The sequence below is a fragment of the Phalacrocorax aristotelis genome, chromosome 1 (assembly GCF_949628215.1).
Source record: "Phalacrocorax aristotelis chromosome 1, bGulAri2.1, whole genome shotgun sequence".
NCBI classification, from domain to species: Eukaryota; Metazoa; Chordata; class Aves; order Suliformes; family Phalacrocoracidae; genus Phalacrocorax; species Phalacrocorax aristotelis.
In genome coordinates, this window is record NC_134276.1 from 98,986,434 (window position 1) to 99,050,278 (window position 63,845).

Consider the following 63,845-nt stretch of genomic DNA (forward strand, 5'->3'; position numbering starts at 1 on the left):
GCGCAGCTCGCGGGCAGCACCCCCAGCAAGGGGCCCTCAGCTCAGAGCCTGTTTGCTCTTAGAAATTTCAGTTCTTAAAACCGATTGCCGGGGCCACGTTGCAGGTATTAACTGTACTTCACCTGTGTTGCAATCAGGGCAAAAATGCACCCTTTGCAATCTTAAACTTGTGCTTTTAAGCAAGATGTTCCACCAGATTAACTGCAAGAGGAAACAGTCAGTTATAAGCTATGTGTGCTTGTCCACACTGAGCTATGTAAGGTCAGCCTTTGTTGATAAGGATGAAGGTACATTGTATTCCTTTAAAAATGGGGTACCTTACTTAGGGTGCAATGAAGAAACAAACTGGATTTTGAAGGAGTCAGCTGTTGCTGTTTATTTTCAATGTATTTTTTTGTAATTTCAGCACAGCTGATGAGAAGCTGAGTGCTCCTTGTAGTATATAGCTGACCATATGAATGATCTCTAAGATTTAATATTGAAATGTTTTTATTTAGTCATAAAAGTGGACTTGGCCAAAGTTCACAGCAAAATGCAAGTGAGGAGGGTTCCAAAAGCCTCTCTCTTATTGACAACACACTCAGAGGGAAGGTTTCCCCTTTCTTTTGTGCGGGTTTTTATTATGGAAGTACATTTTTAGAAGAGCCTGAATAGAGCAGTGTGATGGTCTTGCAAATTTAAGATCAGGAAAACATGTCAGGAAGAGAAGAGCTGGGGCAAAAGAGGAGGAAATTGGACAGTTCAGCTATGTTGGTTTTGCTGGAAAGGCAAAAGGTGAATGTGGATCACACAGCCAGGCACATGTGGAAGTGAGGCAGATGTTCAGGTCAGCCAGTAGCTCATGTCCACATCTAGGCAACTCCTGCCAGCACATCTCAACCTCTGTTAATATGACCAAAGCAGTCCCAGTCTGCTACTTCAACACAGTAAGAAGGAAGAGAAAGCTGCCAAGGGGGACACCTGTATACTTATTTGCTGCTTGGGTCCATGTAGCAATGACACGCTGTGAAGCAAGCTCCAGCTCACACAACTGAGGTTAAAAAGCAGGTCCTCTACCGCCATGCTGCATGGTGGCAAGAACAACCTGAAGGGAAAAAATGAAGTGAATTGTAGTTTATGTTCAAGGAGCTGAACAGAACAGATAGAGGTATGCCAGATACAGCGCCTTCTATGACGCACAAACCACGCAGGGCTATGCCACTTTATATATTAGGGGTGTAATCCTATTTTTTTTTTTGTCGCTTTCACAGAAATAAATTTTCAGAAGTGATGTAAGGATTTTTTTTTAATTGCAGGTTTTTAAATTTATTTTTTTATTTATAAACATTAACATTTTGTTGAGCCATGATGTTTCTATATGTGCGCCTTGCCGGCACCTACCTCAGCAAAAAGCTCAAGTCATTTGAAGGCTAACGAAGGCTCACCCTTATTGGAGGGGGGAAATAAAATAACAAAATAGCAAGCTATAAAAGCCTCAGTTCTCATGCTAGATTTTGTTAAGGAAAAGGGAGGGAAGAAAGCAACCACTAAGGAACAGAAGGCATGAATAGGGAAGCCTCTTTTTTTAAAGAAATTGGGAGGGGAGGGGAGGGGAAGGGAAGTGGGGGGAAGGGGAGGGGAGGGGGGGAAGGGGAGGGGAGGGGAGGGGAGAGGAGGGGGGAAGGGGAGGGGAGAGGAGGGGAAGGGAAGGGAAGGGGCCTCCAACAGCAAACCAAGTCAGATCTTTGGGTGAATCAAGAGCTGTAGCTTTCACCTGCTGACTGTTACAATATATATCAGTACTTTTCCCAAGGCTGCAACTTCTCAATTTATATGTGATCACCTTTTCAGTTCACCTGCTTGCACGGGCCTGAAGGCCCCAAAGCATGTAGAAATTCCTGCGGTTTCGTAAAAAAAACCAAACCCCTTTGTAGCCCACTTTTTAACCCTCTTGTTATCCAGGGAAGGTCTCAATCCACAAGCTATATATAGCTCATCAAGCCAGTGTTTCTCAATGTCTTGAAAGAACTGCCGACTATGAGACTTGATGCTCAGGTTAGCTGCCGTGCTGGTCACAGGACAGCCTGTGGCCCCACTGATACCTACTGGTCAAGCCGGGAGGCCTACAAATAGATTAAACCTTTTTATCTTCTGCCTCAGCCTTTGAAAAGAGAACAGTCGATGCAGTCTGCTCCTCCGCCGTGGGCTTCCACAGGAAAGCCTAGGCATGCCTCCTGTCAATTCAGTTAGGAATAAGTGTTCACTACGTACAGTGCTGTATATTTTGGTAATAATTATTTATGCATGTATTATTTCAGCTTGAATAACAGAGGCGGTTGGTGATGGGACATGAACAGGATTTGGTCTACTGTGGTATGTGAAATGCTGCATTAGATCTGAGTTCTTCTAGTTGCTCCTGAGGCATGACACTAAAAAGCCCAAAGAACAAAAATGTGTGCAGGAACCAGTGGTACATGTTGTCCTAGCACCTCACACCTCGGACAAAAATGTCTGAGAAAATCCTATACAAAAGTGTGTCTCGCAACCTTGACTTATGTTTAGCAGAATAGGTAAGATATGCAGTAGTTTCTGAAGCACAAAGGAGCACATGCTAGCTTTAGACTTGCTAACCCACATGAAAAAAGCAGAAAAACATGTATCATGTACCACAAAATAGCTGTCTTTCTGCTTGTTTCCCACACAGCTTTACTGAAACAAGTCTTTCAAGTCATCTTGTGGCAGACTCTTTTATGCAATACTCCATTAAATGTTGGTCAGATGAGGGTTATTTCTACATCCTGTTTTTTCTGAAGTCAGTGCACTCCTAGTGTGAAAAGCCTGTTCCAGCCATTTGCCCCTTTGAGGCTGACAGAGACAGGCTGGCCTCCCCAAGAAGGTATCTGTCCATCAGCCAGTGTCTGGAGAATGTGGAAGATTTTTTTGTAGTGAACTCTTTATCTTCCATCTCTCAAACCATCCTGCAGGAGCCCTATTCCCTAATTTTACCCTTGTATATTGCTTTGAGTTCAGATGGTCTGGGACAAAGCCAAACAGAGGTCACATTTGATGCATGCAGTGTCACAGAGTCAGCAGGGCTCTTCCCTGAAAAAAAATTTCTTTTTATTCAGCAGCCCAGGACAAAGTCAGTCCCCTGAGCAGGCCCTAATAGAGCACTTCGAAGAGACTGCAGGAGTAGATCAACAGCTTCCAAGCTCTGAAGTGCAGGGGTCTGCTCTGATCCTGCTCAGACCCCTTCTTATTGAAAGCTGCTGCTGCTCAGCTGTAGGGTGGGATGTGGGGAGTGGGTTGCTGGTGTTTGTCAGAGGTGCAAACAGCCTACCACTAGCTGAGATCTGTGAGTAGAACTCACAGTGCCGTAGGTGACCACATTGCTTAAATAAGAGGAAAAATACTAAGAACAAGTTGTCAGGATAAGGTATGTTGATCTCAGACTTAGATGTGGACCTCCACACCGAAGAGCATCTGTGAGGAGAAGAACTGCAGAAGTTCTCTTCATTAAGACAGGGATCGTATCGTACCTGACCTTTCCCAGGCATTTCACACTAACTTTGTAAGACAGGCCTGAGTAAATATCAAACTGGCACATGGTATTGACAGTCCTGAAGAAGATGGAGAAGCAAGCCCAAGGATGAATGGTGGTGCTGGATCTGCACTTGTCCTCAGACTGAACATAGCTCTTAAGTCCTGGAAATACTTCTCAAAAAGCATCAGGGGCTTTACAGTCTACATCTCATCTTAGCTCAGAGGTTTTCTGGGTGCAGTATTGAAACCGTTGGCAAAGGTTTCACATGAGTACAGTGAGTGCTCTGTCTGCAGCAGGAAGGAGAACCAGCTCCTTCTTGATTTGGCATGGATTTGTAGTCCTGGATAGCTTGTCTATTTTGTTCTTCTAGGCAAGATTTCAGTAGGTCACCTAAGATATTTGGCAGGGTTCTTTTACTGTCACTTATGAGCTGACATAAGCCACACAAGGTAGAGGAGCGTAGAGGAAAGCTCTTGCTTTCAGGCTTAAATCTAGCTGTCTCTAAAATCTCCCATAACACTTCCATTGGCTAAACTAGGCTTTTTACAGATCTGCCATGCCTACCCACCAGCCATATCTGAATATCTTTTGTTGAAAAGCTAATTTGATTTGTTAAAATAAAAAACTGTTAAAAAGCTATTTGCGTTAAAAACAAACCTCTATTATAGGTCTATTTTTCTTATGGACAGACATTCCTAAGACAGAGTCGAGGGAAATCCCATCAAAGCCTGTGACATTTCCAAGGACGATTAGCAGCAGTTAGTAACATTGCTATACACTGTGCCCCTCTAACTTCTTTCAGCATATATATTCTGTTTCAGTGAAAACACCTTCCTAATGCAGAACTTGTGGGTGGTAGCCCGTCACCCTGGGTGGCTCAGCTGGCAGGCTTTTGTGAGTTTTATGCAAAAGCCAGAAGGGAAAATCAAGTTTCTGATCCATAACCCAACTAGAAAATACCCTCAACAGAAGGTAATATGCAACTGTTCTGCTCCTGAGGGACAGGAATACTGGCCTGAGAACAGTATGTGCTGTGAGAGCCGTAGTCTTACACAGAACCAAAGGCGCATTTCAAGCACTCACTGGAACAGTGTTCCTTCCGGTTGCTTCAGTGGATACCCACGTTTATGAGGTAGCTCCTGACTTTGGCAGTCTGCAGAGAATAACTTGAAAAAGTTTCAATGTCCTTGGGGACACTTGACCAGAAAATAAAAAGGGAGAGAACCTAAAAAGCATCAGAGGGAAAGCAAGCTGCCTCGGCTTTCTTTTCTGGCCCTGCAGGCTAGTGACTTGCACAGTGACTCTGCTGCTCTGGAAGCCCTGTAGACCCACGAAAGCTGTTTCATGCTATGTAACTATTTTGCTGTGAAGCTGACCAAGATGCATGTTCTTTGTGCATCACAGCAACATTTTTCTGAAACTCCCACCAAAGAGATTAGCTTCCTGCAGGTTTGAAACCAATCTGTGGCCAAGTATGTATCTACAGCTCCTGCTGTTAAGGAAGACTCAATCTTTCAGGCACCTCTAAGGTGCACAGTTTTGCTCCTTAGTCTTCTCTTTTTACCCTTGCTTTCCTTTTATTCAGATGATGGGAGAGCAATTGGGACATCTCTCCGTTTCAAGAGCACTCTGAAAAAGATGCCAGTGTTATAGGTGTTACCTACCTTTCACTTTGTGGTTTTGGGAATATAGCTATGAGCACGAAACCGTCTACAAAAATGGACACCCAGTTTCAGGGGTGTTTCACAGGCCTGCTTACATTCTGCACTGGGACACTGGATGCCCCCCAGGACAACAGGATATGAAAATTTCCTAGCTGAAAACAGAACTGTTGCTCATGGCAGGGCGAGAGTGTTTTGGGGGTGTAGATCTGACCTTTGCAGAGCTTTTCAAGGTTGCTTCCTCTTTGAAGTACCAAATCTCTCTGGATCACTGTATGCTTGCATACCACATCTGAGAGCAAGAGACGCTAAACTGTTAATAACTGCTTGCACCATTAACCTACCCCTATTTTAGCTTATGCTTATTTCACAGCAGTATAGTCCATATGGGGCATACTCTGCCCCAGGAGAAGTAGTCTAAGCCCTCCATCCTCAGCCTGCTGGTTATGGGTCACATCTTCCACTTATTTACCTCCGGACAACCTACACCTGGGCTTATTGGGCTAGTCTGCTTACACAGATAGACAGACATACAATCCTAACTTAGTTAGCTTGCACCAAAGTCCTTCCTGGCTGTAAACGCTGACTTGTGACACGCAGGCCAACTTCAGCCAACTGAAATAATTTTTGCTAGTCTACTTTCTTCCTCCAGAAGGTAGCATCTGAAGAAGCTCTTAAAGGATTATTGCTGGTCTTTCTAGGAGCCCTTTGAGGATGGTGAAGTGCTTTCATGCAGAAACACTGGTACTAGGCTTCCCTGTTCACATGCAAATGTGTGAAATCTCACCACAGTCAGAAGCTGCTGTTCTTGCCCCGTTCGGTTCGGAGCCTGACAGGCTGGGCATCCCATCTGGATAACAGTCTAGGCAAAGTGCCCTATTGCCTGTGAAACTATCAAGACAGGATTGTCCCTCTCTCATGGGACAGGAGGTGTGTCTTTATACTGTTTCCTGCTCTCACTGTTTTTTTGTAGCTTTTGTAACCCCATCACATAGTGCTACAATTTTCGGATTAGTGCAGAGGTGTTGCATTCAAAATACACAGGATAAAGCTATTCTGGGTGCACAGGGTGCAGGAGACCCTTGGGCCTGCTAGAAGCCTTTTTATAAGTGATTAACTTGGAATGTTTGAAGGTCCATCAGTTTGTCCTGAATGAAATGACTAAGGGACATCTGGGCTAATTTGTGACCTTTAGCATATCTAAGACAAAAATTCCAAGTCTTCTCAGATAGGGCTCAAAAAAGGGGTGTCTTGCTGTAGGATGGGCATACTTGCCCTTCTGGGGCATGTAATGGGCTGCTAAAGGTCTGGCTATTTTGTGGATTCTTTGCCTTAAGGCCATCTAACAGTTCCCAACACATACAGGGTAACTTTATCTCTGAGACTCAACTCTAATCTCTGCAAGGATACCAGAAAAAAAAAATAATTTCTGGGAGGAATCCAACAGTTCTTGTTTTAAGTGCAGCCCAATGTTAAAAGATTGTGTATAGACTAAACTTTTCCAACAAATCTGACTGGTATCAAGACACATGAACAAAAGCAGAATAACAAAAGCAGAATAATTTTAAGAGTATTATTTTGTATTTATAAGCCATACATATTAATAGAATATAAATATATAAAATAATGTAAATAAAATAAAAAGAACATATGTGTATAAAATAAAATATAAATATATAATTAGTATAAAATAATATATTAAAAACCTCTGTTATCTAGCCCACCCAAGCGTTGCCAATATCTATGACATGCATTGTGGTGAGTTGTACCACTTGGCTGTTCCTGCTACTCTTTGAGAGGTTATGGGGCTATCCAACCCACCACCCATTGAAGTAGTTTTCAAGATCTGAACCTTCATGTGTTTACCAGTTGACCCTTCCGATAAGCCAGTGTCGCCGGGGAAAAAGCCTGGAGAGATGAGGAAGCGGCAGGACACCAAAGCACCAAGCTCTTTCGTCGCTTCTGAATAACTTGCTCACTCCTGAGCAGCAACCTGAAGCTCTCCCACTTCAGCAGAGCCAGTTTGAGAAGAGGTTAACGCCTTGTTTCCATACAATAGGGACCTTGCAGCATTCCCGCAGTGTTCAAAGGTGTGAAAATCCTTTCTATCAGGCTGGAGTAGTTCAGCAGGACTAAGTTCACTGGAAACAGGACAGAGGATTCTTTTGTTGAAGATGCAACAAGAGGAGAGAAAATAAAATAACATAATGTTTTCACTTATTGTATGGTTACTATTAACAGTTGCAACACGTACATAGACACAAGTAGAAGTTAAACAAAAACAGGGCTGTTAATAAAGGGGCAAAATAAATTAAAATTACAAAAAAAAAAAAGTATTTACAATGTGCCTCCCACACAATCTGAATAAAGGAGGATGGTCTTGAAGTAGACTTTAAAACATAAAACAGGGAATAGAAATACGACTCCCCCAAAACAGTTACAACCCAACTGGTTCAGATACTTCTTATCTATGGGATTGCGTAGCAATTTAACAACAAAAAAAAGTGGCAATATTAATCCAGCCCAGATACAGGAGCATCTTGCCTCACAGACAATCTTTTTACTCCTCAAGGAAATGTTCTTGCAATATTCCACGCATTCCTGGGTACTGCAGTACCTGTATCTCTGCATGGAGAGCTATGCAGTCAATGGTGATACAAGCTTTATGGAGGCCGGAGCAATACATTAACACTATTGGAGAGGACATGCTTTGCACACAGTAGGATTGATAGAACAGAATCATGTGAAAAGCGGAATCTGCCTACAAATATAGAAAGGTGGAAAATACTTGTCTGAGTGATAGAAAAAGATCAGAAGGAAGGGAAATTTAGGCTAGCACAACAGGGACATAAGCAAAATGGTAGAAAAAAAGTCTGGGAACATGGAAGATTGTCCCAGACAGGATTTTTTTTTCATGGGAAACGGCCAAAAATTTTTTCATGCCTTTTTCCTCCATAATTTCTCTGTGGATAAGAAGAATATGTAGTGTGAAATCTTGTTTAGGAGAAATACATGAGGAGTTACCATAAGGTAAAACAACTGCTTACTTTTAGAATTACTTTTAGAATACAAGAATGTTACAGGAAAATATGGACTGGTGGGAACCAACTAAACTTTCAAATAGCTATAGCTGTGTGCAGACAACTCCAAAGCAACCTGAATTTTGATTAGTAAATTATTGCAAAATACTTACTTAAAAGAATAAAGCAGGGCAGGAAAGTTAGATTTCCAAGTACCTCAAATATTTACCAGTTCCTGCAGCTTGTACAACTTTCCAAATTAATATGGTCTGCCTACTGTGATTTTTTAATATGTCATAATTTCAGTTCTAGCATTCATGTGTCTCTGATGATGCTAGAGGTGAAAAAAAAACCACCCCTGAGTACAGACACAACTTGTTAAAATTACAATCAGTTGATTCACTTCTGCTACCTGAGTTCCATCTGTGCTATCTATTCTGTTTTTTCCTTCAAAACCTGTGCAGACAGCAAGATGACCAATACTTTGCAAAGAAACTCTATAAGCCTCACTTGGCCAATTAGTAATAGTGGTACAGTGTTAAGATCTAAAGCATAGGCTTTGTCAGCTTTGGACATTTATGGAAATTTTCATTTCCCAAGGCCGCTTTCTAAAGTGCACATGGAACGTTGTTGAAGTGTTTTTCATCGTACCTGTACTTTGAACAGTGTTGAACAAAACAGCAGTGCAGATGCCAGCCCTAGCTGGTATTTGTTTTATGAGGACTGTTGCTGTTGTTACCACAGAAGTATCCAGGAAAAGAGGTCCATCACCAGCAGAAGCTCCTATTAGCCTGCTGGTGCTCCTTTCTCAGGATGGGTTCAAATTACCTTCTGAAAAGTACTTACCGGGTGGTTGTAGAGGAGTTTGATGACCTATATCAAATCGATCCCAGAGAAAACAAATACTTCCAGCTAGCTTCTTCTAGTTTCATATGAAGCTTTGATGTGTTTCAGTGTCATTAGGATTTGATCCCAAAGGAGTAATTGAACTAGTAAGAACAAGCAGTTAAACTGGCGTATGAATTTCCTCTTCAAAAATTTACATGCTTAATGCAAAAGTGTTGGCAATTAAGTAAAGGTAGAATGAAAGCATCAATCTTTCACCTCCTAGAGGAAAATAGTAATGTTGCAGTTCTCATTGACCAGAAAGGGTCTATTTTCTCCTGCCGCCTTCTCTAAAGATAAGAATTATTTTGGCTTTATTTGCTTCTTCAAACACACGACTTCTTTACACAAGCAGCAGGCAAGGAAACATAGTTCTTAAGGAATTAATGTAACGACTGAACCAGAATAAACCACTGAAAAGAGTCAGACCTAAATTAAGAATGATGAAGTAAGCTGAAGAAACATAAACACATTTTAGTCATTAATGAGGAAAATGTAGCAATCAGTAAGGGTGCTGAGTGTGTGATGTTCTACAACAGGTTAATAATTTTTATACTGAGAAGTGGAATAGTGGTTACTCTGATTCAGAAATAATTTCAGAAATCATAATTTTTTCTCCACTCCAGAATATATTAATATTGCAAATAGGGCTTCATTGACCCACTTCAGTTAAAATATATTTTAAAAAAGCCAAGAAAAATAACTGAACATATTGGAGGCAAACTGTAAAATCTTGCCTTACAACCATAAAGTTATCGAGTGGAAAGTTATGGACAACACATCTACCTGCTTCCATGGAAAGCACAGCTTCCTGAATATCGAGGAACTCCAGAAGTTCCCTCATTAGGAGTATTTGTTCAGAAGCACAATGACAGAAGCTGGAATTTTTCATTTGCATACGCAAACAGCACTTTATCATAATTGCAGTTAAATATATTTTTTTTCTTCCTGAGTTAATTGCTGGCTTGCTGAAGAATATAAACAGGTGAAACTGAACTGCATTTTCACTTGCTTACAGCATGCCTGATCCAGTGAACTGGATCAGTATTTTGCTTACGACCAGTCAGTGATTTACAGTTTTCTGACTTCAGCTGCACAGTTTATCACGGAATTAAAACAATGCCCAATTGTTGATAAAAATCAAGTACTTACACCTGATGCAGGAACAGACCGTAAAAAAGCTTGCCTAGGTGCAGGTAAATGTAAAGAGGACACTTTATCATTACCCTTTTGTAACAGGTTAATCAACAAGTCTTTAAGCACCTTTACAAATATTTGGTTAAATGTGAAAATAGCTATATTCCTCCTAATAATGCATACCATTAACTCCCCTTTTACAGAGCAGGAAATGGAGGCAGGTGGAAACAAGTTTGCCAGAGTTATACAGCAAATCTGGAGCTGAACTAGGAATGAAAGTGGAAAAAAACCCTGACTCTCTATTATTCAGACAAACAAAAGGCAATTCTTTTCAGATTTGTCTCTGGTTATCTCCTGCAGGTATTCTGAAAATTCAGCTGTTCAAAAGGTCTTGTTCCTTCTTTTTTTTTTTTTTCCTGAGCATGGAATTATTACCAAAGAAATGAAAATCACTGGTCATCCTGGATCTTTAAAAAATAAGTTATTTCTTGATATAAGATGTCATGAGTAGCATTCAACATTTTAAAAGCAAATTATGATTAAATGATTAGTTGAGAAGATCTGGCTCCACTAAAACAATGTTAATTTCATGCAAGATTACATTGGGATCCAAAACATCGCCTTTGGTTTCCAGCTGAAAAAAAAAATCTAATTTAAGATTTATTAGGTTTGTTTCTTTTTTTTTTCCCCAATCAGTATTTTTCTGTATGCATCAGCAAAACTAAATATATTTTATTCTAATTTCTACTGAAACACAGTTCTGTCGCTAATTGTTTAAAGCCAATTGCATAAGAATTGAGTAATTTTCCTTTTGCAAATTCATATTAAATAAAATATTTTAAAATGTAAGTCAAAATGTATTTATGTAATTTCTTTGCATAAGAAGAGTGAGATCGGTCTGCATTGAAACCCATATTCACTGATGCACTGTAGTTGCTTCAGGCCGGTTTGCTGGCACAATAGTAGCTATAAACCTGGTTTAACTGGCTGAGTAGTTTGGATTTATGGCTGCTTTGTGCAAGACAAAGCTAACAGCAAGATCAGTGAAAAAAAAAAAAGTGTTCCGAGTATCAGGAAAAAAATCTTACAATAAATTAAAGTTGTCATTCAATTTCTGTGCCACAAGAGTAGCATTATGAAATTCCATTGTAAATGTAGGAAAATGCAGCTGTATTTACATGGTACACCCAGAAAAGTCCACCAAAGAGCAGTATTTAAATTTTTATTCTCTCTTGTTTTACAACAACAGACAAGAAACCCACTGGAACAGCACACACCTAAAGGAAAGTTAAGGTCACTTATTCTTGACAGTTTCTTCCCTCCTGGAGAAAGCAAAGAATTTCATAACTCTGAGAATTTATTTGTTTTTATACTAGAAATCTAAACTAGGAGGGGGTAAAAAAAATTGAAAACCAAGACGAGCCGGGGTGATTTTCTGTTTTTCCATCTGTGTAGGGCTTGAAACTCCTGAAAAAGTTTCTGAGAGGCTGGGAAAGAAGTGAGAATGTTCACACGGACACACCTTTCTAATCTGCAGGCACATACTTCCCAGATAACAGGGTAATTGATTTAAGGAGTTTTGTTTTTTCAGTGTATTTAGTTAATACTCTAATAATACCCTAATAAAGGACTACCTCCTGTTTCACAGGCTTTCAACAGGTAGAAACAAAAGATCTTTTTTTTTTAAGATCATTTTGAAGATGCTTGCCCATTTATTTTGATTTTCAAATATACCTGCAGCAGGTAAATTTATGCGTGTGTATTCTTGGTAATAGCAGCAGATGCAGATGTACTTCCAAAGTCAACATACATTTAGTTTAAGCTTAGTTACTAAATGACTAATTAAGTTCCCAGGTTTCGTGTAGTTTTATGGGTGAGTACATAACTACAGCGTCTGTTGTGAAGTGTCAGCTACAGAGCTGAAAAAAAAATGCATAGATGACGCCACTGCAGTAGGGCAGATACGTGGTGCTTAAAGCTGGGTTTTGAAAAGGAAGGAGGTGTTGAGTTTGGTGAGCCAGTTCCCCATCTCCCCATTCGGCCTTTAGCACCGAATTTCCCTGGAGATACCTCTAATTCTAGTTCTACTGGCATGGTGAAATGAAGTCTTGTGCTGTAGTCCCAAAGTGGCGAGGGCAAGCTCATCCTGACATGTTTTGAGTTTTAGCTGACAATGAAGTTTGGCTTTAGAGAGACCTTACCTCCCAACTCCCCTGGTTTTGTGATTAGACACCAGAAACACAGGTGAAAATTCAGAAGTAGGAAAGACAATGGAGCAAATGACATGGTGAGTATTAACAGAGTAGGAAATGAGCTGAGAAGGCAAAGTGCTGCAGAAACAAAGCAAGTTATGATTAATGGGTGGGCAGAGCTACCTTAAAGAATAGAGTAAAAGGTGTCATAGGAACCAAATGTTCCTTGGCCTTCCATGGGGTAGGATGTACAATGGTAGGTGATGCCAGACACTTAAAAAGATCAGTCTGTTTTACATGCTGAAATTCAGGTGCTTAGTACCAGTGTATAGAAATGTTAGCTTGTATGCTTGTGAAAACCAAAAGAAAACATCCAAACGCCCTTCCCTGGCCCTGCAGGTGCATAAACATGAAGGAGGAAGGAGTTCACTGAACATTTAACTATTACTATTTAAGCGAGAGAAAGGTCTTTGGAGTAAGTGCTGAGATGAGTGGCGTTAGGCTGGGTCAGACACCTGGAATTCTGGGCAGTGAACTCTGGGCTCCTCAGCAAGAGAAAGCCCCTCTCCAGCATGTCAAAGCATGCAGCTACTCTGAAAAACCAAACCATGCCCTGATCTCTCCTTTAAAGGTTGATAATAATTCATTAATAAAACGAATATTCAGCATCCTGCTCTGCAAAAGCCAGACTGCATAATTAAAACCCACAATAATACATACATACAACTATTTTGGAAGAGGTTACAGGGCCACGAGCTGAGTCCTTGACTGGAAACGGCAAGCTGAACAGACCTGACAGCTTCTGCTGCCAAGAGGAGGCAGTGTCCCCCTCCCCACCTCTGCCTCCACCGCTCCAGCTTTCCTGTTTCTTTGACCTTTGTTAGCAAGCTGAGTTAACCTTGGGGAATATTAACCCAGGTGGGAGAAAAAAAAAAAAGCTTTTACCATCTCAGAGACCTGAAAGGCCAGCCCTTCACTGAGCCAGACACCTGCCTGAAGGAAGGGAGGGAGGGAAGAATTGGGGGGAAAGAGGGTGGGAATGCACCCTTCACTAACCAGCTCAGCCCTCTCTGAGAAGAAAAGGTGTTAACAGGGGTAATCAACGAGACCCTGGCTTATGCCCAGACCTTCAAGTCTGTAACTAAGCAGAGCCCCATTCGTTTTATTGGAGCTGTATTGAATTCCCCTCCACCATGGCAGGTCTGGTATTGTTTCATAGTGCAGAAAGCAAGGTCAAAACTTCTCTGGCAGAGTTCGTAGTGCAGAGAGAGGTCAAAACTTCTCTGGCGGAGGAGCACACTGCTCCTCAGCACAGCGTATTTGTTACCTGTTACTGTGTCCTTCTGCCCAATTTTGTTTATAATGCATGAACTGATGTAATACCTTGGAAGTGGCTACATACAGACAATATCAACTTAGAGAAGAACCAGCCTATATATTTTATATCTCCCTTTCTCCTTTCCTGTAGCCATTGTGCAAGACATTTGGGCAAATCCAAAGTGAGATCCAGGATATTCTAAAGCTCCAAAGAAATACCTTTTTGAAACATAAGTTGTTAGGTGTCTTGGTCATTCTAAGTGAGCTTTGTCTTGAGAGAGGAACTAGACATCATCAGTACAGGAGTACCTAGCCTCCAAATTACTTTCAAAGAAAAAAAGATGTGAATTTCCAAATTAGAGAAATGTTCACCTTCTCGTGTAAGGCAGAACAGATCTCGAAGGATCTCTCCCTGAAGATCATGTGTCATCTCTCCTTGTGGCCATGATGCCAAGTGACAATTTGAAGGGCCATTTCCCTCCGTCTTGATAAGGAAAATTAACAGGGAAACATGACTGGATACCCTACTTTAAACCTAAAATATCTCTAAGCTCTGAAGGCCACTGACAGAGTTGCTGTAGATTAAAGAAAAGGACATGGCACACAGGTGGACACATCGGGAGAACTACAGAAGGTGACGATGCAGTTCATTTTGGTTGTGACTTGGGACGATTTTACAATCTACTTCAGGTGAAATTTGAGGTCCAATTCCTGCAACTGAATCCATACTGGAAAATTACTGAATCTTACACATCTTCTTTCGGGAGAGCATGATAGCCCTACAAAAAGGTTCAGCTGAAAAGCCTAAGATAAAGTTTCAAGTTGTTTCAGCCGATACTCCTTACGGTTTTGTACTAAAGGTTCTGAAGGTACATAGTTCTCTTCAAATAAATACATAGAGCTGGAAAAATACTGAAAGTGTGGTCTTGGCTTCTTGGTGCACTTAATGTAATTCCTTGATACGCATTTGAAAATATAAACAAACCCCAAACACTTATCATGCCAAACTTCTGTACTTTAATTTATCTGTAGTCTCTGTACAGCCGTGTTAAGCACAGCATGCAACAATACAGTAGCTAATTTGGAGCTGTTATTAGAAGCGAGTGGAATGTCTTCAAACACCTATGCACTTTTCCAGTCATACTCCAAGGTTTTGGGATATAAGTGGATTTTTTTTTTTTGCAGTGGAGCACTGCCTTGGCAGAGAAAAAACTCATTTTTAGATTTCCTTTACAGGAGAGTTACCACAAGTCACTAGGGCGTTATAAGTAATGTGACAATTGAGATTGCAATCATTTTTCAGGGTGTCCCTTTATTAAATAGTCCTAAAAGGCAAAAGGAAAAGGAGTTAATCTCCCGGGGCTGGGTATTTTATGAGCAAACTTTATCGGCTCCCGATCTGCCCTGTTCAGGGAAGGGCTGTGGTTTCTTATTTGCGTGCAACACCCCAAAACGCCGGCTGGTAAAGACTGATGTTTAAATTCCAAAAACCACGGCCCCTTCACCACAGCACGTTTAGGCTTGAGCAGCAAAAGCAAAGCCTAGGACAGGTCCGCCCGGCAGAGACGCGGCACCTCCGTCCCGAAAAGGGGTGGCCTTGCACGGGGAGGCACCGGCACCGCCGTGTAGCCCGACCTTCCCGGGGCTCCCTTGGCTTCCCTCCGGCTTGTTTTGCAAACTTCCGTGGGGGGAGGAGGAGGAGGGCCGGGGGAAGGAGAGCCCCAGTCCGGTGCGGTCTGGCTGGGGGCGGCTGCGGGTCCCCAGCGGGCAGGAAGGGCCACCCGAGCTCCCCCGCCGCCCAGCCCAGTCCCGCCCCCCCCATCCCCGGGAGGGCTGGTGGGCGCCGCCCCGCCACCCCCGGGCCAGACCTGCGGCGTCTCCCGCGGCCGCGGGGCGAGCGGGGCGGGCTGCGGGCAGCGCCCTCCTCCCCGCCGGCGGCGGCGGGAGGAAGGGGCCGGGCGACGCATCCACCTGGTGCACCTGCCCCCTCCCCGCCGCTCCCCCCGACTGGTAACTCCTCCCCGGCTCCAGCGGCTGCTCCCGGCTCCGTGCATCCCGTCCCGCGTCGCCTCGGCTCGGCTCCGCTCCCCTCCGGCGGCGGCAGCCCCAGGTAAGCGCGACGCTCCCCTCCGGCCCGGCCCGGCCCATTCGGGCTCTCCCCCGGGGCGGGCGGAGCCACCTCTGGGGCCGGGGGGCGCCGTCGCCCCGAGGTATGTGTGTGGGGGCCTCCCGGCCGCTCCGAGTTGTGCCTGCCGGTTTTAGCTTTTGATTAAAGAACTTCGGCTTTGCTTGGGGGGGAGTGCGGAGGGATCCCGGAGCCACCTGAAAATCCCCGTCCCGTGGGGTGGGGAGCCGGGCCCCCACCCGGGGCAGGATGCCGGGCGCTGAGATCCCCGAGGGCGCTCCGGGGCTGGGGGGCGGCCCCTCCCGAGAGCGAGAAAAGGGGGCGCCGGCTGATAAAATCGAGGAGGCACATAAGTTCGTCCCTTTCAGCGGTGTTTCCCTCTGCCTTACCCGGTTGCCCCTTTTCCGGAGCCGGTTTCCCTACTGGTAGGTGCAGCGCGAAAAAGCTGCGCTTCCCCGCGGACCGGTGGGCGAGGCGGGACGGGAGCCCAAGTAGCGCAGGAGGGGTGAATGGGTGCCGTGAAGTGAGCGTGGCCATCCGAGGAGGCGCAGCAGGAAAGGTGCGAGGTGCTTCACGCATGCCAACGCTGTCCCACCTCCTACTGCTCAAGGTGGAGGTCGCCCACGTTGCGATGAGGGGAACCGGCATGCTGCGAGCTTAGGCATCGTGTTTTTCAAGGTCAAGGAGCGAGTAGTCGCTTATATGGAGAATAAACCAGAAGAGCATCAAGGTTCGGGGGCCTCTTCATTGTGTGTTGATGTCACTGCTGCTTTGCTTTCTTGCAAGAGCACTAACTGCTGGTTACAGTTGCACAACTTGTCAGGTAATTTTGGAAGAGTAACTTTGTTGATAGAGTGCCTTCCCATGGGAGCCATAGCACTGGAAGTTCAGAGCCAAAGCTTTGGACGCTGAAATCAGCCCCACTCCACAACTCCCTTCAGGTGGCTTTACTGACGATCATAGCTTACCCAGACCTCGAATTTCACTTCAGATTTCTGGTTGGGTAAGTGTCAGTGAATTTAAGAGAGCATTTTCAGGTTATGTCTTTGTCCTAAGTATCCCTGTTTGCCCTTCGTAAAGTGACACTAACATCTTTAGTGCTTTAGAAAGAGCCAAAGGAAGCAGCTTCACCTCTGAAGGATGATTTGCATCAACTAAGGCAGTGTTAGGTGGGGGAAGGGATGGATGTTGTTTGTGGCATAGATCAATGAAACCAGGAAATGATTGCAGTTGTGGCTGTTATATGTGCATATCAATGTACAGGTGGACTAAGATAAAATTTGATGTCAAAGTAGGGCTTAACATGTCATTTTTTAATTTTCCCTTTTATTCTTACAGTGCTAAAATTATACTGCTACACAGGAAAATGAGCCTAGAGCAAATCTATTGTACTAGTCTAGCCTGAAAATGGAAATGTGTTGAAACTATGTTTGTGGATGTTGATGAAAAAACAAAGTGAAACAGTAGTCTAGGATGCTGGTCAAAATAATTCTTTTGGCTGTCCTGGAGTTATGGGCTCTTCCTCCAGTGTCAGTCAAGGGTCTGCCCACACTGAGTAGTTCCAGTACCACGCCAGTAGCTCAGCTGTCTGTGCTACTACATCAGTAATTCTCCCATGTCTTTGATGTGTGTATCCCTAAACCTATCTCTCGCAATACAAGACTCTCTGTGGAGTAAGTTCAAACCTTCTGCCAGCAGGCTTGGTTCTCTTTCTCATCTCCCATAGACCCCTTGGAAGTGGTTTACAGCTCCTCAGGATCTGTAGTTCACAGGTTGAAAACAGCTGACCTAGACAAATATCTAAATAAGCTTGATTTGCTAACATTGCTAGCTTTTATTTTTCTGTGCAGTGGGTACCTTCTGGTGCCTTATTTAGCCAATATTAATTTGCAACTTGAATATGGTAAACAAATATTCTTGAGAGCTTTTTTTTTCCTTGCCAGAGACTTTCAGTGCTGTAGATAGAGACTTGAATTTTACTGCCAGAAGATGAGGTTATTTACTTTTGCCATGGAAGGAGAAGGGCAGAGTCAGAACCAGGGACGAAATGTAGGGGAAGAAGGCTTTCAAATGCCAGGCTGGCTGTTGCTGCATCCTCTGGCAACGCTGTGATCCATGCACATGAGGTAGTGGGTGCTGTGGGCAATGGCTGCCTCTGCAATTGTTGCCTGACCAATAGATCCATCTGTTACGGTGCCAGAAAATTGTGCTTTTCTGGGCCTTTGGTCCTTTCTATTTCAGAACTGGCTTTTTGGTAGCATCTTCTGCCACTCATCATCCACTCGGCTAGGCAACATCTTTTCAGCCTCCTTTTCCACCCCACTGCTCCTAACAAAGGCATGGGACATACTTGTGATAGGTTGAGTTTCATGGTAACATCTGTTTTCAGAGAAAACAGATGATTATTTGTAGTATGAAAACAGCATCCTGTAACAGAAATGACGCTGCTATGATCAAAGCTTCTAAATGCCTTTTCTGTTTGCAAGTGGTAGTAGTATTAATCTTGGTTTGCTGACCTCAGGAATACTGTTGTGGACTTTATTTGAGCTGCTGGTAGTGTTTATCAAGAAGCACCATTTTTTGACACCTGTTGGTTAGTAGTTCTACGGTTTAATGATATTTTAGGAGCTAATCTAGAATAGCCTCAAAGCTATTTCTTAGGAAATCTAAGAATGCCAAGGCTCTTTGTGGAAACCTTTCATACAAATATTTACATAGCTCTTGTATAGTTCTTAGCAAGATGTGCAGTGTTACCACATGGGCATGCTGAGTAGAGCTTACTTCACTGAGAAGGTTAGCTGAAAGGCCAGGACATTGTAGGAACCTGATTTTGTTGACTTTGAGACACTCAGTTGCTTGTTGATTTGTTTTAGACCCCTGCCAGAGGATAAATTTTACCCTGTGGAGTACATTACATTTGCTTTTTAAATTATTGCAATTAAAACATCCAGTACTACTTCCTGAAGAATTATCAAGGAAATCTTGTTAATGAAATGAGACAAAAATGCTTATTTAGTTCCTTTGCTTTTTCATACATAACTGGATTTTTTTCAACCTTTCTCTACTTCATTTGCAAGTCATGATAATTTTTAGTGCTGCTCAATAAATAGGAATCTTGACCATGTTTCTTTTCTTTTGTCCAGGTAGCAGAGGTAGGAATCACCCAGTGTATGAAAAGATCATGTCAGTGAATCTGGAATAGCCTCTTTGCTTGTTTTCTCTCTTATTTTTTTTGTTTCCCCTCCTCCCTTTCCTCACTACCTTCATATCATGGTTATATTGTGTTTAAGGTTACTCTACCAAAACTTCTAGTTGGCCATAAAATGGTTGGGAATAAAAAAAATGAAAGCATACTTCCTTTCTAGCATCATCAACAAAAGCCATCATTTGTTGGCTTGTCCTTCTTTAGGGTTGAGCTTTGTACTGGAGTTACTCCTTTACTATCTTACAGTTTTGCCGGCTTGTTCACTTGCATGTGCTGTATTTCTTTACCTGGAAAAAGGGAACTGCTAATCTTTTGGATGTGACACTGTGTTAGTCAGTGTTCACATGGAATGTTTCAATGCTTTTATGCTTCCTCCTTTTAGAAGCTGCACTTGGCTTCATGTACTTGGCTTTTAATCATCTGTCCTTTCCCTTCTTACTTGTTTGCATGTGCTTGCTTTTACTTAGGTCTAACTGAAGAACTAGTTTGGCTTTTTTGGTGATTGTTTCTTCCATTGCCAATACCTGTCATAGAGCTCAAAAAACAGCTAATGATGTTTCTGTTTCAGGAAATAGCACAAAATTTGTATTGAAGGAACATGCAAATACAGGCAGTATACGGTGCCACTATAACTCTGGCTTCATTGGCCAAGTGCTATTCACAGTGTTATATTAGGATATCTGAAGGTAATGATTCCATTGTATTAATTTAGGCATGTAGGCATGGAAACAACATATAATGACCCCGATATAAAAGCTTGTGGAAACTAATAGAGCTTGGGTACTTGTGGAACTCTATGCCTTGAAAGCGTGGTACTGCCCTTAATTAACAATTACGACATGGTGTGTACTCAGGAAGTACCATTATTATTTCTGGCATGGAGAACTAGGGTAAAAGCCAGCAAGTCTGGTTTCATTAACAAAATTATGGTTAAATCTTTATATGGTTTCTTTGCCTTTCATATTTTGTGTTGTCTTTTTGGGATGTTGGCTCCTGGCTAGAGGACATGCGCAGTCTAAAGGAGCCATGACCTGATGCTGCTGTAAGGAGGCAAAAGCAGAGGCCCACCTTTTCCCAGAAGTAGAGAGGTGAGGGGCTCAGGAGGATGTGGTGGTGAGGACTACTTAGAGCTGAGCGGCAGGACTCTGTGGTTGGTACTTTTCATGTCTAGGGGACACAGTGGCTGTCACTGTGGTAGGGAGGAGGACAAGCCTTTGGAGAACTAATAGTCTAGGAAGTTTACATTCAATTAAGTAGTGTGTTATCAAATGAAGTACAGATCAACTCTACTGCAACTTTTGCTTACATAAAAAGAATTGATTTCAGAAATCCATAGAAAAACTAAAAAAGCCATTGGATTAAATTTGTTTTGAATTGATCTAATATTTAAAAATTTTTTATTGTTTAGGTTTTTTTTCATTCTGACAACTTTTATTGGAGAAAATTACATAGTTCTGACCCATGACAGAACTTTATTTATAACACTCCTAAGGCATATGTGAGAAGAAGCTATTTCAAGTAATAGCTGCGAGCTATGAGGCAGTATGTTTCACTGTATTAATCAGTATACTGTGTCAGTGATGGCTATAGGTTTATTACTCTTAATTTTCGCCTGTAATTGGAAACAGTAGTGTTATTTCTTTTGTTTCAGAGTTATGAAATGAAAGTACACCTAATTTTGGACCTTTTGTGTTGCTGGAGACCCAAATGCTGGTTCTGCTCCATCCATACTGGAGTCAACTGAAGTTTTAGAAATTCAGGGGCTTGACTGCATATGAGTGATGGGTCCCTTTTGTTATTTGGGTATACATTTTCCAAAGCTAGAAGGTGTTAGCAAGCTGACCTGCAAGGCTCTGGCTCCCTGGGCCTTGTCTGTCATACCTTCAAGCCTGCTGTGGGGGTGAGCTCCATCCCTGTTTCTCTGTGTGGGGATCTCTGTACCCTTCAACTCCATCAGCTCACTGTAAAGGACTCTTGAGGTTTGTTTCTTCACATGTACCCAGTAAAGTGCCATTATAGCTTGGCAGGTATCAGGAGGAATAACTTGCAGTAGGAGGGGAGGATAGTTGTGCATTCCCCCTAAATGCTTCTGCACCAGAGTGGGCTTATGATACTTTTATGTGGGATCTATTTAAATCTGTCTGATATGTAAGGTGAGTTAGAGGCCAAAGTATTGGACTGAGATAAGACAGACCAGTCTCTTCTAGCTCTATAGTTGTTGGGATGGCGAGTGTTTGACAGGTCAGTTTATTTCTCTATGACCCAGCTTCCTTACTTGTGAAGTTGTGGCAGTATCCTTGGCATATTTGTAAAACATTTTGAAGTGTGTAGGTGATGTGTTTAAGAAAACTAGACTATGCCATTATTAGATGCTATGCATCAATTTTTGCCTTGAACATTTGCAAACTAACAGGAGCCCAGTAGTATTAATTTAATCTGTTTTAATACACTGGCAAACGTGTACTTGTAATACCATGGAAATCTGTATGTACCTATGACTTCCCTGTGTTTTGTGGAGTGGTAACAGAAAACTGTTATTAACCAGAAGCTGTATGGGAAATAGGTTGACAAGAACTAAATTGGGAGTGATGGTTGAAAGCCAGCTAAGAAACAGACATATTACAGAATCACAGAATCACAGTTTGGAAGGGACCGCAGGGATCATCTAGTCCAACCTTTCTAGGAAGAGCACAGTATAGACAAGATGGCCCAGCACCCTGTCCAGGTGACTCTTGAAGGTGTCCAACGTGGCTGAGTCAACCACTTCCCTGGGGAGATTATGCCAATGGTTGACTGTCCTCACTGTGAAAAATTTCCCTCTCGTGTCCAATCGGCACATCCCCAAAAGCAACTTGTGTCCATTCCCCTTTGTCCTCTCCATGTGACTCCTTGTAAAAAGGGAGTCTCCACCTTCTTTGCAGCTACCCCTTAAGTACTGGTACGTGGTGATGAGATCCCCTCTGAGCCTCCTTTTCTCAAGGCTGAACAAACCCAGCTCTCCCAGCCTACCCTCATATGGCAGCTTCCCAGTCCTTTGATCATCTTGGTGGCCCTTCTCTGGACCCCTTCCAGCCTGTCCACATCCTTTTTGTACAGTGGGGACCAGAACTGTACACAGTACTCCAGGTGTGGCCTGACAAGCGCTGAGTAGAGCGGGATGATGACTTCTCTATCTCTGCTGGTAATGCCCTTTTTGATGCAACCCAGCATCCTGTTGGCCTTTTTGGCAGCCCACTGTTCGCTCATGTTGAGCTTTCTGTCCACCAGGACCCCCAGGTCCCTTTCCACAGAGCTGCTCTCCAGCCAGGTGGATCCCAGTCTGTGCTGCACTCCCGGATTATGTTTTCCCAGGTGCATATTTGTTCCTCAGTTCATTTAAAAACAAACAAACAAAAACAACAGCAAAACCCCCACCCATCCACAAAAAAAAACCCACAAAAAACAACCACAAAAACCAAACCAAATAAACCCCCCAAAAAAGAGTGAGGAAGGCTGTCATCTGCCAATTTGCAAAGCCTTTCAAATGACAACATAAAAAATATTCATGTTTTCCTTTGTTCATGGTACCTGTTGGCTTACCTTAGAATCACCACCTAGCATTCTTATGTCTGCTATCACTAAACTTCCTAATCCTTTTCCCCTCCCCTCCTTTTCAGAGAACAAGGAATAAAAATATCTTCCTCTGACTTGTTGCTTGTCCTCTAAGCTGGGCAGAGCTGTACTTCCCAACCCTGCTGTGAAGAGCTGAATAAGGATGGATGCAACATAAAGCAGAAGTCCTGAAACCTGAGTCACCAATCTGATGGACTTACTGTAAGTAGCAGTAAGGCTTGTTTTTTACCTGTCTGCTATGCAAATAAGAGTTCAAGAGTGCATTATCATTTACTTTTTTTTTTTTTTTGCTAGTGCTAATAAGCAAATACCTGAATCAGCCTTCCTAAACTGTCACAAAGTATTTGCACGAGGTGCCAAGCTGCTGTTGAAATCTGCTTCAAAGACACTTGCAGTTTAGTTTTGGGTGAGATGACACCTTGGTACAGGTTCTAAAACATAACCTTGTACTTTGGGCTGAATTATGCTGTGTCCTAATGCAACTGCACTTTATAGTCATGGCTTTCAACAGGGTTATGGCGGTGTGCCTGTGTGCAGCATGCTGCTCCGCAAGCTGGAGAAAAGCATTTCTCAGTGCGTGACTGAGGCACTTCCTAGGCGTTTTTTCATGTAGAGTAACATTATGAAAGGATTCAATAGATGAAATTATTTATTAAAACGATTGCTTGTGGAGGTGTATAACTGCCTGTTTTAGAACTGCGGCAGCAAATATTTTGTTTCTTGTGTCTTTGCTAATCTGTGGTTTTACTTAATGTTAATGTTTAACTTTAAAATAAACTGCTATATGCTTGAAACATTGGATGTAGCTCCTCTCTTACTCTGTCTGAAAAACTTTTGTATTGGCATGGCATATTGTTTCCCTGCCATGCTTCTCTCCCTGTTTTTGGTGTGATGGCTACAACACACAACAAAGAAAACAACTGTTTTCAACATATAAGAGTGAAAAAGATGTGGCTTGTGGGGCTGCTAGCCGTGGCGTTATCAAATGAGTTAGCTGAATTTGTATTTCCTGATGCTTTGTTCATATTCTCGTTCTGTGTCATAAACCTCAGAGGGATACATGAGTAAGTGTTGAGAGAGGCAGGAGGACCTGAACTTGGTACTGACACCATGTGGATTGTTGCCAGGATATTCTTTAACTCTCATTCTGTCAGCGAGGGTGAGCACTAACTTAATCTTCTCAGTTTGTGTGGCGCTCGTGTTAATGAATAGTTGCCACTGTATAATCCTCAAGGCTGTATTGAGAGGATATTGAGATCCGATTTCCTGCTGCACCTTAATTTGTACCGTCTCTTGAAATACTTCCGTATTGCCCCCCACCCCAATTTGGCGTTTTTCCAAATGAAAGACCAACAAGAAATGTGGACAAAGCTTCTGGTTGTGATTGTTTTCTGTGTGGTGTTTTTTTTTCTGTTGTTTGGTCTTTTTTTTTAAATATAGGTTCATGCTTTAGTTCCAAACACTTGAATTGTTTCAGTACTGCTGACAAAGGAAAGATGACCTCTCCTGTAGTAAGTAAACAAAATATTAAAAATATTCCTCTTAAGTTTTTTTTAAATGAAGCTTTATTTCTTTAGGAGTAACAGCCTATTGAGTGATGTCCTGGTTAAGAAGTTTTTAATGTGGAATATTTGTTGTGTTTTCTTTTGTGCAAAAAAGGAAAGATATACTGTAACGCAGAAGCTCGAATTAACTAGTATTTCAAGTGCTCAGATACTCCTGGGAGAGATATATGCTTTTAAAGCTTATTTTGGAGGGGTGGATTGGAATGGCTTCTAACTAGTTCTTAAAGCTCTTCCAGGATAAATATTCCACAACCTGTTGTAGGCCAGTGTGTTCCAGAGGTAGCTAAGGTATACCTGGTGTTGTCATAGGACAAAATGGGGCAGTAAGCATTTATCCTAGACTTGGACAACTGCAAAACAAAGGCTGTTACTTGTCAGCATTTCTCTTGAGGATGGTACTGCCTAAAACTGTCCTTGCTGCTTATTTCCACCCTGTCAGATGTTCCAGTGCAATGGTTTGTGTGGCCAGCTGGAGGGCTGGGTTCAAGAGTTCTTCTTACATTGAGTTACTTTGGATCAGCAAACTGAGCTCTTAATACGCCTTCCAGCCTCACTCTCTGTTATTTTTCTTTATTATTTGAAGTGCAAGATATTAGGCATGTACTCTAAATCTCTAGTCATTAGTATGTGTATGTATGGGTGGTGTATTTCTGCATTGGCAGAATTACTTAGTAGGGTTCTGAATGTAAATGGCATCTGAAACTTACGTTGTTCTAGCTGAACTCTTGCCTCTTGTTTTTAATTTTCTCCTGTTTCCTTCCCCTCAACATTATAATTTAGGGTCAGCCGCCATACTATGAAAATCATGGCTTTCAGCCAGAAAACACCTGTTCTGCCAGGCAGCCAGTAGGTGCTAACCTGTATCCACAGTACTCCTCAACAAGCGCTCCGTCAGTGCCAAGCTACGTCCCAAGAGTTAATACCCATCTGCCGAGTAGGCCAGTAGCACATTCGTCTGGGATAATAACATGTGCGTCAAGTAAGTTTTGTCAGGATTTCTTCCAATTTTAGACTTGAAGTCTTCCAAAGTAAGATAACAAATAAAAGGCATCTTCCCTTCCGGCTCCCATATTGAAGGAGCCACCTTCCCAGGGATGGAGAAGTAATAGCTGGCTGGGATGTCGGTGTAACTGGACAAGAACGTGGGTGATTTGAAGGAAGGGTGGTGAAATGGAGAAAAGTCTGTCTGGCAAAAAAAGTCTCTTTTTAATGTCAAGGAAATAGATCGTGCTGGTGGCTGGAAATGACCTTATCTGTGAATCTAAATTCTCTTTTTCTCATTGCTTTTGTTGCAGGTGTAAAGAAAATCATAGTAATTATATTATCCATTTTAGTAGTTATTTGTTGTGCAATTGCTGCTTTCTTCATCTGGTATTATGGTAAGAACTTTTTTTTTGTTGTTCTGAAAGAAAAGAGATATTAAACTTCTGAAGTTAGAAATATACATTCTTATCTTCCATTTTATGCTGAATTAAGGACAGAAAAGTGTTTGTTACCCATCTCCCGAGACATGAACTAATATTGCTTCCTAGTGGTTCGATGTTGCTTGTGGGGTGGGTTTTTTTCCCTTTGTTTCTTTTTAATGACAATGCTGCTGTCACTTCTCTTTCCCTTCATCAAGTAAATATGTTTCTGACATTAAGTGATGTCATCAGCTTTTTGACTCTTCTGGAGCAGCTTATTCAGATGCCTTCTCTGGAAAGCTCCAATCTATCTGGAAAAGCTGGTGCAGTACAACTGTACAGCACCATAACTGTTAGTAAAGAGTAGTCTGATCTCTTGCAAGGGTTTTTGCCCTGGGGGATAGCTGGCACGTGACTGTCTGTGACCAACACATTCTGCGGTGCATTTCATTAGGGAAGTCACTGCTGTGCATCCTCTCTAAAATGGAACTCTGTTCCAAATCTGAACTTCACTTAATTTCAAGCGAAGGAAGGAGACTGAGGTAAATTTGAATACCTTAACTGCAAGACTGTATATGATCAAGATATGTTTTATTTTGGTAAAATGGGACCTCTCTTGGAGCAGAAGTAATTCACATCTGTTCATTTGTTTCTGTGAGGCTTTTGCTTTGGAAGTGTGTTAACGTTGTGTGAGCCCAGCCTGGCTCACCACTGTAAGCCATACCACAGATGATATGTTTGCCTTGGAAGTCATCCCCAACTGGGGTGACCGAGTTCTGAGGCTGGGCTAGAGCAATTCTGTTCGGCTTAGATGAGGTTTGTCTTGTGCTGTCTTACTTTCCCTTTCAATGAAAGCCACTTTTCAGAGGAAACTAAAAAACAATTTGCTCTGTTTTTAGGAGCCTCTCCTTTCTGCTCTGTGCAGGAAAATAAAGGAAGAGAGAAAGGAGTTTTAAAACTATTTAAAATATTTAAAACTATTAGGATGACACTTTGTGTTCTTAGTGGTTTTGGTTTTTTACTCACTCCGATTTATAGAGGGTGAATGTAATCTTGTTTTAAATGGCAGCAAAAGGATGTAATTGGAGTAATCACTTTCTTCTTTTCTGTTTATAAGTGTTATGCTTTGTCAGTGTAAAGCTGACTCCTTTTAGACAACTTAATGGTGCGTGCTTATTCAGAGGAGGCAGTGGATAAAATCCAATCAGCTGCATCAGTGACTTAATCTGACAAGTGATGTAAAGGACAGAGCAATGCATCTTCTGTTGTGTCAGGCTAGGTCTCCTCCCATCTCTGAGTTTAAGAGCTCTTTCTGATGTTTTGGTCTATCAAAGCGGAATACTCCTTAAGATGAGAGTTGGCAGTTGTCACCTGAGGCTAAGCTGATGTTTGGCTTAACAGCTGTGTTGCTCTCTCCCTGCAGTAGACAACCATTGTCTCGGCTCCTTAACAGAGTGTGGATCTTCAGGAGCATGCACGGTGCCCTCAGAGTGGTGTGATGGAGTGATCCAATGCCCCAACGGGGAGGATGAAACCCGGTGTGGTGAGTGCTGGCAGTCAAGGTGGGGGAACCTTCAGCCAACTGCAAGAGTTTTTGAGCAAGATATCTTGTCCAAAGCTTGCCTAAATTACAATAGGGCCATTTTAGCCTAAGTTATATCTCTAAAATGGTTTGGGATGTTTGAGTGCTTTGAAGCATATATCTAGATATTCAGTTTGTTTACAGTCTGATTGAAAAGCTGAAACAAAATGACTGACTCAGGGGCTTGAGCTGTCTTAACTTTGAATCAGTTTTTAAAATATTACCTTTTAATTTGAATGGGGTTTGTGAAAAACTGAATGTAACATTGTCTCTGGAATAAACAGTCTTCGTTGACTACTTAGTAGAACTTCAGGTGATAACATAAATCTGGTGGTCTTCAGCCAGGCTTATCTTTTTCCACATATTTTGTATTCCTCATTCTCCCAATAAAGCTTCAACTACTTCATAACTCCTTTGTGTAAGAAAGCCTGGTCCGATCAGTGTTTCCAACTGAAAAGGTGCCAGGGGAAGTTTTAGTGCAGAACTGAAGGTGGAGACATCATTGATTTGTCCATTCTAAAGGTGTAGTATCTTGTTTCTAACACTTGTGTTGTGCCAGTGCCACTCTGGAAAACTCTGGCTATGCTCTTATTCTCTCTCTGGGAACTTTTATTCTGCACATGCCTTATGCAGGGTTAACATTTACTGGCATATGCTTTAAAGCTGTTCCTCTTCATTTCGTTGAATAATGGGTTTTTGGAAAAGCTTGTTCAGTCTCTTCTTTTGTGGGAACTATTTTATATGAAATTCTTGTGCAAATAAATACATAATGGGGCATGGAATATCAGAGCTAATTGCTCCTTGTTACATTCTTGCTCTACAAGCACCTGTCTGAAGAAATTTGGTGTATTAAGATATAATGTAAATATAGTAAATAGGTTATATTTTGTTTATACACAATATATGAGATGTTAAAAAATGTATGGTTGTGTAGGTAAAAGATAAGGGAAGACTTGCTATTGCAATCTTCTGCATTGGTAGAATGTGAAAGATAATTTTGAGCTTAAAAGCTGAAATGAAAATATGAACACTATATTGTACCCTTGCGTTTTAAAACTGGTAGTTCTTAAATTGCCTTACACAAAAGAATTAAGTCATGGAGATATTTTTGTCCTTGATATTACTCAGAATTTGAGTAGAAGGCAGCAGTAAATTAACACCAGTTCATACATACAAGCAAATATTATTGATACCAATACTTATAAGTAAATAAGAGCAGTAACATAGCGTGTGGTGTTCTTCGTTCAGTTTTTTTTTTCTTCTTCCATTTCTGGCAGTTAGACTTTTTGGACCAAACTTTATCCTGGAAGTGTATTCACATGTCAACAAATCCTGGTATCCTGTTTGTCAAGATGACTGGACTGACAATTATGGGAAGATTGCATGTAGAGACATGGGCTACACTGTGTAAGTCTAACCTTCGTCAGCCTTTGCACATACAAAGAAAGGTTAAAATTTGTCTCTTGCCATTTTTAAGCATGCGTATCTGAAACAAAAAGCAGTTGTCATCTAGTTCTTTTGAACCCAGGTGGGTCCAATTTTAACGATGGTAGCTGTTACAGAATCAAAATGAAATGTTGCTCCAGGTAACGGGGTCTGGCACGCATGCAGTGGTTACTCAGTGGGGTCACTTGTATCTAACACATTCACTCACAACCATCTTCCAGAGCTCTCTTCAGTTGGTAGCAGATCATCATAATTGCTTGGTAACATCTAGTCTGACTTATCCTGTCATCACCAGTATTACATGGAAAGCCTTGGTCTTCTGAGGACATACATAACACCAGCTCCTGTGGAAGATCACCATAAATATTAGTGGCCCATAGTGCTGCCCACAGTATCCCCACATAACGGCATAGCCTAGGTTCCTCTGCGGTTGAAATATTTGATGTTGCCTCTCCTGATACAGTTGGAAAATGGTGTCTTCTGGTACACGTGGAGTAATGGAGTGAATTTATTGCCCAGGCAGGCAGAACTTGCGTGTTCCCACACTGCGTTGTGGTGCTCTGAATTAAGGTCTATGAACTGACAATGACTGCAGCAGTTCCAACTCCAGTAAGACAGTCCAGCAGCAACTACACAGAGCTGGTCCTCAGCTAGAAAGTCTGGTGGAACAGCAGCACTTGCCACCCCTGTTGTTGTCACACAGAAACATGGCTGTCATGACTTTCTGGACCTGAACTCTGCTATGCTGTGTAAATGTGCCAGCAAAGGCATCTCTTCATCTTGCCCCTTTTCATGAGTCTGAAGATTCCTACCATGTATGCATATTAGATAGAAATATTACTTTAATTTAGTAACTGTTTGGGAAACAAAACTTGACAAATGCTTAAAGAATCTGAGTCTCTGACACTGTACTACAACACTGGTATTTAATTAAAAAATTATTTTTAGTGTTGTTCATGTCAGAAACTCTAGCTTGGCACAGTTTATTGCTTGTTTGAAAATGGAAACTATTGGCTTTCCTAATATAATTTCTGTTTTGCAGAGATACGTATCACTACAGTGGAGGAGTAGCAACTGAAGGCAGCTTTAAAAGCTACATGAAGTTGAACACAAGTTCTGGCAATATAGACTTGTACAAAAAGCTGTATAGCAGGTATCTTTGTTTGTATTAAACTTCTTTCCTTTTTTCAGGGTCTTTTCAGCTATTGTAAGAACTGTAGCTTCTGCCCATAGCGTGACGGAAGCACATCTTTCAACGGGGATTGTTAGAGGGAAAGAGACTTTTTTTCAATCTGATTGCAGCAACTGTTCTGCCTCCTATTTAAAAACACAGCTGTCACTTTTCCAGCCTTCCTCACCTCATTTAAAAGAGATGATGTCCCAACCTGTTCCCTCTATGTTCTCTAGAAGCTTGCCATGTCACAGATATTTTTCTAAGGCTCTTTGACCATCAAGAGTTTCTGTATGGTGACAATAGCTACCAGCAGTAACACATTTGCAGCAGCTGGTACAGCTTTTTTTTTTCCAGTCATGTGAACACACAGCATGCAAAATGGATTTTTTCCTGTGGAAAGTATTTTTATTCTCATCAAACAACTCTAAACAGTCTAGTTTCTAAACCTGTAGAGTGCTGTGCCAGCAAAGTTCCCGTAGCTCCCTTTGTTTAGGTTCTTCTACAACTACTTAGTCAATCAGCTCAACTTTTTCTCATGCTGTTATTCATCTTGCTCCTCAGTAGGCTTACAAACCTTTTGTACTGGTGACTGCAGTCTTCCACAAGACAGTTTTGGTGAATGCAAGAGATGGTGGAGGCCAGATGGTTGCTGGTAGGGTAGTGTAGAGAATGAAGAAGGGAGGGACCCCTCAGCAGGAAGATGAGGGTTAAGGTAGGGCATGTATCTGGAAAGGGTAGGAAGCAGCTGGAGGGTGAACTTTGCCCACCATTTGCTTCACTGTGTGCCTAATATCCTGTTTGTTTTTTTGATTTCTATTGCAGTGATTATTGTGCATCAGGAAATGTGGTTTCTCTGCGCTGCATAGGTACATGACTGTGTTTCTCAAACTTCTGCTTGTTCATGTTTTGAAATGCTCTGGCTGGGAAATCCTTTTGAATCAGCATAAATAATGGTTGTCTTATGATGGGCAGATGATTTAACTCTGATTCCCAAGTTTCAAACGGTGCAAAGGAGCAGGGTGTGGGAGAGGAGACAAGGAAGATATTGGATCCCCAGTTGCCTTTGTCTTTGCTGCCTCTGATTCCTTTAAATGACTTGCCTGCAGTGGAGCTCTGTAGTCCTCACCTGGCAGCTGTGGTGGGACATCAGTGGTGCATCAGCTCTCCAACATGCGGCCATTGGGTGGGCTGTGCTTCCTGATGATGATGGCTGTCATAAGGTGACTCCTGGCTGTTGTCTGTTTTGTTGCACAACACAAAGGTGTGTGCCTTGCCAGACATGCTTGAACACCACACTCAAAGGTGTAATGAACCACTACTTAATGGTTTGTGGTGAACTGAAGGTAGCAGCTACCAAATACTCATCTTGACTCTTGCAATGTGAAGGGGATCTAGGCTATGGGAGAATCAAGATCTTGGTGTCCAGGGCCCGGGCCCGAGCTGTGGCATATTGAACACCAGCAGTGCAGAGGTCAGACGGTGCAGCAAAGCCTGAGCTGCAGAAGGCATCTTCCAGACCAGCTCACTCTAACTAATGCCTCTGTGTATGTAACTGACTCCTTAGAGTGCGGCCTGTCCACTAGAAGAGTGAACATGATGAACAGAATTGTGGGTGGCAGCGAGGCAATGCTGGGGCAGTGGCCATGGCAGGTCAGCCTCCACGTGCAGGGCACCCACGTCTGCGGGGGCTCCATCATCACCCACCAGTGGATAGTGACAGCAGCACACTGCGTGGAAGGGTGAGTCTCGCCCGTGTGGGCACTGGAGCGACCAGCCCACTCGTTTGTCTCTTGAATGGCAATTTTTCTTGCTTCAGGCTGAAATGCACAAATTTAGTTAAGGCTCCCAACTTTCTGCTTTCAGACCGAATTAAATACCATTCCTCTCTCCCCCCTGCCTTAAATGCAGGTGCTAGGTGTACAGCATTTTGTCTATGCAGTAGTATGGTTTTCAAGTTTTAAGGGAAAATTTGTTCTGGAGGAGGCTGGCTGCGGATCATCTGTCTGCTTTCTGCAGGAAGAATATTTTATTTTACTTGTTAAAGGTGGAAATTAAATTGGGCAGTGGTGTTGGACACAGATACGCACCCAAGTTAAGATGCAAACTCAAGGCACCAAACTTAATGCCGGACAGTACAATGTTTTCATGAAGATGTTGAATGACACTGTAAGGAAAAACAAAGACAAGGAAATAAAGAAAAAAAATCCCAAACCCTTAGATATCGCACAACTGTATATATGATCAATTTAAAGATGACTGTACCATTTATTTCCTCGTATCTTCACGCCACAGGGTAGTAAAGCCCAAGTCAGTATTAAATGTAGATTTATACCTATCCAAGGAGCGCTTTACATAAGCATCAACAAGAAAAATAACTGGTGCTTTGTACATTTTTAACCTAGAAAGGAGAGTTGAGGTACCCTGCATACAGTGTTTAAAAGGTGTTTAATATGTGTGTACATATGTTGAAAAGGTGGCAGCTTCTGCTGGAGGGAAAACCCACTAAGCAAAAACGCTTTTTAACGGTTGGTTGGCTGGATCACAGTTTGAGGCTAAGCCAAGTTAAAATAACTTTGACCTTAACCTTGAGAAAGGAATGCAGGTGTTCATTTTCATGTGATGATCTTATCCCTTCTTTGTTTTCTGATTTGAGCTCCGTAGTATGCAAAAGCTTTAGGAACAGCAACCAAGCTGTAGCTGGCACAAAACTAGTTTTCAGTCTTGATTTTTTTTTTTTTTTGAGGGGGGATGACTTGCAAGCACTACAGCCTTGGCAGTTCTCATGGAGGGAGTTTTAACACTTTTGGGGAAGTTTTCTCTTGAGCATTCATAAACTGTGCTGGAGTATGAGAGACTACTTAAATTACAACAAGCAAGCATGCTCAATATGTAAAAAAAACCTACCAAACCGAACACCACCACCCCCCCCCAACCCCCCGAATTTGAAGGAATTTAGTGAAATTCCTTCACTAAATCATGTTTTTTCTAATTCTGGCTTCTGCTGCCCTTGCGTGCTTTGGATAATACATGTGAATACACTGACGTGAGACCTCAGAAATAACTGCTTGATCCCTCAGTCATGGAAATCAATAGACTTCAGTGTTGCAGCCTCAGACTATAATATGCTGTGCTGATTGACTGTTGTGGTTTAGCCCCAGTCGGCAACCAAGCATCACACAGCTGCTCACGCACCCTCCCTGCTCTCAGCAGCATGGGGGAGAGAACCTGAAGAGCAAAATTTAGAAAACTCGTGAGTTGAGATAAGAACAGTTTAAAAATTGAAGTCAAAATAATAACAATAATAATTATGATAGTGATGAAAAGGGAAACAGAGCAGGGGGACAGAGAGAGAAAGAACCCAGGAGAAACAAGCGATGCAACCGTTCACCACCTGCTGACTGGCGCCCAGCCAGTCCCTGAGCAGCGATTGCCGCCCCTCAGCCAATACCCCAAGTTTACATACTGAGCATGACGTCGTATGGTATGGAATATCCCCTTGGCCAGTTGGGGTCAGCTGTCCTGGCTGTGCCCCCTCCTGGCTTCCTGTGCACCTGGCAGAGCATGCGGAGCTGAAAAGGTCCTTGACTAGTGGAAGCACTGCTCAACAACTAAAACGTCAGTGTGTTATCAACGTTATTCTCATACTAAATCCAAACCACAACACTATACCAGCCACTAAGAAGAAAATTAGCTCTATATCAGCTGAAATCAGGACATTGACTAAGGGGGATAGACAGTAATACTTAAAAAAAAAATCATCTTTGAAACAGATTATATTTATGAAACTAGAGCCAAGCTTTCCCAAAGTTTGATGCCTTGCAATTTGTTTACCTTGTTCTTCAGAAATCATAGTCAAATGCATGTGTGTTCTTGGTCACACATGCATTTGACTACCGTTTCTGAAGACGATTTTTTGAAGGTCATAATCCATGACTCATTACCAGAGAAGCAAACCTTCTAATCTTTCTTTTTTCTTTAGACAATTTTCTGACCCGCGCAGTTGGAGGGTTTATGCTGGGATTCTGAATCAGAATGAGATGCTCTCAAAACATGCATACAGAGTGAAACAGATAATTTCCCATCCAGATTACGATACAGATTCTAAAGACAATGATGTTGCCCTTATGAAGTTAGAGACGCTGCTGAGTTTTACTGGTATGTATTCTGCTCTTCTTAAGGAAAAATCCAATGGCAATGAGCACATCTTTTAAAACTTCTGAAGTTCATCCTTGTAGATACTTACAGAAGGAACACAAAATGTGGGTAGAGACACCGTAGAGGTGAAGACAGAGGGCACACCCTCTGATTTTCTAAGTAAGATTTGTTTAAATCTGGTACGTGGTAAGGGAGTTTGGGCTCATCTCAATAATGTACTTTTACCCCAGAACGCTGTATGGTACTTAAGTATTGTCACTCCTTTATGTGCAGTCTCGGTATGTAGTGGTGGACCAGCTGACTAAACCCTAAATGAAGTTACATCAAATAACAATCGGGGAAAAAAAAGCCCCAACCAACCCCAAAACTGAGAAGTTCCTTTCTTAAAAGTAGATGTAGGTTGTTTGTAAGCATGCAGTAAAAAACAGAGGACAAACCATTATTTAAACTTGAAGTGCTTTTTGTGTACAGGTCCTTTATATATCAGTGCATCAGTTTAAAGCTACTAGAAGTAATCTGGAGGGGCTCTTCTGCTGAGAGCAGGGAGGTTGGGTTACTGGGTTTTTGTGTTTCACGCTTCTTGTATTTAGGCATTGAATCCTGCTTTTATTGTGATTATTTTCAGCAGCGTTTTGCAAAGAGAATGTGGAGAGGTAGTTGTCAGAAGTTTTTCTTCTTTGTACTCTACTGATCAGAAGAGCTAATGTTAATCGTTCTAGTTAGCCTGATGAATTGAGCTAGAGTCATTCACTTTGAGGTGAAGATTAGGTCGCCATCTGGGAAAGGGCAGCTGGTAAGCTTTCTGCTGCTGCCTGCATGCCCAGTATTGCTTATTTGCAAGGAAGGTAAAGTGCAGAGGAAATGCACGGTGTGTATGTATTTAAGTGGTGGTCATGCTGAGATATTTCATATGAGTTTATTTTGAATTATGTCTGGACACGTGGCATTACAGATGTTACTGTGTTTGTTTTGTAGATACTGTCCAGCCAGTTTGTCTGCCTAATCCGGGAATGATGTTCCAGCCTGATCAGCCATGCTGGATATCTGGGTGGGGAGCAGAGCACCAAGGAGGTAAAGAGTGGCTCTGGAATATTTTGGTCTTCTACATAAAGACCTCACCTTGAGTATTGTGTTCAGTTTTGGGCCCCTCACTACAAGGACATTGAGGCACTGGAGCGTGTCCAAAGAAGGGCAATGAAGTTGGTGAAGGGTCTAGAGAACAAGTCTTGTGAGGAGCGGCTGAGGGAGCTGGGGTTGTTTAGTCTGGAGAAGAGGAGGCTGAGGGGAGACCTTATTGCTCTCTACAGCTACCTGAAAGGAGGTTGTAGTGAGGTGGGGCTCAGTCTCTTCTCCCTAGTAACAAGCGATAGGACGAGAGGAAATGGCCTCAAGCTGCGCCAGGGGAAGTTTAGGTTGGATATTAGGAAAAACTTCTTCACCAAAAGGGTTGTCAAACATTGGAACAGGCTGCCCAGGGAGGTGGTTGAGTCTCCATCCCTGGAGGTATTTAAAAGACATGTAGATGGTGGTGCCTGGGGATATGGTTTAGTGGTGGACTTGGCAGTGATAGATTAGCGGTTGGACTCAATGATCTTAAGGGTCTTTTCCAACCTTAACGATTCTATGATTCTATGATAAACCAGTCCTCTTCAGTCTATGAATAACTGTTGCATGGGCTGACTGGGCAGTTTGAGCCAGACCTGTTGATATGCTTTTTTTTTTTACCCGTTTACAGCCCCTAATATTTACAAAGCAAGTTGTGATATGTTGCATCCAGCAGACTGCAAAGGAGCCTCAAATCAGTACCAGGGGCCAGAAATATTCACACAGGAAGTAATTCTGTGCCCCTGCTAGCAAGGCCACCTGTCCTGTAACAAGGGTAGCTGTATGCCAAGCCAGTCCATTGTGGACATGGGAAAGGGCAGGAGCCTGCCTTTTCCACCACTTCAAGCTAAAATAGCATGATGCAAGTAAATTTGTAAGTGAAAAGGAAAGGGAGAAAAGATTTCTTTCAGTATGGGTAGGTACTGGGAGGGGAGTGTTGGGGAAGCTGGACCCTGAATATGGGACTTGCTGGCAGGTTGTGCTGGACCATGAAACTGAGGGGAGGTCCTCTTCGTCTCTCGCAGACTTCATGTGCTTTTAATAGCCCTGTAGATAACACAATTGATTTGAGGCTGGAGTAGGCAGGTAGGTGCCATGCTCTCTTACTTTACACACACTGACAGCAAAGCAGGGTAACTCTTTGACCTCTTGAAAGGGAGTTTTAGTGTCACAGTTGTCTCTGTGGAATGGGCACAAAGTGTCCATCCCAATGTTTCTAGTAAGTTTATTTCATCTTGAACAGTGTTAGCTGCTGGGATTTGTAATAGCAATGTAATATGATGCTTGTACTAATTTTGTCTTCGTGTTTTTGTGCATGTTTCAATTTTAGGTAAAACATCAAATAGGTTGAATTGTGCTAAGGTGTCCTTAATAGAACGCTCTAGGTGTAATTCTGCCTCTATCTACAATGGTATGATTTTTCCTACAATGATCTGTGCTGGGTATCTAGAAGGAGGAACTGATTCCTGTCAGGTAATTATTCCTAATTAACAGCTAATAACAAACTGATTGTTTTTGTGGTCTTACCAACAGGCTTTTTAAATCATATCTTAATTACAAACAGAACCTGTGGAAAAAAAACAAACAAAAAACAACCAAACAACAAAACAGGCCAACCCTACTGTTTTGGTTGGACTTCTAGTTCCTTTTGTGGTGCATCCCTTTGAAGCAAAAGCTCTCCCTTTTATTTTCTGAATGACTGCCAGTGCTGAGTTCTTGCTAAATACCCAAAGAGGGTGAGGTAGTCCTTTTTAATGCTTTAAGGATGTTTTGTTATCTGGTACTTGAAACTGAACGAATGCTCTTCATAATCACAGAAATACCCTAGCATTATGCTTGTGAACAAGAAAGTCAATAATGCCTATCTCATTTGGTGCTTTGGGCAAACAATTTTCATCCCTCTTGCAAGCAGCCATCATTTAATACTGTAATTGCCATCACATTTTGTATTAGTAACTACCTTAAAATGGTGGTTAGCTTTTTTGAAACTTCATCTGTACTCCTGAAGGGAAGCGGATTGTGTCTTTCCTGGTGGCCAGGTGGCTAATGATATGCTTGTATTTGTGCAGGGTGACAGTGGAGGTCCGCTAGTAACTCAGAAAAACTCCTTGTGGTGGCTGGTTGGAGATACCAGCTGGGGAACTGGCTGTGCTAGTCCCAATAGACCTGGAGTGTATGGGAATATGACTGTGTTTACAGACTGGATTCATAAAAATATGCAGGTAAATATTTGGGTGTTTTTAATAATTCTTAATGTCCCAAACACTGAAACTTGATTTTATCTATAAAAATAGACAAATGTGACTTGTCTGCTAATGAAGCTATTCTGTTGAAGCATCCAAGTAATTGATAAGACAGTCTGTCAGAAGAACCTTTGTTGTTTTGTTTTGTTTTTTAAACAGGCAAACAGATGACAACACTGTCTGTCCTTCTTGCTGACTGACATTTCTGAGAAGAATAAATGAAGCCATGGGTGCCTGGGATATTTATTCACTTTGCAAATGATTTTTTTTTTTCCTCTTTGAAATTTCTTTTCAAAAATAACATGAAGGATTGCACACTCGGTTCTGTGCTGGCTACAGTGACTCGTCTTAATCAATGAAGCATTATCACAATGAGTACCTTTCTTCTTGTGGTGCCTGGCAGAAAGTCGCTCTGTCAACTGCTTGCTGAAATGTCTCTCATTAGTTGAGTACCTTTCACTTGATAATCAGGTACAGGTTTATAATGGCAATTTTAATCACAATTTAATTTAAGATTTTTGTAGCAGGATGCTGAGACAGTTGGTTTAGTGGTGTTTTAAACTAAATGTTAAGTAACGTGGACGTTGAATCTCTGAGCTGCTGGTTGGCAATTTAAAAAGAAATAAATGTCTTTTGGTATATATGAAGGGAAGTTTTCATGCACTACAGTAGAAGCACAGAAAAAAACCCTGTATATTCAGGTAGTTAAAAATCCTCAGGATCTCGACACAGCAGTCATCCAAGTCAGAAATTAAAAAGTGCTGTTCTGCCTTAAGCTGCTCTGAACCCTAGAAGGGCAAGACCTGCTGTCACTCTTGGCGTAGGCCACAGAGAGGGATGCTCCGGAGCTGTAGCAGGAAGCAGTGAGTTAAGTGACCCGATGGCGAGGTCTCTGGCTGCGCATATCGAGGTTGACTCTTGAACTCTCCCTGCTGTGAAAGGCAAAGGGCAAAGTTTTTCCGTAAGGCTGTGTCCCTAGTGATAGACCTCTGATTGCAGACACACGTACAGAGGCTGGATGTTTTATACAAAGAAACGTGACTCTGCATTTCTGTGTAACCAGATGAACTACCTCATTTATTGCATTTGGCTTTTAATTCCTTAGAGCTCTCCTTTATGTATCTGCACGTATGTTTTTAGCAAAATGTAATTAATATCAGACTGCCACCTCAACTAGGATTTTGAAAATAATTTATAATCATAGTACAGAGGATCAAAAAGCCATACAAAGACAATTTTCTTAAGAAGGATAGATCTTTTGAATGAAGTGACTCTACTAGTCTTTTGGTACTGAAATGCAATTATCTTGCATGTAAACACTGCACCAAATAAATATTTCTTTTTTAATAAATAATTTGCCTTAATAGTGGTTTATATCTGTTTGCTTGGATTTTTTTGGAAGCAGTTGCTGGATTCAGTGTCTGAAGTGTTTTGAGAATCTGTTTTAAAAAACAAACAAGCAAAAGCAGAAGAAAATGTCTTTAGTGGTTCTGTCTGTCCCGTGAAAACATTCAATTTCACAAGTCAGAATTAAATAAGGAAGTTTAGTCTGAAGTCAGTGGGTTGAGGGAGCAGCACCCTATTTTGTTGTTGTATCTCATGGTGTGTGAGGGGCCTCTCTTCTCTAGGGGTGAGACAGGTTGTTTTTAATAGCACATAAGCATCAAGTACACCTTGGCGGATATGATGAAGTAGTCAACAAATTATAAAGTATTTTAAAAATAGAAATTAAATAAATTGTTATTGTATCAGGCTTTTTAATGGCTTCTGACCTGCAGCACTGCAAGTCAATAGTAGCAAAACAGTATAGTGAAATGTGGAGAACAGGCTGTGGTGCTGAACAGGGTTAGGAAAGCTGTATGCTCTCCTGGGGTGAGTGCTGTGCCACAGAAGTCAGCCATCTGCTGCTGCAGTTTCGTATGAGAGCGTCAAACACTTTCTATCATTCTAGCCTGAAGAGAAGGCTTCTTTTATAAGCATCTTGGAAATCACTACATGGCACAGTGGTACAAGCACATTTTTTTTGGCTGAATGAAGACGTTACTCTTGCTACACAAAGCACAGCTTTGCCCATTAAATCCTCCATATGAAAGATGTCATGAATACAGCATGCACTATTATATTTTGCAGTGGCATCCATGAAATGAAAGAGCTTTTGGAAAGGTTCTCCTTGCTCTGGGAAGAAGGGGAAGGAGAAAGGCAGGAAGCCATATGCTGAGACACCCTTCTAATGTTTAACATCCTGGGTGGTTTAATCCCTTTTGGACATGCAAATCCTGCCATCTGTTGAATTGCCTGTCAGTCCCAAAATTTCAGGCAATGCTCTAGATATCTGAAAGAAAGAGCCTCTTAGTCTTTCTCTATAAATCACAGAACTGAAAAAAAGAGAAACAGAGCCAATGGCATCCTGTGGATGTACCAATCAGAAGAAGTTAACTTTCTTTTCCGTCTAGGCTGGAACTGTTTCATGCTTGCTGTTTGCATTCTCTCCACCTACTGGGCTGGGACTTAGCAGCGGCGACACCTTGCAGAGTCATCTTTCAGGCAATAGCAGGAAAGACAACAACCACAGTGAGGCAAAAACACAAAGGGAAGTGGGGGATTGCTAGGGTTGTGCAGTAAGCTTCATCTAGCAAAGTTAGTTAGATAATTTGATTTATACAATTTGTGAGTTATACAGCTGAAAGCCCTCATCCTCATTTAGAAAAGAAACCCGTTGTGGTTTAGCCCCAGTCAGCAACCAAGCACCACGCAGCTGCTCGCTCACTGCCCCTTGGTGGGAGAGGGGAGAGAATTGGAAGAGTAAAAACGAGGCAACTCATGGTTTGAGATAAAGACAATTTAATAGGTAAAGGAAAAGCTGCGCGTGGAAGCAAAGCAAAACAAGGAATTCATTCACTCTTTCCCATGGGCAGGCAGGTGCTCAGCTGCCTCCAGGAAAGCAGGGCTCCATCACGCTTAACGGTTACTTGGGAAGACAAACGCCATCACTCCAAACGTCCCCCCTTCCTTCTTCTTCCCCCAGCTTTATATACTGAGCATGACGCCATATGGTGTGGGATATCCCGTTCGTCAGTTTGGGCCGGCTGTGCCCCCTTCCAGCTGCTTGTGCACCCGGCAGATCACGGGGAGCTGAAAAAGTCCTTGACCAGTGTAACTGCTACTTAGCAACAACTAGAACACCTCTGCATTATCACCACTGTTTCCAGCAAAAATCCAAAACATAGCCCCATACTAGCTACTACGAAGAAGTTTAACTCTATCCCAGCTGAAACCAGGACAAAACCACAACAAAACGCAATCCTCAGAGCTCTAGCTTTTTAATAATTATTTCGATGATGTGCACAGTTCATAAAGCAAATGTTTAAAAATGGGATAACATTTATTTAACCACAAGTCCCCCAGGTGAGCACTTTACATAAGGGTAAGTGTTTGCATGTAAGTAGTTATGGAAAATAAAGCAGAACTGAACACTCGAAATAAGGGTTAAAGGTCTGTGCCGACATTAAATTTTTAGGGGGCTTTACAAAGTTCTTCAATAATGCTCGAAAACAGAATTAGAAGATACTTCTGAAAAAATAAGACATTACAGCAACATGAAGTCTCTCAGGTACTGGCAGGCTTTGGTGAGACGATTAACTCGTTGAGTGAGGTAGCTCCTATGTTTTGCAGCTTCACTGTCCTCCTGAAGGAGACAGCTTAAGTTGTCTTTTTCTTGCAAAAGATGCAACATCATGGTCTGTAAGCTATCTCCAAAGTCATGAAGGGCAAAAGACAGGATGATAAGTGGTATCTGATTGGAGAGGCGTTTACACGCTCCCTGCAAGAAGGGGAAAAAAAGGCAGAAGACTTGTTTCCCAAAAAAAGAACTAAAAAAGGAAGGGGTTATAGGTAATCCAGTAAGAAGTGAGAGCATGGTTTTAAAATGTATTGTTCATGAAGAGAGTGCTTCTAGGAACTAAAAAATGTTTGACATTAGTTGCCTAAAGCTCTACAAATTAAGAGTTACAGGAATGTCAGCTGTTGCTTTTTTTCCCTCAGCAAACTGAGCCCAAGGCAGGCTGTTCCCGCCTTAGCTCTGCCAGCTATTACTGGTAAGAGTTACATGAGGACATACCTGACAAATTGTACTTGTGAACAGTTTCTTACGTCAAACCTGTCTTCTCTGAACATTACCAGTCCATTATGGTACAGGAAATCAAACAGTGCTTTTTTCCCAAAGGTGGTAAATTCTTGTATTTAGATAGTATTTCTGATGTGGTTGCCCTTTTAAGTGTAAGACAACTTTGGAGTATGCTTTAGCCTTCAGGGAAAATGTCCTCATCAATAGAGAGTAGACTGTGCCTACATTACAGCTCTTGATATCTCAATGAGATAATTTTCTGCTTAACCTGACAAACTGTCTGGTTTAGTTATTTATGCAAATTGAAACAGATTGACCTAGAAGAGCTTGTCGGCCCCTTTCTCAGGGACATCTGCAGGGCTTGGGGGCTTAGCTGATGCTTGTGGGCAATGCGCCATTCAAAACCTATCCAATGCCAGGAGGGAGCTGTCTCCAGCCTTCCTCGTGCCAGGTGAGCACTTACACCTGAGTGGCTGGCTGCAGTTGAGAGAGGTGCCATCTTCCTTTCCTTTTGTGGCACCTGACTTGAAAAAGGCAGTCAGAAGACCAGGTAGCAGCACATTTGATTTTTAGGTCCTGTAGGGTTTAGGGAGCCTGTTTCCAGAGAAGTCTAAGGTGTTTCTGGCTTTACATACCTCTGGTGCTCAGTGGCTACACATTTTTCATGAACAAGGATGAGGTTGAGCTCAAGCTGAAAAATACCTAAGACTAGACGTTTGGTTTTTCTTTCTAGTTTGCAGAGATCTAGTCAATAGCAAGCCATTCAGCTGAGTCAACTAAAGCTCTTACTGAGCCCATGTATTCTCTAGGCTCTACTGACTGTGGTTGGAGTGACCTTGGGTGCTTTAAACAGGGGTATTTTTCTGGAGCCAAACTCTACCCAGAAGCTTGACAGTCCTGCCATAGGTGGCACAGACTCATGCACGCTGTTTGCAAAGGCCACGGACCTTTAAGAGCTTCTGTCTCATTCAAAGTGTATTTGACTTTGCATAAGTCCCATGGAGCTATGCTCTGGCAATCTCTTTAGCAAAGCCTGTTGTGACAGGACAACAGGTAATAGTTTTAAACTAAAGGAGGGTAGATTTAGACTGGATATAAGGAAAAAATATTTTACAACGAGGGTGGTGATGTCCTGGAACAGGTTGTCCAGAGACATTGTGGAGGCCCCATCCCTAGAGACATTCAAGGTTGGATTGGATGAGGCTCTGAGCAACCTGATCTAGTTAAAGATGTCCCTGCCCATGGCAGAGGGGTTAGACTAGATGACCTCTAAAGGTCTCTTCCAACCCAAACCACTCTCTGAGTCTATGATTCTTGGAAATGGCACTTAGGGCATTTACAAAAATGTATAACTAACATCTAAAAGACATTTGTGTTATAGCAGAGAGTATAGCGAGGCAGAAGGGAAGAGCTTATGTAGTTCTGTCTTTGTCTCCTGTTTTCTGAAAACCGATTGTTTTCTCTCCATCTGCCTGGGCAGTCTGAACATTTAATTGCAGGAATTTGTCAAAACCTTGCTATTGAAATTCAAGGTGAGCTGCTATCTACCTTCCTGCATTATTAGTATTGAACTTGTTGCTTTCTGAGGGAGTTTTACAAAACAAAAATCAAAAGCAAATCCTGATACTATGTGTTCTCTTTGCCATCTTTCTTTAACATGATCCTTTGTTAAAACATCCCATTTGTCTTCAGAGACTTAACGTCTATTGAGCTATCCGCAACACAGCATACGCACTCTGATCTCTACAGATAGCTGAATCCATGTTAACTTAATGTTTTATTATCCCTCCTCCTGCTGCATTAGCTTAGCCACTGACATCACTTTCTGCTGGCAGCAGGAATATGCAGAGAGGCTTGAGGCTGACCTGAGCTCTCGGATGTTGCGCCAAATGCCGAAGTACTGTACATCCTATTGTTAATCTTATGGAAACTAGTGTTATTTGAAAAACATGAGATGAGCTTGCAGTGGGGAAAGCAATCATAAGACTGTTGCTTCCTTTGCTGGAGAAGGGGGTAGCCATCAGCTGAATAATAATAACAACTCCTAATGACAGGGCCAAGGGCTCTTCAGGGCTCTTCCCCATCTTATTCTCTCCTCCATGCTGGTAAGAGACATCCTTTCCTTCCCCCGACACTTGTCCCCATAGGAAAGCCAGCAAGAGAGCACTGTACTGGCATGGGGCTGTGTAGGCAGCAGGGAGTCACTCCCTTCTCCTTTAAAGGTTGGAGGAGGGCGAGAAGAGTACTCATTTGCTGATGGCATATTCCCCAAACAAGGAGCAGCCACAGCAGGAAGCCATGCCACCAGGCTGGGGGGTAGCTAGCAAGTGGTTTAGGAGCCAGCTGACATTTTAACAGCCTGCAGGCTTTTCTAATTACTATATCTCACAATGCGCAACTAATTCTCCCCAGTGCCTGTGCTGACACAGCCTGTCAGACCAGCATTTTGTCCTGGTCAGAAGCTCTGATTAATTCATACAGAAGCTGTGTGTGTATCTGGATAAGACACTTATGCCCTCTGGCTACTATTCCTTGCAAAGTAGCAGTATTGCATGAAACATTCATATTGACTACAGTGAGCTCTGGGCAAGGGGGTATATGCTATAGCATTCAGGTTGCAGAACAACTGTATTGTAGTCTGTAAACTCACATTGAAATAGGCTTTTGTGTGAGAAACCATATCCTGGACAAAAGAGGGCTCTTGATTTGAAATGGATCCAAGCTGCAACTCTTTCCCATTGCCAGCTTTGGTAGTGTTTTCTGCCTTGACAAGGTTTAAATCATTAATGTAAAGGTCATCTTGGCAGTATACAATTCTCTCCATTTTAAACTGGGTCCGGATATGTCTTTCAGCCTCCGCTACTTGTTTCTCTCGAATGTCTTCAATTCTGGCCTAGGAAAGAAAAGAACAACAAGTTCTCAGACATTTGCTTCCTTTGCAAAGGTGCCAGTTCTTAGCAGTGTCGCCAGGGAGTGGCAAGGTGGGCACAGTGTTCAACAGTCCTTGCTGAAGCACTGTCTAATCCCAGACCGGCTCCGCTTCCTGCCTGTCCAGCATTGCTTCTCATCTCTTCCTCAAAGCTCTTTCTCAGGAAAGACCTTCAATGACACCCTTATCATTTAACTCCACCCCAAAACATGCAATCCCCCAAACTGTGAACACTTATCTTCTAACTCTGTAAGAGTTGAATGATTTTTGACTTGTCTGCTGCTGCTCCCTTTTATCCAAGATGAGATTCCTGCACTGGCTAATACCCTGGCTTGCCTTTCAGAGAGGGAAAAGCACTCTTTAGCGCTCTGAGGCTACCCACATACTTACAAATCATTGCAGGACTTAAATCTGAAATTAATTATAAACTCTTCAAGGCAGCCATGCCAGGTTTTCTTACATTGCTTTGATTGCATCAAGAATGTGAACAGAATGAATGAGGAATATATGTTTTACACCTTGTCAAAGTTGTACTGAAAGGCAAAATGCAGTTTCATTAGTGCCATTATAAACATGCTAACATTTTCAAGCTCTTCCTTATTTCATAAAAATCGTAGGCCTGCAAGAAATTCCACACTTGCACAGGAGTAATGCAATAGGCTAGGCACTGTAAGCATGGCTGTATTTACAAATGCCATGCTGTCTTGCTCTTGTCTTATCTCAGGTTATAGGTGGTGTCTTACCTTAGTAGCTCTGCTTAGATTGTGAAAATTAGCAAAATGCTTTTTAGCTTGTTCCTTAAATTTCTCTTCAACCAGTCCTAAGGGAAGAACAGACAGACAACATAACATCAATCAGGTAAGCAAGTGAGGTTTTTAGGCTATCGTTAATATGACACTTGGGAAAACTACTAATTTTCTGCATTCATCCAGAAATAGCTGAGCAGCTGTACTGATGCACTATGCCTTTATGACCAATACAAACAAGTAGGAATTTGGATTTCTAGGTCCAAGAGTGTGAGTCATTAAAGACCTCCTGTAACCACTTAACACCTGAGAGATTGAATATTACTGTTTCTTTGATAAAGCAATTCCTGTGCTTACAGCTGTGTCTGACCAGATGTGCCATCACTTGGCCATGTAAGCACATCTGCTCCTCACCACCTGAGTGGCCTCCCCAGGAAGAGGGGCTAGTGCATATAATACAGAGCACTGAGTCTGGCACAGATGCCATAGCTGCCTTCTAAGGCAAACGTAGGACAGAGGGGCTCATGACATATTTTTCCTTGGGTGCTTTTTACTGGATGAACTGTGCACCCTTTCCCCCAGCCCCAGCAGTAGCTACATAATACATACACTATCATGCAAAGAATTGCCAAAGAAGCTGGGTTCCCAGTTCAGGTTTGTGAATGCCACTCCCCAGCGGTTGGGAAAACCAAGCTGCTTGGCTGGTACCAGATACTTTTACTATACTATTTCTTTACTCTGTTATTTATTATAGTTACTTTCTAACTCCCTTCCACTAGCCGCTGGGAAAAACATTAACAAATGCTGGAGACCACATGTAGAGATTGGAGGCTCTAGAGAAGAAGCAAGCTCCCAGGTTGAATCAGATTCACTTCCTCTGAAGTATGCTGGCTGGAGCTCGTGCTCCTGCAGTAAGAATGTCGGCTTATCCTGGAAAACAAATTGTCAGGCACACCAGTGTCTCCCACGCGACAGGCTCACGTGGCCTGTAAGACATACCAATCACAGTGTTCATTATCTCAATGGCTGGCTCCTCCAGTTGTATGATTTGCTCTTTTATAATGTCCTCAAATGTCCTGTAGTTGGTAAAGCCTGGGAGCTCCTGGCCACGATACTGGTCTTCATACTTCCACACTTTGTTGGGTACATTTTTTTTAACTGTAATATTAAAATAGCATTGCTTTACTACTAAATCACTCAATTTATAAATTTCAGATTTAAAAAGGAAGCCTATTTCTCCTCTTTGAAATGCTCTTGAGAAGAACAACTACTGAGACGATCTTCTGTACTGTTACTACAGAACTGAGTTAACACATTATCACTCGGTGAATGAGCCATCTCACACACTGGATCAAGCATCTCATTGACAGAAAGCAATCCAGAAATTATGATGGGCCTCAGAAGTACTGGTTATTCTTGGAATTGCTACCCTCACAGAAGTGGCCATTACCAGTTACTTCTGAGTTTTAAAAAACCCAGAACAAAACAAAAACCCAAACTCACTAAACAGTCTTATTCCAGGGAACGTACTGTTGACTAGCTATTCTTATTTAAGGTATCACAGTCAATATTTCTTTGTTGACATTATATGAATTGGTTTACAAATTCAGGCAAAGATGTGTTTCTAAGTGTTTTGAAAGGTTTTGATATTGTCCTGTTTGGGGGTCAAATTTGTGAATCCTGGATCAACTGCACATGTGGAAGTACAAGTCAAGACATGAATGCATTCAATTCTAACATTCAGATATACGAGTCCCTACTTGGATTAAAAAAAAAAAAAAAAAGACAGAAGTAGACATGGAGCTGAGAGTCTGAAAACATGCCTGAACAGTTAAGGTAGTACAATGCTGTAACATGGCCACAAGAACATCTGTCAGCTTTGCAACAGAAAGTTCAAGGCTTCAAGTGTCCTAAGTATCTGCTATTTTTAACACTTTCATTCATCATAAGAAAGCTGAAGTCAAACAGAAACATCTGACATGGAATGTTGTACCTTCAGAAATCCTAGCAGTGGCTGATAACAATGCTTTTCAATGAGGAAGGGCTTGCTAGAGCTACCTCTAGTTTTCAAGCTATTTAAGTGAACTTACTCTGTTGCACATGTAGATACTTCACCTGAGCACACGTACACATGATTTTGGGGTAGCATATTGTCAGCAGAAGCTGTGCTGTCATAAGAGCTGCTGCGTACTGCTACCCTGATCCTATTGTGAAGTCAGATGTCCTAGTTTAAATCAACAGGGAAAACGTGAAAGTGCCTGGAGGATTCCCCACTGTCATTCAGCTGCTATGTGATGCCTTGTGTATCTTCTGCAACTCAGTTGCTCTTTGTCCTCTGAAGAACCTGCATTCTTCTGCTAGTGCTTTCTGCCATCTTTATGTCTATTTTTTCATGCCCTCATCGTCTTACCCTTCTATTCGTCTCCATAAAATCATGTTGGTTGGCTTGGCACTTCGTGGATGGGACGTAAGAGACAGCAACATACACCAATGTCTGTCAGTCTGCCTCTCTTCACATATACGCATATATACACATATATTTGTCTCTGGCTGATGGCGCCTCTGCAGCCTATTTGTACCTATCATTTTAGAGTTACTAGTGATGTCGACATAGATATGCATCAAAGACTAAAAGAACTTGTTTCAAGAGCTACTGCTTGACTGGCAGATGATGCTATTTCATTTCTAGGAACAAATGACAGGGTGTCTGAAAGATGTGAAAAAGATGCTGCAAAAAATGTTGAGTATACAGTAGAGTTCAGTCTGTGTGGATCACCCTTCACCTCAGTTTAGAGCTGAGTTCAGTTAAGCAATCAGCAAGGTGGGTGGTGCACAGGAAGGGCCACTCTTTACAAGGATGTAGTTATTGCAGACACAGAATAATTTTCTCCACACCTTAAACCAGAACTAAAGCAGAACAAAAAAAAGACCAAAATTCCAAAACATAATAATAATTATTAATAATAACAATAACAGCAATAGGATTATTAGAAATTTATGATACAGTTATTATTACTGTTGTTATTACTATTATTATTTTCATTATTACTTCATGTTGGTGTTTGTTTTGTTGCTATTATCTAGAAGAATTGTTCAGAAAATCACCAACCAATTCTGTGCCAGGGTCCACAGCCTTGATTTTATTGCTTTGCTGGGAGAAGACAGACATCCACTGATCTCTCTGTAATGACAGCATTTAATGCAAGCTGGGTCTTTGTCCCCAAGGAGCAAAGCATAACTTGCCTAACACTACAACAGATGAATGCTCCTAGCTTCTTGTTTTTCACTTTCTTGAAAACAACCCATCGATGATATGGTGTCTTGATTTAAAAGCACGGGAATGGAATCTCAGGTCAGCTGCAAGTGATGGTTTTCTGTGCTTACCCATTGCAGCATACTCCTTGAGAATCGCTGCCCATGTTTGAAACTCTTTGCGGATTTTTGTAAACAGTCTGGTTTCACTTCCAAACACCTGTTCCTCTCCACGCATTGTCTGAGAGATGTCTTGATTAAAGAGTTTGATCAACTGTAATGAATTAAAGAACAAGCAAGCAATGTAGTAAAGTTTCATTTTTTCAGACTAACTTGTATATGTTAAGTAAATTAACAGTCATTTGATGCTAAAGTAACATCCCTTCCTTACATTTTACGCTCTTAGCGCCTTTTTTTTTTCTTTTCCAAAGCAACACAGCTACAGAACAAACTTGATACTCTTTTGTTTGGTTTGGTTTAGTTTGGTTTTTTTTTCTTTTCCTGTGGACTCTTAGAACCATTTACTAAATTCTAATTGACCAGACTTGTATGAAGCTTTTGAAGGCTGATGACCCTTCATAAGCAATTCTGCTGGCCTGCTGAAAGCTTCCTGTGAGGGGTTAGCTACCCAAGCTGAGACACTTATATGGGCTTGTAAACCGTATTTTGATATCAGGAATGCATTTGATCTTGTGAGTGCTGTAAACAATGAAAAGCCTTCAAAATGTGAGGCAGGCAGGAGTGTAAGTTATTCCTCTCTGAGGCGCTTGATTTTGACCAATCAACCGAGCTGTTGTTCAGCTCTCTTGTCACATAGTCACAGGACAAAAATTGATAGAAGGGGCCACGAGCTCCTGTGGTCAACTATTTATTCAGGTATGATCCTTCCTGCCAGAGATTTGTCTATGATACTCTCAAAACACTTCAGTGACAGACACCACAAGCTTCCTGGTGGTCCATGCTGATGGTTTGCTAACTTTAGGTAGTTTTTTTCCTCCCACACTTACCTCCTCACCCTGCTCCATGACCAAACCAATACTGGTACTTACATCTGTGAGGAAAATTAGCTTCTCAGACTCTGTTCTGGGTGTGCCTTTTCTATACTTTTGTAGATCTTGTACAGTTTTCTGGAGCACCTCACGTATTTGGTTCTCTAGAGTTGGCAAATTTTTCTGGGGGTTAGAAAGCAGAAGAAGGATATTTAGGTAGGTTGAACATGTCAGTTTTGGAAGGAAACAAAATCCCTCTTAAGAGTGACCTACACCTGCACATGATCTTTGTTGCTCTTAGGAGTCCAAGAGCTCGCTGTCCATCCCACACATGATAGTAGGATAGCATTGGAGTCCAAATATGGCCTTCATAGACAGAAGGCAGGGAGCTAGGATATCCCTAGGAAATCAGGCTGGACCTCACTTTGAGGTCGGCAGAGTAGATGTTTAGCTGCTTATTTTATGTAAGGTTAAATAAATACTATTTTTTTTTTTTCCTTCAGGACTGAATTTAGAGGTTCCTTGTATTTTAGCATTTTTCTGTAATGGAATAAGATATATTACTTACAGACATATGTATATAAAATTAAAATACTTATATTAGTATATTAGTATAGTAATATAATAAAACATGTAGATCTTACTTGAAATTTTGAAGAAATTTTGAGTTAAATAGAAATAAACTCATAGCAGTAACTTGTCACTCAGCCAATCAACACTCTTCACAAACAAAAAGAAATACCATGGCTGCCATTGAAAAGGCAGGAGTTATGAGTTACAAGTAGATGAAATTATTTGCCTGTTGTCAATCTTCCGCTTAAAGGCAAATCTGAGGACAGAGCATGGGTTTCTTTACCTCTAACTCTCAGTACAATCTGTTCTCAAATTGCTGGATTGAAGGATAAGTACTATCTATGCATATAAAGATATGCATTGCGATATATATATGCATATAAAGATATGGATTGCAATCCAAGGTTGAAGGGCTGAACTTATTTTTGGATAGTAACTGATACAAGCAGCTTAGTATGGCACCTCTATTACTTACAATAATATGCCTCACAAGTTCATTTGTGAGCTTCTCTGCCAGATAAGGGATAGTAGCCTTTCCTTCTTCCATAAGAATACTGCAAAAAAGAGGAAAAGGTGATTTTGGATAGACCATGTGTGCAGGGCAAGAAGGCAGCACTGATGCTCTGCTCTGTTTTCACTAGTTCTACCACACAAGTTGAGTAAAGAAAGGGCCATCTGGGGAGTGCTAGTACAGATGTGGCAGCAGCCCGGGGCTCTGGGCACCATGGCTTTTATGCAAGAGTTGTTTGACAGCTAGCGCTGCTGGCTAAGCAAAGGGAAACAGAGCAGAATCTGAAAATAGCAAACACTAACAGCAGATTATTGTTCTGCAGTATTATTTCTGCATGTGTGAAGTACACTGATTCAAAACCTTTTTCACCTGCCATTCTCTATATTATGATTGATTTGCCTCTGAGTCATCTTCTGGGGAAGTCTGTGCCCTCAGCACAGGCAGTATCCTTTCTCATGCTGAGTTTCACCATGCTCTCCAGTGAATAGAAATACTTCAGTGCTTGACTTCAAGTGCTCAGATGCTTAATTTGAAGTCTTTGGGACCATTTTAAACTTCTGAAGCTCATTGCACTTCTAGGGTTAAGGAGAGATGTGTATTGAACTTTCAGTTTACAAGTTTACATGCATTTTACAAGTTTATTTGACATGTAAAATTCTTCTGGCTTACTGGAATGCAACACTACATGGGCAATGAGAAATAGTGGGTATAATTAATACCTGTTTGTAACCCTAATTTAAATCTCAATGAGTCAACAGGAAGCTTTGAAGTGACTTTAATATGTTTTCGATTAGGTCCTTTCTTCAGGAAGTACCTGAAGTGTTTGTGAGTCTCAAAGAATTTTCTCTCCTGCTGAATCGCAGCGGCCAAGGACAGTTTGTTGTGGATGTCCTGCTGTCCACGACACTTCACGATCATGTAACCTTTTTTGAGGGGGATGACGAGGTTTCGTATTATGTTAATGACAGACTCTTCTGTTCCTCTATCCACCAGGTCGGGTTTCGTGAGGATCCCTGTGAGGTTACCCAATGAGAAAGTTAGTCGAGTGCAGAAATTAAAGGTGACAGAAGTGCAGAAGTTAAAGGTGGGAGAGGTGCAGTAGGACGCCCTGCCACCAAAGCAGGAATGCCCTGTATCATGCTTTATAAAGCAATTTCTCTTTGTTTTGTTTTCTCTCTCCTGGAAAGCTCTCAGCTCCTGGGCTTTGCACTGTAAAACTTGCTCAGCAATTGGGGTCCCACCACACCTTTTGCCTTGCAAACCTTTTTTAACACGCAGCAGTAAAGCTTTCCCGCCATTAACTCTGACATTTTCAATTTCCAATTATTCGTAACATGAATGCCAGCAAGACTCAAAACTGCAGGATTCTTAGAGCTTCTGGATCATCTCAAGCTTTGTAAATAGTTTATTTAACCTGTTTTCTTTTTTCCCCTTCTTCTAGTAGCTGATTTCACAGATCTGGCATGGAATACAGAAGATCAGACCTTCATGGAAAAAAAAAGATTTGCACTTCCGTTCAACTTGTAGCTTAAAAATTAACTCACCTAGTGTTCTTTCTCCACTGGGGTCCACCTCTTGAGCCATTTTCAGTGCTTCTGTTGTTGCAATATCCACATTACATGGCACCACTACCAAATTGAGTGTCTCTTTGCAGCCAATAATTTTTTTAAGTAGCATTTTGATCTACAATGCAATACAGCAGTAATGAAGTTCAGGGAAATCAGAAGCTTGCATGCAGGATGTGACCATTTCTAACAATATGAGCCACTGTCTGATGACACTTAACGTCACATATACTGAGGATAGTATTACATGCTAAAGGGTGTCATGGAAATGAGTCAGCTGAAAATGCAGCCTCTTTTCCGACGTCAAGATCATTCCAAATATCTAACGTGAATGAGACTAGACTGTTGTTATGCCTGTCCTGAAAGCTATATAAAGTTTAACTTCTCGTGCATATAATCTTTCGTTATGGAAATACTAAAGATATTTCATAAATAATCACATGTAAGGAAAACAAGTTCTGATGTCTAGGTACACACTTATGGAAAGAAAGCAAGCTAGATTATGCTAATAAATCTCAAATTTTTATCTCTGAAAGGAGAGCAAATGTCTTTGGCTTATATTTCAGTGGAGTATTTGTGAAAAAAAAACCAACGGAGTAGCACATGACATCTAGTTGACATTTTTTCTATGCTTCAATGCAGAACTAGAAAAGTTTCTCATAGTTTGTGTTATATTACAAGAGGTTCACACAGCTCTATTGTGCTTATGCCAAAGTAAGTTAACTCTTCTTTTTTCTGAGTTTTGGTAAAGATGCCTCTCTTTTTTACTTCCCATCCATCCCAATTTCTGACATGCTACAATGCTATAGCCTCCATCTCTGAAGCATGCAGGCAGCTGAGGATGATGGAAATGTGTAGATCATGTCATACCTGCTGTTTTCTTCTGAATACAATAGAAAGATTACTATCTAATTGTGAAATTAAATGACTCTTCTCCCAGAGAATAAAGCCCAGGCAATCCAATCATGTATCATTTTTGTTGAGTTGTCTAGTTTAGTTTGGGCTGCTCTTACTCTAAGTACCTATTTTAAAGTATTTTAGGAGAAACAATAGACCCAGCTCCTGCACATCACCCTCACAGCTTGCCTTGTCCAGCTAGACTCTTATTTGCATTCTTCTAAATGCAAATAATGTGTTTCTTCTAAAAGCAGACAGAGGAAGAGTAGAGATCCCCTCCGTGCTAACACATATTCTGTTTACTTCAAAAAGGGTCTGCTGGGATCCCTTAAGGGATAAGAAAAACCAGGATGGGTCTGATTCTGATGTGCTCTGTAAGTAAGGTATGACAGAGCAATGAACTGTACGAGACCCAGTTTGCTGCCTTGCTCCAGAAGAGCTTACAAGAGCTCAGCTATATTCACCTTTGCCAAATACATTCACAGAGTTGGTAAGAGACAACTCATTTTGGGATGTATCTATCTTCCAGACTGTGGTCTAGCCAAGGGACACGGGGGCAACACTGTGTTCAGGGTCCATACAGCCAGGTTATTCCATGCTGCTGGGGGTAGGCTATGTCAAGGCACCTAAGGAGGCTCCTTCATGGCTAGCATGGGCAGCTCCCTGCTGCATGACAGGGCAGACAGGAGATTCTGGACCTCACTGTTCCACCTGGCAGTTCCTTGCCTGAAAAATAGATCCGTTTGTAAGCGTAGCTCTATTGCTGGCTTGCAAGCCCAGCATAATAACTCCAGCATCTTACAACAAAGGCTCGCATATGAGGTAGGTTATAGAATTGACCCTGTGCACAGGTTGGTGTATAAGACTGAGTTTTACCTGTTCCCCAATGTCTCTTGGCTGATCTCCGACGGCCACTCTGGCAATTCCAGGAAGATCAATTAGCGTCAGATCTGGGACATCTGGGGACCGAATTTCTAGGGAAATTAGTTCTCCACTAATAGCACCTCTAGTACCAGCCACAACATCCTGGGCTGCAAGGATAAAAAAAAAACAACAAAAGAGCAATGAACACCACCTTCAAACAATGCATCAAAGTGAAGCTGAACACAATGACTTTGAAATGCACCTACTACCGCCTAAAGTTCCTTTTGGCTTGTTTTTTTTTTCTCCCAGATCCAGCCATGCATTTAAATACATTTATACAAAAAGTAAGGAAATTATTATGCAATACATGGATATGTGGAGTCCTTTTGAATGTGAAGTGTAGTATTTTACAGAGCATATACTTATGAACTCTCGAATATACAGACAAAATACATGTAAATAAACCACAAGAAAAGTGAGCAGATAAAATACTGGTCAGTTGTAGAAATGTTTCCTCAACATCAAGACATTTAGTAGGCATTAATTAATCCTTGGCTCCCTTCAAAGATAAATAGGTCTTATTCTATATTCTTCACATTTTGATAGAGAGGTTGAGAGATCAAGTAATTTGTCCCAGATCTTTTAAGGCAATAATGCTTGAACTGTGAACAGCACAGAGAAGCAAGGAAACCTGTAGTCATTCTCATGAGAGGTTTTCAACTCTGTAATTAACTTAATCAATTCATGCCACTTGCCTTGCCAGTTTTGGGAGGGTATATTGAAAACATCCAAATAATATATTGAAAATCTAATTAAAAAAAAAAACATTAGGAAAAATAACAATGTTGCAGAGCTGTGCTAGTCAAGGAAATAAGGACAAATCAACTTTCACATTTAGTGCTAATGCTTTCTGCCCTTTGGGAAGAAAAATGTTTCCTTACATGGCATGAAATACCATAAAAGTAAAGCTGTGACGTGGGAAGGGCAATGATTGAGGCTGTGGTCACACTAGCTGGCAGAAGCTCTATATGCCCTCCACTCTGCCTACTTGCAAATTTCTCCAAAATCATAAGAGTTCCAGCCACAGACACCTCAAACATTCTCTGAGCTTTTGAACTGATGACAGGAACCATTTAGGGATTTGCATGTTTCAATTTGACAGACAAGTTCCCCAAACCAGGGAGACAGCATCCAGCTGAGGGCACAGTCTGAGCTTTTATCAGACATCATGGATCATCTTCACCACTGGAGTAGTAAGTAGTACAACTCTCTCGAGAGAATTATACTATGCTACCCCACCTTCTCTGCTCTGAATTCAGCTCTTGGTGTTATTTGTGGCTACACTGTGTTAGTCTGGGAACCGCTGCTCAGCCGAAGAAAAGGGGAGAAAGGATTCAGAGGAGATGGAGCAAGCCAAATCAGAGGGTATACATTACAACTCACCTTCTCTTATTGCCCTCTCCACCTCAGAGGCATTCTGGAGCTCTGTGCTGATGTTGCGGTAATAAATTTTCCCTTTCCATGCCTGGGTGGCAGGTATTCTTTTCAGTTTAAGTTCCAAGGGACATCGAGTAACAATACCTGCAGCAGTTTCAAAGGCAGAGTTAACTCTCTCAGCTGTTGTTATGCATGATACATAGCCATGGACTGCATGGCATACACAGGGTTGCCTAATACTTTGCACAGAGTCACAAAAAAGTTCCGAGAGACATTGCCAAAGGGCTCTCATCTGACTTCCTGCTCAGAGTAGGACTGTCACTGGCACTAGATGAGGTCAGCCATGGCTCTGTCCAGCCATGTCTTGTCTTGCAAACCTCCAAGGCTGGAGATTCACACATCTCTGGGTGACCTCTTTCAGTGCTGCACCTACATCCTATGAAAACCTTTTCCTCAAGTCCAGCCTGAAAGACTATATGGTACTGACAACTCATGCAGAACTTATATATGTGTGTATATGCTGGAATGTGAATCTTCTTGAGCTACAAAGTCCAACAATCTTCTCTGACTTAAAAAACATCCAAGGCACAGGTTTGTAAGTAAAGATTTTTGTACATTTATTTTTTTTTGCCAAAAAAGGTCTGTGTAAGAAAATCTTGTTAAAAAACCCAAACCAACCCCAAAGCAAATGTCAAAACTAGTCTTCTATGTGAAACTGATATTCTGCTGCACTACTCCTTGCTGGGAAATGCAGAGTCAGCTGATGCTACCTTTCAGTTTGTCCACAGTTTGGGACAAGCACACTACATTACACTCTTCTTACTTCTGGTCTCTTGACCACCCAGAACATGTGCCTTGCTAGAGTTACCCTGCTGTGCCCCACCTGTATATCCATTTCTTGTACTGGAAACCAGAGCTGAGAAGGTCCCTGGAGTCTTACAATTTAGATATCGTCTCAGTCATGGAGTTATCCAATCCTAGGCCAAAAAGGGGCATAAAAAAAGGAAAAAAAAATCCCTTCCACCACACCAAAGTGAAATTCAGGTGAAAACCTGAGAAGGTGAATTCTTACCATTGCCCCTAGGAAGAGCAATACCAGACAGGGCTTCTAGGACGGAGCTTTTCCCAGAGCTCTGGTCTCCGATCACTGCGATTGCAGGCAAAGCTAGGTCTTTTTCTATTCCGAGAGCTCTTAGGCTGTCAATGAGATCAATGCAGGGTCGGATCTTTTCCTCATATTGGTTGTACAAAGTATGTTCTGTTGCCTGCTAGAGTTAAACCTACAATCAATTTTCTGTAATTTTAAAATAAGTTGTTTCCAGAAAAAAAACCTTTTAGGCATCTTTTCCAGCTGGTAACCCCTCCCCACCGTCTTCATTATGATGTTACTAGCTAGTAAATCCTAACCATTCTCAAGGAACTTCATTAACTATGACACAGACTTAAAATCAATCTGTTTTCAGTGTCAAATATTCAAGACAGGTTATTATTAACCTTTCTTTGTATTTCCATTGAAGGTAGCAAAGCCTCAAGTAAAAAATATCTCAGATTTCTGTTCAACATTTGCTAATTGTTACCAATGATGAGTACAATAGATTAAATCAGATGCTAGGCTGCTGCCATCTTAATTTTTTTTACACCTGCATTTTTTTATGCCTTCAGATAAATTGCAGGTACTTATCTTCCTAGTTATACAAATGACTGCTTGGCCCTGATCCAAAAAGTACTCCTCTGCTTAGAGCTAAGAAGTGCAGATTGCCCAAACAGACAAGGGAATTAATTTTGGGGCACAAAGTGAAACATTGGACTAAGAGTGGGAAGGATCTATGCCCTCTTCTGGAATCTGCCTTACCTTGTCCTGTTCTCCGTCATACAGTTTCTTGAACTCCTGCTCATAGCTAGGTTTTTTCTCAGTTGTGTTCTCCAACACAGGAAAATCTTCATCTTCTAATTCTGGTGGGAGAGGTACTGCAAAAGCTTCTAAAGATGGTAGTACGGAAGGTGATGCAAGACCACCTTTCTTCAGTTTGGTTCTGTAAGGAAGTTGTTTGAAATCTGCAGTCATGGCCTGTTGATTTTTTGGCCTACCACTTCGGTTGTCCATAAGTGCTTCACTCAATACTGATTACTGTCTGGTCCAAACACTGTTTTGTACAGCTTCTGAAATCAAACATGGGGCACTGAGTGACTCCAGCTTCCAACAGTGATCATAGCAGAGAAAATCAAACACCACTTGGATTTACTGATTCAAACCCTCAGTAGATATCGAGTGCTATGGCTCCTTTCAAATCACTAAAATTGCTTTCCAGAGGATAGATTTGAAACACTTCTCCCTAACTCTCTTATGCTTTCTTTGTGTTTTCAAAAAAAACCCAAGAAATTGCCACAGAGTATACAAGAATTATTTTTTGGGGAAAAAATGTTACACCAGTTTTTGCAAAAAGCCAATGTTCCTCAATGAAATATTTTGCTGAAAGGTGTTTAAATATTTCGCTGAAAGCTGTTTTGGGAAGCTCAGTCAGTACAGCAGCTGCTGGACATGGTCGGAGAGAGTGTGCGAGTGCTTAACTTCAGTCACCTGAGATCAGGCGTACAGGGCTGTGGGGCTGCACAGGCAGGTCTACATGGGTGGGCCACCAGCAATGAGAGTAGCACACACCAAGCCATAGTCTGCTATGTGGCTAACTCACCTCTCTTGTGGTAGAAACACTTGTCAGAGGCAAGTCTTACACCTATCTTAGAAGCTTAGTATCTCAGTCCCCTCCTCTATAGCTTAAAACCCTCTCCAAAATGCAGACTTTGCTTGACTTGATGTTAGAGAAGGGAGAATTAGGAGAATTTTTATGTTCATGTTCAGCTTTTCTTTATGTAAAGGTTTTGTTGAGATATTTTCTATGGGTGACTGAAGAAAATGGAGGCCTTTGATGTAATGTGTTCCAGGGAAAGTGATTTCCAGAGAGAATGATTTAAAGAAAAAAAAAACCCAACAGTATTTTTTCAAAGCTAGATTTTTTTTTTAACCTCCACCTGCCAACAACAAGATCTGTTTAACTCAAACGCTTGGGACAATGAATTAGGAGAAACAAATGTTTGCTTGAAATAGCTTTCTGTTCTTTTAATTCTTTGGTTGAATTAAGTTTACAGGTTTTCTAGTCTGAGCAGATGTCAGAACAGGAAGATTAGCCACAATGTAAGTTATACTTTCAATGTGTAAAACAAGTTCAGAAAAAAACAGATTAATTCCACACTTGCTATTCAATCTTTCTTTTTAATAAAGCAATAAATTTTCAAAATAGATATTCCTGTCTCCTTTTATCAAATTAAAAAAAAAAAAAAGTACTATGGGGAAACTTCTCAGTTTTGACCAGAAAGAAAAGATGACTGAACTACTTTAATTTCTTTATAGGTATTCATTTTACAGTTCCTTCATCTTTCTCCACATATCCTTTCTTTAATATTTCAGTATGAACTTTTTTCTCTTTCTATTAATGAACTACAAGACTTTTCCTTGAATGAGGACTCAGTGATTTAGCTGCAACAAACATACACTCCCCATTCAGTGGCCACCAGATTCTTTTGTGATTTTCTATTGCTACAGGAAATAATTTACTGATAATAATGTTTCTATTAGTAATTCCTTTTATTGCCTCTCCAATTCTCTACCTGCCTTTCAATTTAGTGGAATGAACGCTTCCTATAAATTTTTAATTTAACATAAATATTACCCAGGAACAATTTTATGTCACTTTTATATTATTATTTATATTGACTGGTCTGTGTTTGGAGTTATTCATGTACTGGTTTTAGCATATGGCCTCCTAAACAAGGATGTGTTTCCTTCAAAAAGAGGCTATACAGTAACCTTTAGCCATTCTTATCTTAAATAGGATGAAATGCAAAAATAGTGTAGTAAGGCTACCAGGAAAAATAAAACAAGAAGAAAAAAATTTTGCAAGATAAAATCATGGCATATGGGAAACTGAGGCTTAAGGAGTCTGACAAAAAAAGTGACAGCTTTGAAATATTTTAGTGCAAGGGCTATATGTTACCACATACCTAGAAGTTTTTTTAGCTAGGTCTACAGAGCAGACCACAGTGTGCACACAATACATACACAGGCTAACGAAGACACCTACAGTAAGCAGTGCATTTCTGGGGCTACCTGGCTGTTCTCCACCTGGAGCTGAGAAATGTTCAATAGGTTAGTGCAACCCTTCACTGTGCCATGCAGGCGTAGTGATTTCTTTGTGTACTGAGCCTTGACAACATCGGATGGAAGAAAGAAAGGAGAGGAAAAAAAGAACTGCAATTTTAAAGTGCTTTTCTGAAAGTGGCCAGAATCCACATGTGAAATGTGGCACCTGCACAAATGTGCTGGTACTGGAAGTCTGATAACACACCCTCACCACAGCTGCCCCTCCCTTGACATCAGGATGATACGGGTTTTCTTGAACCTTTAGATGTTTGCCTGCCTGTGTGTCAGAAACCTCCCCTGGCACAACACAAAGCACTGCACTACACAACCACATCTCCATGAAAGACCAACCTGCGGATGGTCATGAAGAGGAGTTGCCTCATTTTCCTCTAATGATCCTGGCTTTGCAACTCGAGGGGTAATAACAAAATCTGCTCTCAAACCCAAGGTGCAAAGCTGCGGTGCTGAACCCACACAGCTCTTGCATTTATTCACTCTGTGTCCAGCCAGAGGCTTGCATGGACTTCTGCCTGACATACCCTGTGACTTCCAGAGATTTGGGTAAACTACATAGTCTTTGGTTGTACGTTTATTAATTCTAGCTGTCTTAGAAAAAAATGAAGCAACGCAAAGCTTGTGATGCTACACATGAATACTGCTTGCTAGATTGTGTGGCTGAACACTGCCCCCACAGAGTACATGCTTTAAAAAAAATGTGTTCCAACTGAAATGTCATCTCTCAGTTATCTCCCTTTAAAGAGGAAAAAATACTAATGAATTTTCTTTATCCCCACCCAGAAAACAGCAACTCCTACTCCCGGCAACCTTATTTAACTACACTTTAGACTCTTATACAGCCTCCTCACACACAACTATTAAAAAGAATGAAGATCACAGTCAAAAATGGCATGATTATTTTTAGAAGGAAGAGAAAAACTTCTACCTTTGTAGTGTCCTGCAGCAAGGAGAAGCAGTAACTTTTTTCCAGCTACTGGTGCTTTTTAATTTACAGGCCCCACCTACAGACTGTGACAAGGATCAGAAGAAATGAAACCAATTCTGACAGGAAAAAGGACTTGCTTCATGATAGCTCTTGAAATAATAATGCAGTACAGTTTTTTTTTCTCTTTCATTTCCTTATACGCCAGCTAAATCTCCTCCTATTGTTTAGCAGAGGGCAGAAACGAAACTCCTCACAAGCACAGGCGGCGACCTCCTTGTTTGGCTGTACTGTGCCGTGGGGTGAAGGGCACAGACACTTGAAAATATTGCCCATGAGCAACAACTTTCCTTTCTCCCCCACAGAAGTCAGCTCACTGAGTTAGCTCACTCGCATATGGGGTGAAATCACCTGGATCAAGCAGAGACCAGGCTCTGTCCCACTCCCATCTGGGCTGCCTGCTGGGGATGCTGGCCCTGCACCATCTGGGGGACCCTTTCAGCTTCCCCCTCCCTTCATGCAAAATGCAGGTGGGTGAGGACTCCCTGACCGCAGGAGAGGGAGTATTTTTTCCACCTCACAGTGAGACTTTCCAGCCCAGTCAGGGTGGCAAGCTGTGCCATCACTTACTGAGTTGCACCTTTGCTGTCTGAGGCTGCAGGGCACGGCTGAGTTTGCTGAACATGGGTGACAAGAAAGCAAAGTGACATACAGTGTGATTTAACAGTGTTATACACTGCTTCAGGGCAGTTAAGGTCTCGAGCTGTATCTCAGGTCTTTGTGTTGTTTTCTGGACATTACCGGGTCAGGATGCTCCCTCTTCTGCTGTCTTTGCTCTCCTGCCCTCATTTTTTTGTGGTTTTCTTTCTTTTTGTTTTTCTTTTTTTTTTTAATAGGCTCTAAGCTGCTAAGGAAAAATCACCTTTTATGTCCACGCAGGGGTTTTGCAAGTCTGATGCAGGGTCAGCCCTTACTTCTCACTCCCTCGGGTTTTAACTGCTGCCTCAATGAGCTGCTTTCAGTTCCTGGCGATTTTGGTGGGTTTCAAACTGCCTTACTCTAGTCCATGGGTCCGACTGAACAGTGGTCACAGTGTTCATTAGAGCCAGCCCTTCTTCCTACTCCCTTGTTAGCAGTGACTCCGAGGGCTTGCTTCTGAGCTCTGGCTGCAGGCTCGTGGCAGGGAGTGACTCAGGGCCAGTGTTGCACAGGCAGCACCACACCTGGGCATGGGCCATGGCAGGGGACCACAGCTGCAAGCTCTCCTGCCTCCTCCACCATCCCTCTCACACTCAACTGTATAGGAGACCTATCTGCATTGCAATGGGCTTCTAAGTAGGAGTACCAATTAGCTTATTAATTGCTGGTGGTGTCTTTGTAACATGATTGATGCGGTTGTGGGATTTTGTTTAATCACAGGACTATGTTTCAAAGAAAAAGAGGAGCTCCAAGAAGTACTGTCTTGCAAATGTCAAGGTTTTGGTCCTCCTATTTTCTCCTCAATCAGCAAAATAAAATCTTTACCCCATCACTGGGAAATGTTTTAGTATAATGCATTGAAAACAGGTTTTATGTGTATGTAATGATTTGTAACAGCATGTTTCACTGACAGTACAGTTCAACAGATTAATATAACAAAATAAAGGATGTTTAAAAATAGATTAAGCAGGATTTAATTCAAAACTCAGAAGTGTAGAATATGTTCTGAAATAATGTTAATGAACACAATGCAAAAGAAGAAAGACCAAACATTTATCAAAGCAAATTCAGATTATACTTTAGAAATTGCATATAAAAATGTAACATAAATGCGTTAGTTGGCAGGATTATTATGTGTCATAAAATGTTAGGCAAAATCTTAGGACTGGAATATTGTCTAGTCAAAACTTATAACTCAAAATTATTCAGACCGTGTTGTCTCAGGCTTTACCCCACTGAGTCCTGAAAGCTCCCAGGGATGGAGATCCCACAGCCTCATTGCTAAATTCCTTCAAATGATTAAATAGCCTTAGAGTGACTTTTTTTCTGCTTCACATCCAACTGGCTATATCCCTCCTGTTTCAGTTTATGCCCCCTGTCTTTCACTCCCCCACCGTGCATCTCTGCAAAGAACCCAGCTCCATCCTCTCAGAGATAAGTGCCGGGGGGCTGTCACAAGCCCACCCCCACAGCCACTCGTTCCTTGGGCTGAGCAAGCCCCAGGGCCACTGCTCCTGCCCTGACTTCCCTCAGACTTCCCATTCTGTCCATGTCTTTCCCATATTGGGGCTCCTAGACAGGCCATATTCAGAGGAGGTCTAACAAATACTGAGCAGAGGGGGAGGGACAGCCACATCCTTCCATCTCCCACCGGCTCTTGTCCACAGGCACAGGGTGCTGCCAGCATTCATTGCTGCCAGGACACACCACCAGCTCACGTTTCGCCTAATGTCTACCACAACCTCCATGGTCCTTTCCAGAAGAGGTGCTCCCCAGCCAGCCAGTCCCTAGTTCATGGCACTGCAGAGGTTTATTCTGTCCTTGGAGCTGGATTTTGCATCTGTCTTTGCCATGTGGACAAGGACCTTAAAAAAAACCCCCAAATAAATTAGCATCCTCAGACAACTGTTAAGAAAAACACCGCCAGAAAAACAAGGCAAAAATCCCTAGACAAGCAACCCCTGCCTGAATAAACAGAAATCCCACAAACAATCCAGAACAAAATCAAAACCAGCAGTAATGAAGCAAATCCCACAAACAACTACTAGGAAAAAGAACACCCCCCAAAAAAACCCCACACACCAAAACATCTTGCCAAAATAAAGTAAATAACCCAAACAAATAGAAGCTACCAAAAATAAGGAGAACAAAGAAGAAGAATGAAGGAAAATATCCAAACTGGTGTAAAACAAAAGGGAAAACCAAACCCTTAAACTACTTAAAAATTTCTTGACTCAGGATTATAAACATAAATTGGCAAGGCAAGAGCACTCATTTCAAGTCTGTCTTCTTCAGCTGTCTCTTGAGCACCAACCATGTAGCAGCTGAGTGGAGGAAGTAGTAATGGCATTTTTATATGAAAAAGAGAGTTGACTGAAGTGTCATTTCAGTGTAGGACACAGCTAGTAGGAAAGTGAGCACTTTCATCCCACAAGCCTGCTCAGTAGCCTTTTAAAACTGCCTGTAGTTCTGCTGCTGCAAGAGCCTAGTTCCGGTAGTTGCAGATAAGTTGGTTATGCATCCACAGCTAGGGCGACTTTAGCACTGCACAGGTGTGTGCCGTCAAGGGAGAAGGGTCTGGTTTTGGTGTTTAGTGTCTAATGCAATCCTAGTCCAAGCAGTGCAGCCTAGAGTAGAAAACTCCATCGTTCTCCACTGGGTGACATAAGCAATGACCAGATGATGTATATTCAAAACCTCTGGAATTAATTTCAAGCATATGGAAACTTATTTTAGGTTATGTAAATTCCTTTAAAGAGAGGGACCATTTCCGTAA

General features: G+C 41.8%; 2 protein-coding genes across 4 annotated transcripts; one reads left to right on the forward strand and one right to left on the reverse strand.

Annotated features, from left to right (window-relative positions):
* Positions 1 to 15,627: 15,627 nt before the first annotated feature.
* Positions 15,628 to 38,718, forward strand: TMPRSS2 (transmembrane serine protease 2). 2 transcript variants are annotated; one of them, XM_075099548.1, is made up of 15 exons: positions 15,628 to 15,845; positions 22,722 to 22,878; positions 24,118 to 24,188; positions 25,023 to 25,221; positions 25,538 to 25,621; positions 27,069 to 27,188; positions 28,505 to 28,634; positions 29,716 to 29,826; positions 30,670 to 30,713; positions 31,412 to 31,586; positions 33,827 to 34,002; positions 34,978 to 35,073; positions 36,437 to 36,579; positions 37,176 to 37,328; positions 37,509 to 38,718. In XM_075099548.1, exons 3-15 carry the CDS (start codon positions 24,174 to 24,176, stop codon positions 37,518 to 37,520), a joined length of 1,458 nt encoding a protein of 485 aa, XP_074955649.1. In that variant the 5' UTR covers positions 15,628 to 15,845; positions 22,722 to 22,878; positions 24,118 to 24,173; the 3' UTR covers positions 37,521 to 38,718. The 2 variants fall into 2 exon arrangements, with proteins under 2 accessions (XP_074955649.1, XP_074955639.1); XM_075099538.1 differs by lacking the exons at positions 15,628 to 15,845; positions 22,722 to 22,878 and adding an exon at positions 23,657 to 23,836.
* A 1,935-nt stretch (positions 38,719 to 40,653) lies between these two features.
* Positions 40,654 to 60,588, reverse strand: LOC142060027 (interferon-induced GTP-binding protein Mx-like). Of its 2 annotated transcripts, none has more exons than XM_075099565.1 (14): positions 60,374 to 60,588; positions 57,088 to 57,395; positions 56,308 to 56,500; positions 55,242 to 55,379; positions 53,811 to 53,965; positions 52,017 to 52,155; positions 51,287 to 51,485; positions 50,437 to 50,515; positions 49,449 to 49,571; positions 48,532 to 48,673; positions 46,147 to 46,305; positions 45,145 to 45,221; positions 44,123 to 44,365; positions 40,654 to 41,169 (listed from the first exon to the last, which is right to left on the reverse strand). In XM_075099565.1, exons 2-14 carry the CDS (start codon positions 57,337 to 57,339, stop codon positions 40,936 to 40,938), a joined length of 2,133 nt encoding a protein of 710 aa, XP_074955666.1. In that variant the 5' UTR covers positions 57,340 to 57,395; positions 60,374 to 60,588; the 3' UTR covers positions 40,654 to 40,935. The 2 variants fall into 2 exon arrangements, with proteins under 2 accessions (XP_074955666.1, XP_074955658.1); XM_075099557.1 differs by having other exon boundaries at positions 56,308 to 56,503; positions 60,374 to 60,460.
* Positions 60,589 to 63,845: the final 3,257 nt, after the last annotated feature.

Bases quoted from the DNA above. Each gene is read 5' to 3' on its own strand.
- TMPRSS2 (XM_075099538.1), top strand. From the start codon at position 23,788: ATGTGGATTGTTGCCAGGATATTCTTTAACTCTCATTCTGTCAGCGAG. The intron at 28,635-29,715 runs GTAAGTCTAACC...TCTGTTTTGCAG, and splicing joins AGAGACATGGGCTACACTGT to AGATACGTATCACTACAGTG. The intron at 35,074-36,436 runs GTAAAGAGTGGC...TTTCAATTTTAG, and splicing joins GGGAGCAGAGCACCAAGGAG to GTAAAACATCAAATAGGTTG.
- LOC142060027 (XM_075099557.1), bottom strand. From the start codon at position 57,339: ATGGACAACCGAAGTGGTAGGCCAAAAAATCAACAGGCCATGACTGCA. The intron at 52,156-53,810 runs GTAAAACTCAGT...ATTGCATTGTAG, and splicing joins CAAGAGACATTGGGGAACAG to ATCAAAATGCTACTTAAAAA. The intron at 48,674-49,448 runs GTAAGTACCAGT...AATTCATTACAG, and splicing joins AGCTAATTTTCCTCACAGAT to TTGATCAAACTCTTTAATCA.